General features: G+C 39.4%; 2 protein-coding genes across 5 annotated transcripts in view; both read right to left on the bottom strand.

Moving 5' to 3' along the window:
* Positions 1-13,581: 13,581 nt before the first annotated feature.
* Positions 13,582-44,959, bottom strand: LOC131524325 (NACHT, LRR and PYD domains-containing protein 12-like). Its single transcript, XM_058751392.1, is given in 11 exon segments — positions 13,582-14,363; positions 18,097-18,143; positions 18,283-18,456; positions 21,174-21,347; positions 21,495-21,668; positions 28,340-29,683; positions 29,685-30,182; positions 37,748-37,861; positions 43,325-43,458; positions 43,615-43,845; positions 44,844-44,959. Coding segments are annotated over 9 exon segments (3,183 nt in total). The 5' UTR covers positions 43,438-43,458; positions 43,615-43,845; positions 44,844-44,959; the 3' UTR covers positions 13,582-13,818.
* A 19,972-nt stretch (positions 44,960-64,931) lies between these two features.
* The window catches only part of LOC131524005 (NACHT, LRR and PYD domains-containing protein 3-like), a 70,018-nt gene continuing 62,860 nt past the window's right edge, over positions 64,932-72,089 (bottom strand). For 2 of the 4 annotated variants that reach the window (XM_058750741.1, XM_058750813.1), the window contains exon 10: positions 64,933-66,320. In XM_058750741.1, the coding sequence (XP_058606724.1) occupies positions 65,776-66,320 (545 nt within the window). In that variant the 3' untranslated portion in view covers positions 64,933-65,775. Of the gene's footprint in view, positions 66,321-72,089 lie in introns of all 4 variants that reach the window. The other 2 variants (XM_058750873.1, XM_058750956.1) reach the window with 2 other exon arrangements.

The raw sequence follows: 72,089 nt of genomic DNA, 5'->3' as shown, positions 1-72,089 counted from the left end.
TTCAACAACGCGCACAGCTAAATAAAACAGGCTGGGTGCTGATTCAGATTTCTGAAATAAATATTTCTGTGAAACGCGTTAGATTACACAGAAGAAACCCGATCTAGGACCTGTCCCGTACAGCAGCTGAGGACTATTATTATTATTTATTTTTTTTTGATTGTTTTTTTTTTTTTTTTATTATTTTTTTTATTAGAACTACAACAAAGAAAAATATACAATTATATCAAGACATCCAAATAAAAAAATAAAATAAAAAATAAACGTGGGTTTACAACCTACATTACAGATATAAATATACAATTTTACAAAAATACAAAGAAAATAGCAACTAAATGTCAGTAATTCAAAAGACAGCATATATGAGATCACTTTTATATTAATTTCTGCTCTTTAGCAAATACAATGGCATGTTTACATGTTTTACTATCAATAAACTGAAGAGAATCCATATATGAATGTACATCAACCATAAAAACCTCCAAACAAGGTTTAGAATTATTTCTTTTACTTTTATGGATATTAAACTTACCAAATAAAATCATAAGATTCAGCATAAAGTTAACAGATATACTTTTTGATTCAAAATAAAATTTTAACTATAACCAGTTTTCTCAGCGGCAGACCGGCAGACTGATCATAGTCTATGTTTGATCAATTTAGCCTTTTCAAATCATCACGACTTGCCTAAAATAAAATCTATAGATATAGCCTACTGAAACAGTTCAAGCATATAACAATGTTTAAAGGTTAAACCTAGATAAATGTGCGCTGCATCCAATAGTTTGTGCGGAGAGTCGAAGCTAAAGCGCAGGACATGGAGGCACCAGCACAATCAATTTTCAATGGAAACAACTTATGCAGTAATTTTTGCTCATAAAGGTAAGAGTAATACATCATTCGGAACTGTAAAGGGTCTCACAATATCGAAAAAAATATACAAAACGTCGTGCTTTTAAGAAAACAATGATGTGCTTTCTGCCCTCTGGTCTTGAACAGGAGCACGTCACAAAAATAAACCGAAAGTCAGCGAATGCATGCCTCACAGACATGATACATATATCTATAGAAAGCTTTAAAGGGGTGGTTTATTGCAATTTCACTTTTTTAACGTTAGTTAGTGTGTAATGTTGCTGTTTGAGCATAAACAATATCTGCAAAGTTGCAGCGCTGAAAGTTCAATGCAAACAGAGATATCATCTTTTAAAATTCTGCAAGTTTAATGACTACAAAAACGGCTGGTAAGGGACTACAACAAACTACTTCCCGGGTCTGATATGTCACGGACCCAGATAAACCCCGCCCTCGGGAACATGTAAGGAAGGGGGCGAGGCCATGCTGTGCTGCTTTAGAGAAGAGGAAGAGAAAACTAGGGGTGCACGTAAAAATCTATTCATAGAAGACATAATTGCGATTCATATAACGATTCTAATGGATTCACAAGTTTCAAAATCAATGTTCTAAAACAGCGGTTCTTAACACTGTTCCGCGCGTAGCCCTGCTCTGCATCTCTCTTTCTCTCTCTCTCTCTCTCTCTCTCTCTCATTCAGATCGTCAGATCAGCTCCAACAAACTGTTCCAATTATACATTTTCACATAGCAATGAGAAGTGTTATACATGGATGCGTGTGCGGTTGCCGTACTCTATTAAAGCTTTAATCAGAATAAAACCGTATATTAAAAGTTAACATAAGCAGTAGCATAATAACAGCATATCTAAAAGTATGAAACAACAAACAAACAAACATACCATTAAGAGCCGTGCTTGCACAGGTTCTGCGCGATCCTCTTCGCTAATATCCTCTGCGTCTCAATCGGGCTCAAATTGATAAGCAATATAGACGACGCCATTGTTTACAATACAAGCTGAGCACACGCCGCTGAGCTGAGAGGCGGGACATTTAGACGCACGCTCGGCGGTTTAGTGAATCACAACACACTGAGCCAGCTAACCAATCAGAGCCCAGCACGTATTTCATAAAAACAGCAAATAATCGAGGCGTTTGTCAGAGAAGGGACAGAGCGATGTGGAATAAAGGTAAATTATATGAAAAATAATGCGTTTTTAAAAAAACGAAGCATTAACACATGTTAGACTGCACCCCATAAACACAATCAAGCCTAGAAAAAAAACAGTAAACCACCCCTTTAAATTACTACTTAACAAAATAAATCAAATCGATAACAAAATCTCTTTCATTATAATCCGTGAAGATGCACTTCTCTCTAAAGGTGCGTCTATTGAGGAGACGGCAAGTCAGGATCATCATCTTCATCTTTGTGACACTGACACAGAAAACACTTTATTAGTAAATAATTAAAATGTCTCCTTACTATTTCCCCCTGACACATTCATGGTAATTATGTTGGGGCTTTGCGGCAAGCTTCAGCCTATTGCGTGTATTTAAAGCAGAACTCTTCAGCTGTGCTGACGGCTCTCTGCTGCCGCGGGACTCTCGTGTTGTTTCCACCAGCGTGGCAATATTTTTTCATCACTAATTGATGGATGTCTAAAATATAAAAATAAGGAGGAGCCTAAAACAGGCCCGAGGCCCGGCCCGCGTCTGAACTATGATGTGAAAATTGGCCCGATCGAAGCCCGGCCCTAGAGGCGTAAAAAAGTCGGGCCGTTAGGCTGAAATGCAGGGCTCTAGCAGTTATTTGCAAAGAAATGGGCTATCTAATGTGTATTTCATACATGTTTTCAGGCATGAAAAATTATTAAGATCATAAATAATAAGTTTTATTTATATAGCGCCTTTCCAGAGCTCAAGGACACTTTACAATAAACATCAGAAATGGGAGGAAAACATCGAACAATAAACAGAAAGAAAACAACATCAGAAATCCAAAGAGTAATATACAACATAAAACAAAGTAAACAGAGGTTAACTAAGAAAGATAACATTCTGAAAACAAGTGAGTTTTGAGCAGCGATTTAAATTCAGACAGGCTATTGGCAAGACAGAGTGATCTGGGTAGAGAGTTCCATAATTTAGGGGCAACAACACTGAACGATCTGCCCCCCATGGAAGAGAGGCGATATCGAGGGATGGTGAGAAGGCGAGAATCAGAGGACCGCAATGAACGTGGTGGAGAATAGGGGTGGAGCAGATTGCAGAGATAGTAAGGAGCCAGACCATTCAAGGCTTTAAAAGTAAGCAGGATAATTTTAAACTTGATGCGATAGGCCACTGGTAGCCAGTGCAGATCAGCTAGAATAGGGGTGATGTGGGCTGAGCGGCAGTGCGGTGAGAATCTGACGGCTGAGTTTTGAATATACTGTAATCTAGCAATAGTGGTAGCTGGCAAGCCAATGAAGAGGGCATTACAGTAATCGAGGCGAGATGAGACAAAAGCGTGAATGAGAGTTTCTGCATCTTTGGTACTTATGAAAGGACGGAGCTGGACAATTAGGTCGTAAGTGAAAAAATGCCAATTTAGAGAGAGAGTTAATATGATACTGAAATGAAAGAGATGGGTCAAACATAACACCGAGATTTCTGACGATACTAGTTGGAGTGATTAGAGTGCCAGTAATATCACAAGTAAAGTCAGCGGGAACTTTGGTGGTAAGTGCAGGAGTACCAATGATGATGATCTCGGTTTTTCCATATTTAGTTTCAGAAAATTAGAGTTAAGCCAAGTTTTAATATCCTGCACGCAAACAGAAATTTTGTCGATTTGGGTGGATAGGGAAGGCCTGCATGACGTGTAGATTTGGATGTCATCAGCATAAAAATGATAGCTAAAGCCGTGGCTGTAGTATCTGACCCAGTGGTAAAATGTAAATAATAAACAGCAAAGGCCCCAGAACGGAACCCTGGGGGCGCCTTGTTTCAGGGGCAGTAGGGGATCTGAAATCCCGAGCAGAAATGTAAAAGTGTCTATCATATAGATATGAAGAGAACCAGGAAAGAGCAGTACCAGATATACCCACAGCCGAAAGTCGAGAGATGAGTAAATCATGAGAGATAGTGTCAAAGGCAGAACTGAGGTCTAGTAACAGAAGTAACGATAGAGAGCCGGTATCGCAAGAGAGTAATAAATCATTAACTACCTTTACAAGGGCAGTTTCTGTACTATGTTTTGGACGGAAGCCTGACTGAAATGGATCAAAGAAATTATTTGCCACTAGGAAGGACCGAAGCTGGGCTGCTACAGTACTTTCCAGTAATTTAGCAACAAATGGCAAGTTTGAAATGGGACGATAATTGGATAAAACTGACGGATCGAGATTGGGTTTTTTGAGAACCGGGGTAACTGCAGCGATTTTAAGTGACTGAGGAAAAGTAGTAGTGACAAGCGAAGCATTTATGAAATGAGAGATAGGTGCAGAAATTACCGAATGACACTGTTTTAAGAGAGAAGTAGGAGCTGGGTCTAGTCGACAGGTAGAGGAGTTGGATTTGAAATAAGCTCAGAGACAGAGGAAGGATTAGTAAGAGAGAAGTAGGATAGGGAATGACCAGAGGATTAGGCTCAAAGTTAAAGTTGATAGTGCTGTTCGAAAAGCCCTGGTGGACGGCAGCCGTCTTGTCTAGAAGATGATTTAGAAAGGAGTAGCAGAATTCAGCTGAACCTGCAGTATCATTAGGTGGGAGTTTGGTAAGTTTATTTACTGTGTCGAATAGTGCTTTTGGTCTGTTACTAGCTTTATTAATCATGGCAGAAACAAAACTAGAGCGTGCTAAGTGTAAGGCAGATTTGTAATTTTGAGATGTTCAAGAAAGGCTTGGTGATGAACAGTGAGGCCAGTTTTCCTATAGAGGCGTTCAAGCCGTCGACCGGAGCTCTTGAGGATGTGAAGGTCGGGGTAAACCAGGAGAAGTATGAGTAGAAGGAACAGTTCTAGTCTTAACAGGAGCATGTACAGACAAAATATCAGATAATATGGAGTTAAAATTTGAAAGAATCAGTGAAGGAGAAGATAAATCAAAAACATCAGAAAGATTAGAGGAAGCAATAGAGGAACAAAATGATGTGACGTCAACATTATTACAATTACGGTAGGATATAACAGTCTTTGCAGATTTATCATGTATAGGCAAACTAAAGTGAAAGTCTATGAGTTTATGATCAGAGATACCAGTATCAGAGGAAGAGATGGAACAAATACCAACACCTGAGGTACAGATCAAATCAAGGATATGACCATGAGAATGAGTAGGAAAATTAACATGCTGAGACAAACTAAAACAATCAAAAACAGACAGTAGTTGAGTGGTGTTAGAGCAAACAACATCAACATGTATATTAAAGTCACCAAGCAGGAGAACAGGAGAAGACATGGAGCAGGCAAGGGTTAACAGTTCACTAAGTTGGGAAAAAAAGTTTGAAAATGCTTTGGGAGGACGATAGAGTAGAATGATAGTAAGAGAGTCAGCCTTCAGAACCATATATTCAAATGTATCGGTGTCGTGGAAGTCGAGTTGTGTGATACGGAGATTATCACGGTAGATGACAGCGAGACCACCCCCTTTACCATGCAGTCGTGGCCTGGACAACTGCTTATATCCATATGGCGTGAGTATGTTTAACTGCAGGAAGTCATCAGGAACTTGCCAAGTTTCCGTGAGAAACAAAAAGTCAAGCTTATTGTCAGTTATGAGTTCGTTGAGGTAAGGGGCTTTATCCGAGATGGACCGACAGTTCAAAAGAGCAGCATGACAGTACGAGGCAGATGAATTTGACGACGATGTTAGCTGACAGTTGTTACCAGTGAGATGAATTAGAGAGCGATGTGATGAGCTGTTAGTAGGGGATGCACTTCGTTTGGATGATTTCCGACGGTCAGACCAGATGCATGGAAGAGCATCAGGCTTAGGCGAGAGCTATGCATGAAGATACGTGGGGAGCGATGTAAATATCGAGGACGTCGGAGAATCCTAACCGCCGACAGTAGTCATTCATCGCCGGGTCGAGGCGCGAGCGACAGTTCAGAGTTTTTAACTGAGACGATGTATATTCAAACTCCATTATAGGCAAAAGGAAAGAGACAAAGCAAAAAAGGAAAGCTATTGCCCGAGGCATTATGGTACTATTGCCAACCAGAGTGAAAGCCACGTTAGCCAAGCCCGAACGTCACATCACAGAAACTGCAAACTAAATGGGAAGCAGCACACCCAAATAGCGAGCAGTAGTAACTTATACAGCACAACAGACAGAGCGAGCGGTAACTCAGACATTCACACGTAAGTATGACATTAAAACAATACTTGCCCATTTTGATCGATTGTGAACAAAATGTAGTAGGGTGACAATGATGTCGCTGATTAGAATTTGCAAAAAAGAACTTTATTGCACATATCATTAGAAATTTATTGAATGCTGAAATGTGTGAATATAAAACCAACTTTACCCAAGTCAGCTCGAGCTCGACAGATAAAAGAGACCGAGATACACCCTCTAAACCTCCAAGGACCATAAAAAAGCAGAGGAAGGCCATGGACTTGCCATCACGGAGCAGTGTCACCGAGGTGGGTTAAACACTACAATGCTAGTCTGGACATAGGTCCACTGCTTTTATTTGTTTGAAAATCTACAAAATTTAAAATCAGCATTTGTGTTCTGTCACTTTTTTTCCTCTGAGAATGATAAAGAGACATGTAGGCTAGGCACGTTTAAATCTGCGATGAAAAACATGGCAGGCCTTGTTATTTTCCATTGCTTGTCTTTTGGAGAGACAGAGGGAGGTGGTAGAACATATACCTGTTGAAGAGAAGAGGGGGAGGGGGAGGAATCCAGGAAGGGACAATTAGCTACCTGCTGAGACCATAGTCTATGAGGCGCCACGTAGGATTTAAATCAAACTTCGCTTATCAATACATACATAAAACACATGCATATACACCTATAAATTACTCACATATACATGTATGCTATTGGATGTTCAATATATATATATGAAATACACGTGCACACTAATATGAAATCCATACCAATACATATTTTGTTAGTAATGAATTGTGAATAACTTGCGTATACATATAAACTTGACGCATGCATACACCTATAGACACTCGCTTATATGTATAAACTCGATCCATGCATATACTCCCACAACAACACACGCACATACATATAAATTCACTGCATGCACACACACCTATACATACTCGCATATACATATAAACTTGATCCATGCATGATATACACCTATAAACACTCGCACATACATATAAACTCGATGCGCGCACACACCCATAAAACACTTGCGCAAACATACAAAATAAAATTCACAAACGTATACAATTCCGATAAGAAAGACGCATGCTTTGGTTGTGTATATACGTATATGCGATTTCATATGTGGATGTGCGTGAACTTTTCAGTGCAAACGGAAGGCATTTCAGTGTAAAAGGAAGCAGCGGCACTTCCAGCGGCATCTCCAGATGCCGGGACATTTGAAAATGCTTAACATGGCTTAATGCATTAAAACAGTGTTTTTAAAAGACCAAACTCAATAAACACATTATTAATAAAGCATACAATGTACACTGTAAAAAATGACCGTGATTTTAACAGTAAACAACTGTGAAAAAGCTACGGTAAAAACCTGTTAAATGGTTAATCAGAATCAGAATCAGAATTAGCTTTATTCGCCAGGTGTGCGCAAACACACGAGGAATTTGTTGTGGTTTTAAGGTGCTCCTGGTACATACATACATACAAACACATCTGACATGAGAACAGAAAAAACATTTAAATAGTAAGACTTAACAATGGATAATAATCATAATAATAATAAGTATGAATCTGGAACAGTAGATTTATGTACAGATTTGTGCATTATTTACTCTATATACAGCTGTATAAATAAACAGATATGTATGTGTATTTACATAATACTTGAGAAAGAGCCAATAATTAAAGATGGAGAATGAATTACAGAATGAATTACAGAACACCGGTAATGATTCATGTGTTAGCTGTTTAGGCTGGAGATGGCATGGGGGAAAAAACTGTTTTTATGCCTAGATGTTCTAGTGCACAGAGATCTGTAGCGTCTGGCTGAAGGAGAAGTGCAAACAAGTTGTGTCCGGGGTGAGAGGGGTCTTTGATGATGTTACCTGCCCGTTTCTTCACTCTGGAGTTGTACAAGTCCTGAAGGCTGGGCAGGTGCACACCAATGATCTTTTCTGCTGTCCTAACAGTCCGTTGAAGTCTTCTTAAATCTGATTTGCTGGCTGACCCAAACCAGACAGTTATGGAGGAGCACAGAACCGACTCAATAACAGCTGAATAAAACTGTTTCAGCAGCTCCTGTGGCAGGGTGAACTTTTCAGCTGACGAAGGAAGTACAACCTCTGCTGGGCCTTTTTCACGATGGAGTCAATGTGATTGTCCCACTTCAGGTCCTGAGAGATGGTGGTGCCCAGGAACCTGAATGACTCCACTGCAGCCACAGTGCTGTTCATGATGGTGAGTGGGGGGAGAGGAGGGGGGTTTCTCCTGAAGTCCACTATCATCTCCACAGTTTTGAGCGTGTTCAGCTCCAGGTTGTTGTGACTGCACCAGACAGCCAGCTGCTCAACCTCTTGTCTGTAAGCAGACTCGTCGCCGTCCTGGATGAGGCCGATGACTGTGGTGTCATCTGCAAACTTCAGGAGTTTGACAGAGGGGTCTTTAGAGGTGCAGTCATTTGTGTAGAGGAGAAGAGTAGTGGGAGAGAACGCAGCCCTGAGGAGCTCCAGTGCTGATGGTGCGGGTGCTGGATGTGTGTTTTCCCAGCCTCACTAGCTGCTGCCTGTCTGTCAGGAAGCTGGTGATCCACTGACAGATGGAGGTGGGTACAGAGAGCTGTGTCAGTTTGTTCTGAAGGGTGTCCGGGATGATGGTGTTGAAAGCAGAGCTGAAGTCCACAAACAAGATCCTTGCATAAGTCCCTGGTTTGTCCAGATGTTGCAGGATGTAGTGCAGTCCCATATTAACTGCATCATCCACAGATCTGTTTGCTCGGTAAGCAAACTGTAGGGGTCCAGCAAGGGTCCAGTAATGTCCTTCAGGTGGGCCAACACCAGTCTCTCAAATGACTTCATGACCACAGGCGTTAAAGCAACAGGTCTGTAGTCATTAAGTCCTGTGATTTTGGTTTCTTGGGTACAGGGATGATGGTGGAACATTTGAAGCAGGAGGGACTTCACACAGCTCTAGTGATCTGTTGAAGATCAATGTGAAGATGGATGATAGCTGGACAGCACAGGCTTTGAGGAAGGCTGGAGAGACACCGTCTGGGCCTTTGGCTTTCCTTATCTTCTGCTTTCTGAAGACTTTGCATACATCATCTTCACAGATCTTGAGTACAGGCTGAGAAACAGTAGGGGGAAGGGAGGGGGAGGGTGTGGATGGCTGTGCTGTGAGACGGTTGGAGCGGGTGTGGGGTGTCAGACCAGTCTTTTCAAGCCTGTAGTAGAACTCGTCCAGGTCTTCAGCCAGTTGTTGATTGGCCTCAGTGCTGGGGGATGGGGTCTTGTAGCTGGTGATGGCTTTCAGGCCTTTCCACACTGATGTAGAGTCATTGCTTGAAAGCTGTTTTTAGCTTTCCAGAGTAGTTTAATTTTGCTACTCTTATTTCCCTATTCAGTGTGTATTTGGCCTGTTTGTACAAGGCTTTGTCCCCACTCCTGTAGGCGTCCTCTTTGGCCTGGCGGCTGTTTGAGTTTTGCACTGAACCAAGGTTTGTCATTGTTAAATGTTAAATAAGTCTTGGTGGGTACACACATGTCCTCACAGAAACTGATGTAGGACGTCACGGTGTCAGTAAGCTCGTCCAGATCAGTAGCTGCAGCCTCAAAAACACTCCAATCAGTAAGTTCGAAGCAGGCCTGTAAAACCTGCTCTGCTTCAGAAGTCCATCTCTTTACAGTTTTTACTACAGGCTTAGCAGATTTGAGTTTCTGCCTGTAGGCTGGTAGGAGATGAACCAAACAGTGATCAGAGAGTCCCAGCGCTGCACGGGGAACAGAGTGATATGCATCCTTTAAGACAGTGTAGCAGTGGTCCAGTACATTTCTGTCTCTGGTGGGGCATGTGATGTGCTGTCTATATTTAGGCAGTTCACGGGTGAGATTAGCTTTATTAAAATCACTGAGAATGATGATGAAAGAGTCCGGATAACGCTGCTCTGTGTGTGTGATTTGATCAGCCAGCAGTTCTAGCGCCGCGCTCACGCGCGCGTCAGGAGCAATGTACACACTCACCAGAATAAACGAGGAAAACTCCCGCGGTGAATAAAAAGGCTTGCAGTTAATAAAGAGAGCTTCCAAATTTGGGCAGCACATCTTCTTTAAAACTGTCACGTCTGTACACCAGCCTTCATTGATATAAAAACATAATCCACCGCCTCTCGTTTTCCCCGAGGACTCGGTGACGCGGTCTGCTCTGAACAGCTGGAAGCCCGTTAGATGAAGCGTGCTGTCCGGAATGGCTCCGTTCAGCCAGGTTTCCGTGAAGCAAAGCGCTGCGGAGTTTAAAAAGTCCTTGTTTGTGCGGGTGAGGAGTCGTAGTTCATCTGATTTGTTGCCAGGAGCAGAGATTCGTCAGATGAATGCTCGGCAGCGGAGTCCTAAACCCTCGCTGTCGAATTTCACGCGCGCGCTTCCCTCGCTTGCGTCGCCTGGAGCGCTTGTATAGGAACGCAGCTCCTCCGATTAAAATGTCCAGTAAAAGGTCTGAATGCTCAAATGTAGGCAGAAAGTTATTTGGTGTGCCGTTTCTGATGTCCAGGAGTTCGTTTCTAATAAAGCTGATCGGGAAAAAGTTGCTTAAGACAGGACAAACAAACAAAAAAAGAACAAGTACCAAGCAGCGACAAACCATGGCTGCCAGATGGCATTAACGGTAAGTTCCCCTAATATATACGGTGAAAAACTGTAATAGACATTTCAGACAATTTTATGGTGAAATACCGCTTTTGGAAGTGAAAAAGAATGTAAAATTTACAGGGAAAAACCATAAATTGACGTTCCCAGAATTCCCTGCATTGCATTTCAAATTTTGTTTGAATTTGATGTTTTTTCTTTGAAATAACTAGGTTTCTTAGTTTTTTCTTATCAGTTACGTTTATTAGGGTTGTATGTTACATCTAATGTTGTTAAATTAATGTTTATTGCATATTTCAGTTTAATGAGTCTCATCATGATGGTGTTTAGTGTTTGTGTGAATGGCACTGTGCACCTTCTATATATGTTATTACTTCAGATCTGCTTGTGATGGACTTTGGTTCATCATGTGACTTTCTCATCACCACCTGCATTTGGTGGCTATCAGTGTAATACAAAGATACAACACAGATTTCGGTATATTAACATTATATCAGTTAATGAAATTACGGTATTTAACTGTAAATTTAAGTTAAAACCGTAAAACCTAAAATGTTGCTACCGTATATTTTACGGTAGAATTCTGGCAACCACAGCTGGCAGTTTTTTACCGTAAATTTTACAGAATTTTTTACAGTGTAGACAAGCAGATAAGTCCAGGAATAAGAACGTAATGCGTTTAATTACGCCGTAAAGCCTTTTCCTCCCATAATACACTTAACCGTTTAACCGTGCATTCACACCGTCGCCGGCGAGAGCGTCAAAATTCGCTCTGGCCGCCCTGCCAACGACGTAACAATATTTCAAAAGACAGCTATTCTATGCAATTCCAGTGGCGTAAGCGGTAAAGCGTGTACCACAGTGTTTTTTGACGCTCGAGACCCAAGTTCGCGTCCGCCTTTTACCAAAATCATTCTTCTCCCTTTTCACATCTCTTATTACATCGGAAAGGCATTTGTTTTCAATAAAAATAAAAATGAAGGAAATAATCAAAAAGTTTAAATAAAGTATCGGGTAAGGTTAGGTGTATCTGAGCTGCAGGTATGCTCAGATGCTTTGTTTACTTTGCTGTGTCTCGGTAGTGCAGCAGGCGCGAGTAACTAGTGAAAACACGGAATGGAGTTTCATTTATATGGACTCTGAATGAGCCAAGTGCAATAGATTTGAGGAAGCAGCAGCGTTCAAGGCTGTAGCTAAATGAAGTTTAATCTATTAGGGCATTCGTCATGTCACGTGGAATGGATTTGACTGACGGCGCTCTGAAAAGTGCACAGACATATTCGCTGAATTAGAGACGGTAAAAGTGGGTGGGACCAATATCGGTCTTCAAAAGTGGGTGGTTCCGACGCCCATAAACACACTATTAATAAAATCAAACTATGTACTATGTTATTGCGTTTGGTATTTTAAAAACACTGTTTTAATGCATTAAGCCACTTTACGCGTTTTAAAATGGAGATTTGCCTAGTGGGCAAACTGACTGAATATATTTGAATATATTTTGCCAATATCTCACCTTAGACAATACTTCCAATATTTCCCTTACTGTACGTACAGTACACAATAATTTTACATGAAAAATTGGACTTACATTTATTATTTAAATAATTGTGTACTGTACATCTATGAAGGGATGTATTGGCAAATACAGCGAATTTATATGTATGTGCGTGTGTTGTGGGAGTATATGCATGGATCGAGTTTATATGTATACGCAAGTTATTCACAAGTGTATATGCATTCATTACTAACATAATATGTATTGGTATGGATTTCATATTAGTGTGCACGTGTATTTCATATATATATTTTGAACATCCAATAGTTTACATGTATATGTGAGTAATTTATAGGTGTATATGCACGTGTTTTATGTATGTATTGATAAGCGAAGTTTGATTTAAATCCTACGTGGCATAATAATCAATTAGGAGACTCATTAACATTCATTTTCTGCAGAGGGTACTACAAAGCACAGCTTTATCAGGCTAGTGTTTTACGTTTTTGCAAAGACATTTTCACCTATGATCTGTGTTTATTGGTGTTTTTAGGTCATCATTAATTACGAAAGCAAGGACAAACGCATCATTTGCCAATCAGATGTTGCTGGCATTGTAGAAAACTTGGCCAAAAGAAACTTTAGCAGAGCTGGCAAACTTATATCTCGACACAGAGTTAATGCAGGACTTAAAATCCAGTGTTTGGGATATTGTGGAGGATGAATGTAAGAAGCTGTGTAACCCCCAACATCACTTCATGCTGCGGAGGGCAAGTGCTCATGACTTACAAACATTCTCTTTCACGGAGTCGTTGGAAGATCTGAAGAGACTCCCCATTTATATTCAGTGTGTTATTTAAACCCAAGTTTTGTTTGTGCTGTTGTGTGACTGGCACGTTGTGTATCGGTGGCTTTGTTTGTGCTCAATCTAGAGTCTATCTGGGAACTAAAAACTAAAATATATACATATTTTGACTTGACAAATTTTGTCTTGTCTGGCGCCCGAAAAAGAAAATTTAAACGTATTTAAGTTTAACCAACTCAAAATAATAATTTGGGGGCTTGCCTTCCTGCAGTCTGTGTTCTTCTGACTTCAGTTTTGTAGTAAGTAATGAATATGATTAAATCAGCGCAGACAGAAAAATAAAGCAGACGATCAGGAGACGGATTCATTCTGAGTTTCATTCTGCTGATCTCAATCACATTCATCATTATTCATACTGTCATCAGTTCACATCAGATTCAAAAACCACTTCATCATTAAATCAGTCACTAATACACTTTTATTACATTTGATCATCAGTTTACAATAGAAATATTAAAGCAAACTTATTCATCTGTTTAAGATTCAGAACAGTATGTGTGTCTGATCTAGATTTATAACTTCTAGATTAAGAATGAAAAACTATTTAATTATGAATGAATACAAATGTAATGATGTGAGATTTGATGAGTTTGTGTGCATGTGAACATCAGAAAGATTTACAGAGAGTCTCTCTATCGTTTAATATCACACAGAAACACTGAGCAACCAGAATAATCAACCCTGAATCCAGCGTAGAGGGGTTCAGTGAATGTGGTGTTGAATGTGTGTAAGCGTGTTAGTGTGTGTGTGTCAGAGACGCTGTAGAAGGACAGAGAGCCGGCCGACACGTCCACATACACTCCTGCTCTATTAGAGAATGAACGGTCAGCACGTATATCAGTTCTGTTATTATTGTGCCAGACAGAGAATCTGTTACCAGAGTAGATCAGACTCCAGGATTTGTCATTGAATCCAAACTCACAGTCTTCTCTCCCTCCTTTCCTGCTGATTCCTTTATATGACACTGATATATCAGCATAATCTCTGCTCCATTCAGTCTCCCAGTAACAGCGTCCAGTCAGACTCTCAACACACAGAACCTGCTCATGCTCATCAAATCTCTCTGGATGATCAGGATACGGCTGACGATATCTCACGCATGTGATGCTCTTGTTCTCATCAGACAGAATGAGTTCAGTGTGTGCTGTGTTTGGATCCAGTGTGAGTTCACAGGCATCTGAACACAAGAAGAGAGAAACATCAAGAACAACACAACAGTGAAGATGTCTGTGTGTGTTTACAGCTAAAGTCCAGACTGTCCTCACTCTTCTCAAATGTGTTCACTAATATAGTGAAAGCTGTTGAAGAGCGACTAATGATTCAGATCTCACTAGCAGTGCTGGTCCTAGACTTCTGGAGCCCAAACAAAACTCTGTGAAAAACCCTGTCAGGCCTAAAACAGTGCAGACTAGTGTTGTGTAAAGCAGCGGTTGTGGGTTTATCATGAATACAAGTCAAGTCAGCTTTATTTCTATAACGCTTTCTACAGTACAGATTGTTTCAAAGCAGTAACAGATTGAGACTGTGCTGTAAAGCAGCTCTAACAAGCCAATAGTGTGATTCTAGAGCTCGAGTCAGTTCAGTGTTGATTCAGTTCAGTTCAGTAAGTGTAAAGTTCATCAGTTGTGCAGACAGACTGTATATACAGTGTATTTGTGCTCATACACACACTCCACTGAACACACACACATTTTGTGGACCTCCACTGGAAAGGAAATCTAGAGACTGGACGTCTATATATATTGTGTTAATATGTATTTCTATTGTAGTGTAATTGAATACTCCTGCTTTAGACTGATGGTGATTGTTGTTAAAGCTGACAGGAGTCACACACAGCTTCAGGACTGAACAGAAATATCTTAATTTCTTACACATTAATATACATCAGTGACGGCTGCTGGAACATTTTCTAGACAGGACTGAACCACATCCAACTATTTTAGCAAACATTTGAAATTATTTAATGCTAAAAAGTTAAAGAAAAAGTTAACCAAAGATGGAATATATAAAAAAAAAAACTTGAAACATATTTTAAATAAATATTATTGATTAATCATTGTTTGGTCAAGTTCAGGATTAAGTTTGAGGATTTTTCAGGGTAAACTAAAATACTTCATTTTCATAATTCATAATTTATTAATTTATATATAATTTAAAATTTAATGGAACCCATAAAATAACGGAAAAGAGAATTTGGTAAAGATAAAACTGTAAAACTCAATGAATTAGACAGGCTTTTGATTAATAAAATTTGATTTAACCATTAAAACAGGGTATAGAAAAATGAAAATGGAATTAATTTGGAAATAAAACGGATTTTATAGGGCCCTATAATTAATTATATATATATATATATATATATATATATATATTTGTGTGTGGTAATAAAATAGATGTAAGTGAACAATAGCCTTTAAAATTACTTAAAATACCTATATAATAGCAATAATGCAATAGTAATTACTTTAAATAAAGTATCAAAAGCAAGAAATCATATGGTTTTATTGAACAAAACTGTTAAAATACAATGTATTATAAACAATAGAGCTAATGTAGATTACACATTACAACACAGGCCTGTTTGTTGTTTTTGTTCAGATCAATATGAAAATCCACCCATGATTTTACACAGCAAACACGCAGAGCTGTAAATTTGAAAAAAACAAACAAAAAAAAAAAACATTTAAAGGCTGAAATGTGATTTTTATCATTTTAGATATATATATATATATATAATATTATAATATATAATATTTATTTATTTATTTTATTATTTTTTGTGAAAACCTGTATCTGAGCTGTAAATCATGATATCGGTTTAATATGTTACTAGACATTGCTCTATCCGCTCGTACCATATAAACTTAATTTCTGCAGTTCTTAAAAAACCCAGTGGAGGGGTGTAGCATGGGTCAAAGAAGAACACGGGACACTCTGACCAGGAGCGGTTCTAGACCCTTTTCAGATTGTCATTTACTTTTTTTGTTTGTTCAGTTTGAACACAGAAAATGGGTTGAAGATCTTATTTTTGAACTCTCAAGTGCACCAGATTAATGCATTTAAATTTAAAATGTATAACATTTTCTCCCGGGGGCCATGCCCCCAGACCCCCCTACAGGGAAGCAGGACCACCCACCACTGCCTCACTACATCTTACATGAGTATGATGTGAGCCTCCAATCATGTCCATTTGCCCTGATGTTTTGGTCACAGCCCCAGATGTTTTCAAATCCTAGAAGCGCAGTGAATGCTGAGATAATTTACTAAATAAGACACTGCTAACTAGTTAAAAAAGACATTATAGACCTTATTAAGCTGATAGAAAAACAATGAGAGTCTATGAGATGAGCTCAGTGATACAGTCAAACAACAATCTATGTGTGTGTGTGTGTGTGTGTGTGCGTGTGTGTGCGTGCGTGCGTGCATGTCTGCAGGGGCGGACTTAGTGATTTGGGGGCCCTAAGCAAATTTCAGGTACGGGGCCCCAACAAAATAACTATAATGCTCTTTTACGCGTAACCCTTATTTTGCTCGCTAGCTCTAGCTATAGCTGTTAATGATTTGGTTAATGTTATTTTCTTTTATACTGTTTACTTAAATCATTTAAGGAATATGAAAAAATTAGAAAATTAATTACGTTGTCTATTTTGAATGTGTACTATGTTTAATTGTTGGATTTTTGGGTTTTTATTTGTTTATATGTCTTGTGGTAGTAAATTCTTTTATTTTGATATTCATATATTGTGGCGTGATCAAAACATTTTAGTACGGAGTGCAGATAACACGCACATGGTCGATTCACTCAAAGGTTTACGGTTAAAGAGAACTTCAAAGATTTAGCTCCTGGTTTAAATGGAGAATAAGCTCTTAGGGTGATTTGTGATGTCTTATGGCATTTGACGGTGATTACTGCAAATCTACGGTGACGGACCTTTAAAAAAAGCTCATTATGAATCATCAGTTGAAGAGTCCAACATTTCTTAAGCCAGGGTGCTACAATAGCTATTATTTATTTTAACTATTACCCCTTCACAACTTAAGTAGCCTAAATAATTAGTCAACCTGATGCTGTTCTAAAGCCATATTAAGCTACCTTATTTTTTTCTGATTATTTTCTGAAAAAAAAAGACATTATATATTTTTTTAAATGCTTGCACTTTGAGTTGTAAACTTCTTCAATCTTTTTCCAAAAAGGATTAAAATGTCATAAAAATTATCCCATGCAATTTGTTCCATATTCCAAGTGTTCTTAAGGCATATGATCGGGTTTGCCGAGAAACAAATCGAAAATATAATCTATTAAACGATAATCTCCAGTCATTGCATTCATGCATTTATACGAGTTTCAAGTTCATAGTTAATTTGCATTTATTGTTTGCGCTGGCGCGCCTAGGAAAAGCACACAAGAGAGTCATTTTGAAACATCAATACAAATAAAATTATGACTTGAAACACAATTTATTTACTGAGGTGAATATAACTGTTCTGAAATGACCGTAGAATGCGCACAAAGAGTGCTCCGTCTATAATCACTAAAAGCTGTCACTCACTTCAGTTCATCGCGATCTCACGATGTTCCGTTAATAAGCTCTCTGCACAATGAATCTCTTATTTACATCTTATCTACACGTTGTTATAATGAGAGGATTCACAAGCTTGCAGAACTCCGCACCTGACAAAAACTTGCCGTTTTGAGTGGTGAGTGAACATTTGATGCTCTCCATAACACAAATACATACTGGTGCATTTGCCAAATATGTTACGCAAATATCAGACGGGGCCCCCTGATTCCCCGGGGCCCTAAGTGGCCGCTTACCTCGCCTATTGGTTAAGTCCGCCCCTGCGTGTCTGTGAGACATTGTGTGTGTGTGTGTGTGTGTGTGTGTGTGTGCGCGCGTTTATATTCCTACACTTTCGCAGTCCTGCTGTCATCATGATCTGTCCTCCATGATCCACACTATAAACACACAAACACATATTAATGTAGATCTGCATCATTCACACACACACACACACACACACACACACACACACACACACACACACATACATACACACATACACACTCGGTATGTCAGTATTAGTGTTTGACATACTTGAGTATCTGCAGTTTATAGTTTGGATCCTTCAGTTTGTGTTTGAGCAGCTGGACTCCTGAATCTCCTGGGTGATTGTAGCTCAGATCCAGCTCTCTCAGGTGTGAGGGGTTTGAACTCAGAGCTGAAGACAAATAACCACAGCCTTCCTCTGACACCATACAGCCAGACAACCTACAGACACACACAGACATATCATCTACAGACACACAGATCATCTACAGACACACACAGACAGATCATCTACAGACACACAGACAGATCATCTATAGACACACACAGACAGATCATCTACAGACACACAGATCATCTACACACACACACACACACACACACACAGTCAGATCATCTACAGACACACAGTCAGATCATCTACGATCAAAACAAAACAAAAATATTGAAATTCAAAGTACTTATTGATAAAATGCCAATTCAAAAAGGTGGGTTTTCAACATGGATTTAAGAACAGATAGTGAAGGTGCAGATCTAATACAGAGGGGCAGAGCATTCCACAATCTTGGTGCAGCAACTGAGAAAGCGCGGTCACCCCTGCATTTCAACTTCGACTTTGGGACGCATAATAATCTCTGGTTGGACGACCGGAGAGACAAAAGGGGGTGATGTACAATCAATAATTCTGATAGATAGGCAGGGGCCAAACCGTTTAGTGATTTAAACACTAAAAGAAGAATTTTAAAATTGACTCTATAGCGCACTGGCAACCAGTGCAGAGAATGTAAAACTGGTGTAACATGATCCCATTTTTTGGTACTCGTTAAAAGCCTAGCGGCTGCATTTTGAACTAACTGCAGATCATCTACAGACACACACACACACACACACACACACACAGTCAGATCATCTACAGACACACAGTCAGATCATCTACAGACACACAGATCATCTACACACACACACACACACACACACACACACACACACACACACACACACACACACACACAGTCATCTACAGACACACACAGATCATCTACAGACACACACTGTCAGATCATCTACAGACACACACACAGACAGATCATCTACAGACACACACACACACACACACACACACACACACACACACACACAGATCATCTACAGACACACAGACCATCTACACACACACACACACACACACACACACACAGTCAGATCATCTACAGACACACACAGACAGATCATCTATACACACACACACACACACACACACACACACACACACACAGACAGATCATCTACAGACACACAGACAGATCATCTACACACACACGTTTGTTTTAGTGGTTTACGGGGACTCTCCATAGGCGTAATGGTTTTTATACTGTACAAACTGTATGTGCTATTGTCCTACACCAACCCTACACCTAAACCTACCCCTTACAGGAAACTGTGTGCATTTTTAGATTAAAAAAAACAAATCACCATTTAGTATGTTTTCTAAGCCTTTTGATTTAAGAGGACATAGGCAGTGTCCTCATAAACCACCTTCAAATTGTAATACCTCTGTCACACCCATGTTATTATACAAATTTTGTTCCCGTAAACCAAAAAAAACAGTACACACACACACACACACACACACACACACACACACACACACAGTCAGATCATCTACAGACACACAGTCAGATCATCTGCACACACACACACACAGTCAGATCATCTACAGACACACAGATCATCTACACACACACACACACACACACACAGTCATCTACAGACACACACAGATCATCTACAGACACACACACAGACAGATCATCTACAAACACACACAGACAGATCATCTACAGACACACACAGACAGATCATCTACAGACACACACACACACACACACACACACACACAGTCAGATCATCTACAGACACACAGTCAGATCATCTACAGACACACACACACACACACACACACACAGTCATCTACAGACACACACAGATCATCTACAGACACACAGTCAGATCATCTACAGACACACACACAGACAGATCATCTACAGACACACACACACACACACACACACACACAGATCATCTACACACACACACACACACACACACACACACACACACAGTCAGATCATCTACAGACACACAGTCAGATCTACACACACACACACACACACACACACACACACACAGTCATCTACAGACACACACAGATCATCTACAGACACACAGTCAGATCATCTACAGACACACACACAGACAGATCATCTACAGACACACACACACACACACACACAGATCATCTACAGACACACAGACCATCTACACACACACACACACACACACAGATCATCTACAGACACACAGACCATCTACACACACACACACACACACACACACACACAGTCAGATCATCTACACACACACACACACACACACACACACACACACACACACACAGATCATCTACACACACACACACACACACACACACACACACACACACACACACACACACACACACACACACAGACAGATCATCTACACACACACACACACACGTTTGTTTTAGTGGTTTACGGGACTCTCCATAGGCGTAATGGTTTTTATACTGTACAAACTGTATGTGCTATTGTCCTACACCAACCCTACACCTAAACCTACCCCTTACAGGAAACTGTGTGCATTTTTAGATTAAAAAAAACAAATCACCATTTAGTATGTTTTCTAAGCCTTTTGATTTAAGAGGACATAGGCAGTGTCCTCATAAACCACCTTCAAATTGTAATACCTCTGTCACACCCATGTTATTAAACAAATTTTGTTCCGTAAACCACAAAAACCAGTACACACACACACACACACACAGTCAGATCATCTACAGACATGTATCAACATTGTGACCAGCTCACTGTAAATGATCTCTTATATGTTGTTAATACCTCAGTATCTGCAGCTGACAGTTTGGATTCTTCAGTCCATCAGAAATAATCTTTACACCAGAGTCCTGCAGGTCATTGTTACTCAGATCCAGCTCTCTCAGGACACAGTTTGAGGATTGAAGAGCTGAAGACACAATTTCACAATGCTGATCTGAGAGATCACAGCCAGAAAATCTGGAAGAGCGCAGAATACACATCAACAGTCAGATCATCTACACACACACACACACACACACACACACACACAGTCAGATCATCTACAGACACACATCAACATTGTGACCAGTTGACTGTAAATTATCTCTTATATGTTGTTAATACCTCAGTATCTGCAGCTGACAGTTTGGATTCTTCAGTCCATCAGAAATAAACTTTACACCAGAGTCCTGCAGGTCATTGCGACTCAGATCCAGCTCTCTCAGGACACAGTTTGAGGATTGAAGAGCTGAAGACACAATTTCACAATGCTGATCTGAGAGATTACAGCCAGAAAATCTGGAAGAGTTTAAATACATTTTAAGAATTAACATAAAAAGATCATCTACAGACACACAGATTAAATAAAATGTAAGAATTTGCATTAAAAATGTTTATACTTCATTTTCAAAGCCTTCCTTATATGGTATCAGCCCATATATGGTATCTTCTTTACAATGAATACCACTTTTAGTTTTATGATACATAAAGCAGTAAAATTAAGCAAATTTCCGCCTAACGATATTTTTTTTTCCAAATAATGTGTATTTTTTATATTTTTCACAATACAGTCAAGTCATATTTCACAAGAAAGCTCTCATTCTCAGGAATTTGCCTACATAGATTATTTCATTGTGTGACAATCACAGAACAAATTATCTTCAATAGAATTGCGATGTAAAATTTTTTGTTTGGGTCACATTCCTACTCGTACTACTGCTTCAGTCAGCTGCAAACAGCCACAAACTCTATATTATGTTTTAGATTAGGATCTCTTCTTTCAAACGAGACCATTTCATGTTTCTGTGTGCTTGCATCGTTGAGAAATCATTGTTTGTAACAGAACAAAAAACTCACTTTTTGCCAAATGCGCTCTCCAAAACATAAGAGCTCAGGCCAGCTTCTCTTATGTTTTATAACTCTGTGCTGCTCAGTGAGCTGCAGTAGGTCAGATTGTGTCCAGCCCAGCGCCCATTCAGAGGTGTGATATTTGACAGCTCTGGGTCAGCAGAGGGACGGGTCAGCGGATGGGTAGAGAGAGGTTCCAGGACAGCGCTGAAGCTGTGTTGCGCCTGGGATTTGTAGTTTTTATGAATGTTTTGAAAGAGAGAATAGCACTGAAAGGCTGATGCATCGGCGTCACGGATAAATGCGGTCTTTGGTAATGAAAAGAAAAGTTATAGATAATGAAGAACGATCAGTGGCGCCATGGAGATTAGAGGATGCGCGTCTGGTAAGGGTTTATGAGCGCTTTTTTCCCGTTTTGATCGAATCTTGACTTTTGAACGTGAAAGCACAGCTAACAATCAGATGAAGTGTTTATTGATAGTACAATAGTACAGTACAGGATGCATTTTGGTGAATATACAGTAAATATACATGGATTATTACAGTGCTGTGTGGATGAACAGTTATTGTTTGTTTGACGTTCTGAAGATCAGAGAGCAGTAACATGCAGCTGTAGCAGCACGGAGGAGCTGTTTTCTTATTATTGTTTTCTTTCTTACATACTAGACTATACGACTACAAAATCATAGTTGGGTTTTTCCCAAACTATAATTCCTGACTACAGTGTTTGAAATCGTGTAAAACATTTTGAATGTGATAGGCAATTCATTGTGTTTAAATTTCATACGGCGTGATGATGTTTTCATGCTCTATATAAAACAATAAAAGTAATATGAGTGTACATTGTAACATGATGAATGCTACGAATCTAAGTATGTTTAGTACATGTTTATTATTAATAGCCTACTCTGTTCAGAAATAGATTTTAATAACGTGCTAAACAATAATAATTAGTTTCTCAGATATAAGATTTCTTTCTCTTTTTTTATGATAGTCCAAAGCATGTGTGAGTCTATGGCTACAAAACCTATATATATATATATATATATATATATATATATATATATATATACATACAGATGTTCCTGATATTAACATGCTCACAAATGTTTTTTTTTTGGTTGTTTGTATTTTATTGAATCAGATACCAGCACCAGATGTATCCTGATGTCTCTTCAAACCGTTTTCCTCTGAGAGCGCTGTACCAACATCAGATGTTCAACTACACTGATATTCTATGTTAAAACAAGCTCCTTTTCTACTGATTATGTTTTTTTCTTCTTGAATCCATGGAAAGAAGTAGAAACACTTAAATAGCACACGTAAATATCAGGTATGATGTACTTGTTTCACTTGTTGAACAAAATCTGTTGCAGGAATGACTCAAAGTCTGTTCACATCTCTGTGGTTAGATCAGTGTGCACAATAATGTGTCTTTGACCTTCATTATGTATGTTTTGATTATACTGTGTTGTAAATAAAATACAAATAATTAAAAAAAAACTTTTTTTCAATCTCCTCACATTCTCTCTTACCTTGCTCACAGTCACAGTCACACTGATTGGCCATTAGGGGAGGGCCTTTTGTCTCTCAGGTGAGACTCACTTAATATTCAAGGCTATTGCCACTCCCTCGCATATAGACCCTCGATGACAAAACATGTCTTGAAAAATTTAAATCAATATATTGTCTTCTGTGAATGAGTAAGCAGAATGATTTTCACATAATTTGAAGTAAATATTCTTGCCTACAAGACTGATTACTCAAAAGTCTTATTCAGAACCATTTAGTGTGGGTTTTATGGCCTTATTTCAGTTACTTTTTTCCCCCCAAAACTTACTAACCACGCATATCATCACATCATGGCGCCCCCCGAGGCAGACGTGTTTGCTCACTCCCCACTTGAATGCCGTCTTTTTCTTCTTTTTTGTTTGTTTATTTTTTTCTCTACAGTGCACAAATGCAATGCACTGCTAACATATAGCAGACAGGCATTGATGGACATCGCTAACTCAGCCAACCGTTTTGATTTTACCAGTTTTATACCACCGGAGCTACAACTCATTAATCGCTCCCGCAACCACCACCGCCACCCCCAGGAAGGCCTCGAAGCACCGAGCTCAAACGAGGAATATGACCTGAGGAGAGTGCTCCGGAGACGGCGACGTAAGCGAGGCAAGAGGGGAGGGTTTCATGCTAGGCTAAAGGCCCGCGCTAACCGACCACCGCTACCCAGCCTCTTGTTAGCTAACGTGCGGTCTCTGGAAAACAAACTGGACGAACTGAGAGCAAGGATCACATCACAACGGGAAATGAGAGAATGCTGCGCTCTGATTTTCATCGAGACCTGGCTCTCAGAGAAAGCCCCGGAATCCTCTGTTCAACTACAGACTCATTCATTACATCGAGGAGACCGGACCGCAGCCTCCGGTAAGGCTAAAGGAGGTGTGTGTGTGTTTATCAACAACTCGTGGTGTGGAGATATACAGACTGTTTATAAGCACTGCTCGCCAGATGTGGAGTTTTTACTGCTGAAATGCCGTCCCTATTATCTACCGAGGGAATTCACTGCTGTGTTTATAGCTGCTGTTTACATCCCTCCACGAGCCAACTCCACAGCCACGCTCGGCAAGCTCTACAACGTTTTCAGCGCGCTAGAAACGGCTCACCCTGATGCTGTTTTTATCGCCGCTGGCGACTTTAATCAGTGCAATTTACGGGCTGTACTTCCCAAATATCACCAACATGTGGACATTCCCACCCGCAAAAATAACACATTGGACAATGTTTACAGCAACATACGTGGTGCGTATAGGGCTGCACCCCGCCCCCACTTTGGACAGTCAGACCACATCTCTTTGTTCTTGTACCCGGCCTACAGACAAAGACTAAAACAAACAAACCCTATCACCAAACAGGTTAAACTCTGGACCCCACAGACTGAGGGCATCTTACAGGACTGTTTTGCTCTGACAGACTGGGATGTGTTTAAAGCTGCAGCCACTTTGGAGGACTCTTCTGTCAGCGTACAGGATTATGCTGAGTATGTGACTGGGTACATTAGCACTTGTGTTGATAACATCATACCTACCATACAAGTCAAGAAGTTCCCCAATCAGAAGCCCTGGATAAACACCCAGGTACGCCACATGCTACGTGCTCGACCTCTTGCATTTACATCAGGCAACGAGACTGAGTACAAAGCTGCAAAGTATGGGTTGAGAAGAGCCGTTACAGCAGCTAAGAGGCAGTACAAAGAGAAGCTGGACAGTTTCTACTCTACTGCCGATGCCGGACGGATGTGGCAAGGCCTGCAGCACATTACTGACTACAAGACCACCACGAACACTAATATCAGCCCCTCAGACAGCCTGCCGGATGACCTCAACACATTCTACGCCCGCTTCGAGACCTCCAGCGTCAACACAGAGAGGAGGCACACACACACTCAGACCACCCGACCCCCCCTCCCCCTCCTACTGTCTCATCAGCTGTGGTACACAAAGCACTGAGGAAGATCAACCCCCGCAAGGCAGCAGGGCCAGAAAACATACCTGGGTGGGCCCTCAGAGCTTGTGCTACAGAGCTGGTCGACGTACTCACGTGCATCTTTAACCTCTCCCTCAGTCAAAGCACCGTCCCAACCTGCTTCAAAACCTCAACCATCGTCTCCCTTCCCAAGAAGAGCCCCCCAACCTGTCTGAATGACTATAGGCCAGTAGCACTCACTTCAATCATCGCAAAGTGTTTTGAGAGAGTGGTGCTGGCCCAAATTCAGAGCAGCGTGCCAGACACTTTGGACCCCCTGCAGTATGCATACCGGACCAACAAGTCCACCTCAGACGCCATTGCTGCTGCTCTCCATATTTCCCTCTCTCACCTGGAAGATAAAGACACCTACATCAGGCTGCTCTTTATTGACTACAGTTCTGCTTTCAACACGGTCATCCCCCATAAACTCACCCACAAACTGTTTGCACTTGGACTACACCCCACACTCTGCGACTGGCTAGATTTCCTGACTGGTAGACCGCAGTCTGTCAGGATTGGAAATAGGACCTCAGACACCATCATAACAAACATTGGCACCCCACAGGGGTGTGTTCTCAGTCTCTACACACTGTTCACACATGACTGCGTCGCCTCCCACAAGGACAACATCATTGTGAAGTTCGCTGACGACACTGCAGTGATAGGACGGATCACTGGTGGAGATGAAGCAGCCTACAGGAAGGAGGTGGCCAGTCTTATGACATGGTGTGAGGACAACAACCTCACCCTCAACACGGACAAGACAAAGGAGATGATACTGGACATGAGGAAGGAGAGGAGAACTCACTAGCCACTGTTTATCCGAGATCTTGAAGTGGAGAGGGTGAGCAGCTTTAAATACTTGGGGGTCCACATCAGCGAGGACCTCACCTGGACACTCAACACCACCCAGCTGGTTAAGAAAGCACAACAGTGGCTGTACTTCCTAAGAAGGCTGAGAAAGTTTGGCATGTCACCTAAGATCCTCAGCAACTTCTACAGCTTTGTTGTTGAGAGCGTTTTGACCAGCTGCATCACCGTGTGGTATGGCAGCACTTCAGTGAGGGACCGCAAACGTCTGCAGAGAGTGGTGAAGACTGCTGAGAAGATCATCAGGACTCCACTGCCCTCCCTGCAGACCATTTACCATCGCAGAGTTCACAGGAGAGCTGCCTCCATCCTTAAGGACCCCACCCACCCACAACATGGACTATTCACACTCCTACCCTCAGGACGGAGGTACAGGAGTGTGAAATGTAGGACTTCCAGATTAAGGAACTCCTTCTTCCCCTCAGCCATTAGACTGTTAAACGGGTAGCCAGTGAACACAGACTAGTCTCACATATCTGTGGAATATGTGGACTGAACTGCTACAGCTAAAATTTTGCACATTGCTAATGTTACTGCTGCTATTTCATATCAAGTATCTTCATCTTGATTTGCACATTATTAATGTTAAAGCTGCTATTGTTATGTAGTTGCACTCAATTTGTTACAGACTACTGCACTACTGTTTTTCTTTTTTCTTATTTATGTGTATTTTTCTTATTTATTCTTATTCTATTTAGGTGTATGTCTGTTTTTATTTTTCCAAAATTTGCACTTGTCTTGGCATTCAGTGTAGACTGCAAAGAAAGAATTTGATTGTACAGGGAAACTTGCTTTTCCTCACTGTGCATATGACAATAAACGTTTTTTGAATCCTTTTTGAATCCTTTTTTATAATATTTTTTTTCTAAAAAATGCAAACATGTACATCCATCTTGGTCACATATTATTGTAGCACAGTTTGTGCTGGATACAAAAAAAATGACATGTTGGTCAATAGTATGTTTTAAGTAGCTGAAATAAGCACAAATATCAGGGCATGTCAAAACATCTCAAGGGCCCCAAAATGACCTCAGACCCCAGAGGGTTAATTTACCCAACCAATTCTGTATTATTATCGTTGCCACGAAATAAACCGAATTGCTAAGATATACTGGTTTAATACTCGCTGGTCGAGTCGTTAATAAGGTATAAATTATACATTTTGATTAATATCAATTAGTCAGATCAATAGCGAATCTCTATGATTTGATTTCCTAAAGCTAAACTTCAAAATAAAAGCTTAAATGAGGAGATAATCAAATTGATTACATATAAATAAAGCTAATTCTATATATATTACAGATGATGTGTTGATCAGCTGGCTGATATCAAGCTATATTGTTTTTATTATTTTATACGGTGGATATATCTGTGCAAGTTATTAGAAATGTTTGTTTGTTTGTTTTTGTCATAGGCTACTTAGCCTGTCCCAGAATTGAAAGCGCCGGGACATGTAAACACCATATCGGATTAGATAACTGCTGCGGATTAGATAACTGCTGCTGATTTAATGAACGAGTTTCTCATGTGACTGGGTTGTGTTTACCGCGGTGATAACAGACATTTTACTCCACTATCTACTGTATTAAACAGACCTGTCGTGACTCCTTTAAGATTTTGGCCTGTTATTTACGAGAAAATCTCTCATTTAGGAACATTTATTATAAAGGTGTCAGATTCATTATTAAATATGATAGTTTAGTTAATGATGAAACACTCACAGAGCTTTTCTGCAGTTGATCACAGCTGGTATCAGTCTTCTTCTCCCCTCATCTGATGTGTTGTATTTCATGGCGTTCAGCTCCTCCAGCGGCTCCTCTGACATCTGAAGCATGTAGGAGATTGTTGAGCAGTGAGCAGGAGAGAGTTCCTCTGAGTGTTTGTCTGATTTCACAAACTCCTGAATCTCTCTGGACAGAGTCTGATCTTTCACTTCCAGCAGACAGAGGAACAGATTGATGGATTCACCAGCTGAGAGATGACGAAATCTTTCTGGGTCTTTGATCTTGTCTTTAATGTACTGTGTGGTTCTCCTGATGCTCTCTGAGCTGTTCTCTGTGTGTGTCAGTAGATCCTGTAAGAGTCTCTGATTGGACTCCAGTGAGACGCCCAGCAGGAACCGCAGGAACAGATCCAGACGTCCATTCTCACTCTCAAGAGCTTTATATACTGCTGATGTTAGTATATTATACAGAGAGTCTTTATCAAAACCGTAAAATCTGAATTCATGCAGTGGCTCCATGTTCTTCATTAAATAGCAGTAAAACACGTAGAAAGCAGCGAGAAACTCCTGAACGCTCAGATGAATGAAGCTGTAGACTTTCCTCTGATGAATCACAGATTCCTCCTTAAAGATCTCAGTGCAAATCCCAGAATACACTGAGGCATCAGTGACGTCTATGCCGCTCTCCATCAGGTCCTCCTCATAGAACATCACATTGCCCTTCATCAGCTGTTTGAAAGCCACTTCAGCAAGTTTCACAATCACTTCTCTGTTGGACTGCAGGAGTTTCTCTGGATCTCTGTCTTCATACTTCTGGTTCCTCATGTTGATCTGAATCAGCAGGAAGTGGATGTACATTTCAGTCAGAGTTTGAGGGATTTCTGCACTCAGATCTTCTTCCAGGAGCTTCTGAAGCACAGTGGATGAGATCCAGCAGAAGACGGGGATGTGGCACATGATGTGGAGGCTTCTTGCTCTTCTGATGTGTGAGATGATTCTGCTGGCTTGCTGCTGGTCACTGATTCTCTTCCTGAAATATTCCTCCTTTTGAGGCTCAGTGAATCCCTGAATTTCTGTCAGACGGTTGATGTATTTGGAGGGGATCTGATTGGCTGCTGCTGGTCTGGAGGTGAGCCAGATGAGAGCAGAGGGAAGCAGCTCTCCTTTCATGAGCTTTGACATCAACACACCCACTGATGAAGTCTCAGTCACATCACAAACGTTCTGATCATCTGAAAACATCAGCGTGATTCTGCTTTCATCCAGACCATCAAAGATGAACACAACTTTACACTCCTCATAAATCTTTGAGTCCAGATCTTGAAGTTCAGGATGAAAGTCTGTGAAGACTGTACTGATCATCTCGGATCAAGTTCAGCTCTCGAAATGGAAGCACAAACATGAAATCTACATCCTGATTGGCTTTTCCCTCGGCCCAGTCCAGAATGAACTTCTGCACAGAGACGGTTTTTCCGATTCCAGCGATGCCTTTAGTAAGAACAGTCTTGATCTGGTCTTTCTCCTCACATCCTGGTTCAGCTGAGACTTTAAAGATGTCATTGCAGTAGATTGGAGTGTCTTGTGAGTGTTGTGTTCTGGCTGTTTTCTCCATCTGTAAAACCTCATGTTCTTCATTCACTCCTTCACTCTCTCCCTCTATGATGTAGAGCTGTGTGTAGATCCTGTTCAGGAGGCTTTCATTCTCCTGGAGGTTCAGTCCCTCAAATAATCTCTCATACTTGTTCTTCATGCTGGTTTTGAGCTGGTCTTTGACTCTCTGTAGTTCATCATTCACTGGTTGAGGAGAATCCAGGCCTCCAGTCTGATCATCTTCAGACTCACTGAGAAAAAAAGAGAACAGATAAAAAGAATTGCACACACACACACACACACACACATACATACATTAGAGCCCTGCACGGGCCTAAAATTTAGGCCCTAGCCCGGCCCTGGCCCGAGCAGCTCAGGCCTAGCCCGGCCCGTGTCCGACAGCTTATCAGAATTCTCGGCCCGAGTCCGACCCGAGCCCGTCTTTTTACCCCTTCTCCCAAAACAGCTTATCTACTACTGTTTCAGCTATTAAAATAGTTCAGTTTTGTATGAAATGGCAAAGTGATTGTAATTCGTTTAGTTATTTTATTAAGTTAATTTAGAAAAACGTTTGGAGCATTTTTTGTAAATTTTTGTAAAAATTTAAATTTTTGTTTTTAAAGTTACGATCAAGCGGCCAGCGGCAGACAGCGAGTTGATCATTGCCTACGTTTGATAAATTTAGCTTTCTCAAATCATCACGACTTCTCTAAAATTAAATCTATAATTATAAAACAGCTCCACAATGTTAGTTTAAACGCTTGAGCTAGATAAATGTGCACTGATGCATATCCAGTAGTTTGTGCGGAGAGTGGAAGCTGAAGCGCTTTAGAGGACGCCAGCAAGAATGATCACTTGCATTGGAAACATTTCAAAATACGCTGTCATTTTGCTCATAAAGGTAAGAGTAAAAGGCTCGTTGTTCGAACCGTAAAGGGTCTACTTTTATTTGCGTGCACTCACAATATCAACAAAACGTGCTTTCATAAAAATAAAAAATAAAAAGTTTCGGTTTTGAGCAAGCGGAGCGTTCTGAAAAACCGAAACACAGCATATAGCCTACTTGCCTCACTGACTTGATAAATATAGTATCTATAGAAAGCTTTTAATTACTACTTTAAAACGAAATAATTCGAATCGAAAACAAAAACTCTTTCATTATAAAATCCCTAAAGCTGCATTTCTCTCTAAAGGCGCATCCAGTGAGGAGATGGCGTGGATCATCATCAAATGCATGGCTGATCAAAAATTCAGCTTTTCCCGAAGCATTGGGAACTTTTTGTAATTCCACGCTCCAACTTCTTCCTGATGCTCTGCATGGTCACTTGTATGCTAATGTGTGCGTATGCGTTGCAAACTGCATATTTTTGGAGTTATTAAACATTGTATCGTTAAAGTTGGCATTATACCTTATATTGCTATCATATACTGCTGGGTACCAACATTAACACAACATTTCCCCAAAATCATGTTTAATCGGAGATTTATGACTTGGGAGCAGGGAGATACGAGATTACGCTGTCATTGATAAGAAGGATACGGACACAGACGTCGCTGCTGCCAGCAGTGTTCATCAAAGTCGGCGGTCGCGTTGAGCCTTTTGACAAGAGACAAGGCTTCAATAGTTAACCAAAGCTAATGACTGTGGTTACATACATCTTCCTAAACTCTATTTTAAAGGTTTAAGAGCTATAAGTGATGCGATACAAAAAACGATGAGCTGACTAGGCTGTCTAATAGGCGGAAATCTGCTCGCAAATTTACCTTCATGGCTCATAGGCTTCCTTCTGCACTGAAGCATTACAGCTATCGATTTTTAACAAAACCTAACTATTTTCACTCGTTATTGTCTAAAAACAGACAGAGTTATCCAAAGATAGGCTAACTTGGTGCCAGTAAACAGCCCTTTTTTCTCCCAAGGCTCCCGCGGAGTGAAGAAGAGGTGGAGTTATGAGACTTCTCAGACAGTTGAAGTGTCCAATGGAGTTAAGACACTTGCTCTCAAGCTATTTTCAACACTTTAGATTGGTTAATAATTTGTTAAAAAAAAATAACAGACCCATGTGGGAACTGACCAATAGCATCGATTTGTGAAAAAATATGAAATTGACCAAATTTGGACATAGGAGGTTTCCGCCCAACAGCGGCGAGATATATATATATATATATATATATACACACATACACACACACACAAATTAGGGGTGTGCCAAAAGCTGAATACCCTTATTCAGAAAGGTACAGTTAATGGCTTAAAAAAGGATAACAGAATGAATATTTAAATGTCAATAACTGAAACCTTGTATGATATGATACACGAATGAATGGAATTAGCCATGTTTGCATGTCAAAAACCAGACCAGCTCTCTGTCAAGGGTAGGCTATAATCAGCTTAGATTTGCTCCTAGGCCTATGCGTTTGCTTCTTTATCTTTTGCTAGTTTGTGTGAAAAAAAGTTTTAAAAAAAACAACAACACTTGCTTAACCCCTTAACTGTCACTCACAGTTTTGAACATAGACATTATAGTGCACTATCCAAACTACAATTTTTATAATTCATGAATGAAAACATTTTGTAACATGATTTTGTTGCACCATTTCCATGGTAATGCAATGTCTGATTTTAAAATGGGTTTCAAAGGATGGATTTTGAGATTTTAAGTTTTCAACTGATATATAATTTCTTATGATTTCTAAAGCGTGATAGAGAAAAAGGCAACCAAGAAGACTTTCTGTGACAAAGGTCAGAACTCCTGTTATTTTTCAGGTTCACTCTTGTCATATATTAATCTATTACTTTTCCTACATAATTTTTTAACAAAAAAAGTACCTATTTAGGAGTCTTAGACCTTTCCAACGATATATAGTTTGTCATGATTAGATTAGGATTTAATTGTGAGACGCCTACATTTACTTCACTATTTTACAGAGTGGACGGTGACAGTTAAGAGGTTAAAGAGTTCTGCACACTGAAAATATGCACCTTGAATTCATTCAAATTTGTTCAAATGATCACTAAACATTTGTCATGAAATGTCACTGCTTGCATAGGTTTATTTTTAATTATTAATTTTATATTTTAGAACAATGAATATGGAAAATAGTCAAAAAACAAACAAACAAACAAAAAAAAATACACTCTGTGTTCTTTTTTCCTTACTTTCCCAGACCTGCAGATTCGGACCGGAGTCCGCTACCGTAAAGACTACAAAAGCTGCGCCAGTTGAAATAGAAGCTAGATATGTAGGTCCGGGTCCAGATGGGACGGCTTCTGGGTCCGGACCCGGACCGCGGTCCGCGGTCCGCCTGTTAGTGATCTATGCTCTAAAATTACTACACAATAACGAGTGTGTTTAGTAAATGAGTGTAAACTTTACAAACGACCCGAGACTCGAACCCACAACCTTTGGATTACAAGTCCGACTCTCTAACCATTAGGCCACGACTTCCCACTGTTAAATAACTGTTATAATAGTTAGAATTACAGGTATTTTAAAGGCAATGACAAGGTTTGGAGAAAAATAATTGATTCATTTATTGTTTATCCATAATCCTGTCTTTGTCTCTTGATCTGTTGTAACACATAAAAAGCACCTTTTTGAGAAATCTAGAAGAGATAAAACACTACACAAACCAGCATGCCTAGAAAACCCCAAACCGTGTTTGAGTCCTTTCTTCTCTGAGGTGAATATCTCCAGAACGGCTATCAGATGACGGTCAGAGTGATAGATGTGAATGTAAGAACTCGTTATGTTGTGTGACGACCGGAACATGACAGAGACATTCACCTCAGACAAGATCATTCTGTGATGCATCTTTATTGTAAAGTTTGAAGCTGCTCTCTATTTATTCTCATTATATGGACACGCACGAGCAAGACATTTCTTAATATTTCACCTTCTGTGGTCTTAAAAAGAAAGACCATCATACAGCATTAGAACAGCAGCAGTAAATAATGACTGAATTTTTGGGTGAACTATCCCTTTAAACTAACCGATTTGAAGCATTAATGAATGTGGGTGAGGAATCCCCAAATGTGACAAAACATGGATCGTATCAGCCAGCAGCTAACATCGCTACTAACAGGCGCTCGAGGTCGAGCAGACAGCGGCACTCAGCTCAGAGCGCAGCCGAGCCCAGGACTCTGATAGTGGGCGACTCTATTATCAGAAACATCAGTAGCAGGACTACAACTACATGCTGCTTTCCTCAAGCAACCGTCTCTGATGTGAACAAGGAACTTCGGAACATTCTGATGAAGCACAAGACTGCAAATCGAATCATCATCCATGTGGGGAAGAACGATATTCGGAAAGAGCAGTCAGAACTGCTTAAGAAGGATTTCAGTGAACTCTTTGAAACACATCAAAGACTTGAAGTTCAGTCGTTCATCAGTGGACCACTCCCAGCAAGAGGAACTAACATGTTTTCACGGCTGCTTGGGCTGAATACATGGCTACAAAGAACCTGCAGTACAAAAGGAGTCAACTTCATCGACAACTTCAATATTTTCTGGGGCCATAGACAACTGTTTAAACTGGACGGCTTCCACCCAAACAAACTTGGTGCGAGAGTGCTAAAGGACAATATCTATTTCTCCCTCCGTCATCCTTCAGTGGTGTGTGCCAATCCACTCGGCCTCAATGGCACACACACACCTGGACAGAATATGAGTGACGACAGGACTTCATGTCAGCCTCAGAGTCATCCTGTGGTTGACACATCCCACAAGGACACTGATAACACCACGCAGCCAAAACAAGCTCTCCTCACAGAGACTATCCCGGCTGAGCCCTGCCCACAGAGCTCATCACAAACAGACTGTGACGTACTACAACAGCTCCAAGACTCAGCACCCAAGGACAACTATCTGGAAAACAGCCAGGGAAGCCAGGACAACATATCACAGCCACCGGAAACACCAGAGCCAGAGCTCCGCTCACCAGACACACTATCCCTCTCTCCAGAATCTCCACTTCTAAGCTTCTCACAGAAAATGGAGGAACTGGTGTATGCTGGGACCAAACTCTCCCACTCGTTCGCTGCAAGCCCCCAGATATCAACTAAAAAACGGCGGGCCCCACAACCACCAAAAACAGCAGGCCCAGCTCTCCCTCCTCCTGTGAGAGCTCTCCGACCGCTGCCACAACGCCAGGGCCCAAACCCTCCTCCATCGGCTGTAGGTGAACTAAAAACAACTGATAACAGCTCTCAGTGATATGTGTCGGGTCCCCGCTATACTAGCAACAACACTCACAAATGTTCACAGAACAAGCGGGAACCCAGTGTGCCTGTAGCTTTCTATATTTCTGTTTTATCACGTGATAGAAAGTCTAAGGCCTTCTCAAGCCGTCGGCTGATCCATCTAATCTGCGGCCTGTAATGCGTCAATCTAAGATTGCTGTAGAGACAAAATGTAATTCCATCAAGTTAGCATTTTTAAACATTCGCTCACTAAAAAATAAATCATTTCTGATCAATGATTTTATAACCACAAACAACCTGGATTTTATGTTTCTAAATGAAACATGGCTTGAAGACAGCTGCAGTGCAACAGTCCTCAATGAAACAGCCCTCCTAACTTTAACTTTACAAGTGTCTGCAGGACTGTTAGGAGAGGTGGAGGTGTAGCTGCTCTATTGAAAGATGTTTATCAATGCAAGCAAGTGTCATTTGGTCAGTATTTGTCCTTTGAATATCTAGGTATTGTGCTGAAAGGTGCTCCACGCATTCTGTTTATGATTATTTACAGGCCTCCAAAATACTCTCCAGCCTTTGTTGAAGAGTTCACAGAACTGTTATCAATGATTTCCTCAGAGTTTGACTGTTTTACTATTGCAGGGGATTTTAATATTCACATAGATAATGCAGAAATCAAAACTGCAAAAGAAATTATTACTGTTTATTATTATTACAATGAGTTTGCTTCCTTCTTTTCTGAGAAGATCAATAATATCAGAAAGGAGATTGGCATATCTAGTTATGCAGAGGTCACTATGTGACTATGTCTGTTTTTGAAGCAATTGATTGCAAAATTTTGGAAGAAATAGTACAGCACCTTAAATCATCAACCTGCTATCTTGACACACTTCCCACATCTTTTTCAAAAGTGTGCTTAACTGTTTAGAAGCAGATCTCCTAGAAGTGGTGAACGCTTCACTTCTTTCTGGGACTTTTCCAAACTCCCTGAAAACTGCAGTTGTTAAGCCCCTTCTGAAAAAGCGCAATCTTGATAACACAATGTTGAACAACTATAGACCAATATCAAATCTTCCGTTCATAGGTAAGATTATTGAAAAGGTAGTTTTAATCAGCTGAACAACTACTTAAACTTAAATGGATACCTGGACAATTTTCAATCTGGTTTCCGAGCACATCATAGCACAGAGACAACACTCATTAAGATAATAAATGATATTCGCTTCAATTCTGATTCAGGCAAAATATCAGTGCTGGTACTACTAGATCTTAGTGCTGCGTTTGACACTGTTGATCATAACATACTTCTAGAGAGACTGGAAAACTGAGTTGGGCTTTCTGGGATGGTACTCAGATGGTTCAGGTCATACTTAGAAGGGAGAGGTTATTATGTGAGTATAGGAGAGCATAAGTCTAAGTGGGCGTCCATGACATGCGGAGTCCCACAAGGCTCAATTCTTGCACCGCTCTTGTTTAGCCTGTATATGCTCCCACTAAGTCAAATAATGAGAAAGAACCAAATTGCCTATCACAGCTATGCTGATGATACCCAGATTTACCTAGCCTTATCTCCAAATGACTATAGCCCCATTGACACCCTCTGCCAATGCATTGATGAAATAAACTGTTGGATGTCCCAGAACTTTCTTCAGTTAAATAAGGAGAAAACTGAAGTCATTGCATTTGGAAACAAAGATGAAGTTCTCAAGGTGAATGCATACCTTGACTCTAGGGGTCAATCAACTAAAAACCAAGTCAAAAATCTTGGGGTGTTTCTGGAGACAGACCTTAGTTTTAGTAGTCATGTCAAAGCAGTAACTAAATCAGCATACTATCATCTCAAAAACAAGAATTAGATGTTTTGTTTCCAGTCAAGACTTGGAGAAACTGGTTCATGCCTTTATCACCAGCAGGGTGGATTATTGTAATGGTCTCCTTGCAAAGAAGACCATTAGACAGCTGCAGCTCATCCAGAACACTGCTGCCAGGATTCTGACTAGAACCAGAAAATTTGAGCATATTACACCAGTCATCAGGTCCTTACACTGGCTTCCGGTTACATTTAGGATTGATTTTAAAGTACTTTTACTCGTTTATAAATCTCTAAATGGCCTAGGACCTAAATACATTGGAGATATGCTCACTGAATATAAACCTAACAGACCACTCAGATCATTAGGATTGAGTCAGTTAGAAATACCAAGGGTTCACACAAAACAAGGGGAGTCTGCTTTTAGCTACTAGCTACTGAAGCTGGTTCCGCAGTTGGAACCAGCTTCCAGAAGAGATCAGATGTGCTAAAACATTAGCCACTTTTAAATCCAGACTCAAAACTCATCTGTTTAGCTGTGCATTTGTTGAATGAGCACTGTGCTACGTCCGAACTGATTGCACTATGTATAATCACTTTCTATTCTTAAATGTTTTAAATTCTTTTAAAATCAATTTTTAAATTACTTTGTTTTTATTGTTGTGATTTTTATTATTTTTTATTTCTTAATGACTATTTCACTTCCTTTTATGTAAAGCACTTTGAATTACCATTGTGTATGAAATGTGCTATATAAATAAACTTGCCTTGCCTTGCCTAAATAACTGAGTACATGCTTACACTCACCTGGGGTCAGAGGTCACACGTTCATCACTGAATTTAGGAGGATGAGTCAATGATTCATCAGTCTTCAGAGACACACAGCTGTGATCAGGAGATGAAGATCTCTGTCTGCAGATACTGAGAAACACACAGATATAAGAGATTATTTTGCTGTAAACAGTGATGATGTATTTCATGATGACAGAAAGCAGTCAGATGTGATCAACAAAACACATTTACAGCATGAATCATCTGATCCAGACACCTTCTCCAAATGTGTGAATGGTTTTCCAGCAGAAGACAGCTTGTCTTACACTAATAAACAAACTCTTAGTGATGCTGTGAGGTTTCCTGACCCGCTCTCAGTGTCACACAGGGGTCAAGCATCCAAATAAATGAACAAAATTACATTTATCTTGTGGAAAAATCCAGTGTTTATATGAAAGAAAAACTCAAGGCACTCAGATCTCTCTATAAGCATATCATTTAGTATGTTGTGATCACATCTAGGACATTGAATACTGATATTTGTCGAATGATTTCTGTGTATTACAGACTGAAGAACTAGTGACAAAGACACAAACCGCAGCTCTGCAACACTATTATAAACCAGCCAAACAGCTGTATACTAACAGTGAACTGCACATGTGTGTGTGTTAGTGTGCGAATAACTGTTCTTCATGAGAAAACACTGCTACTACTGTCAGGGTTCGGTCACTTCAGTCTAGTTTATTCATGGTTTTGTGACAGAGCTCTGACACTCCTGTCATGTCTTGTTCTCTTGTGAATGTGTTGCATCTAGTCGTGCACGCTCTCGTCTGTGTGCTGTGTTTTCTTGGTTCATGTTGAAGCGTGGTGTTCAGATCCCGGCACTTATGTCTTGTAGAGTTTTGGTTTGGTCTCGGGGTTCGTAAACTCGCGCTCCATGTTCAGTCTTGCTCTGTGAGCGTGCGGTCTTGACTTCGCTCGGCCGTGCGCTCCTGTGTTCTGTGTAGCACGAGGTTCATGTTTGGCCGCATGTGTTTTTGTCTGTCTTGTGCTGTGTAGAACATAGCTTGTGTTTTTCATTGGCTGTGTGCTTTCATGTTGTCATGTTTTGTGTGAACACGTGGCTTATGAGTGTTCTCAATAGCTGCGTGTTCGTGTCTTGTTTTGTTCAAGCACATGGCTCGTGATCTGTTTTGCTGGCCATGTGCTTGTGTTTTTGTTTTGTGTGAGCACATGGCTTTTGTTTTGTTTCCATGTGTTCTTGTCTAAGCCCGCCCACCTTATTACCTGATTATTGGTTCATTTGTCCCACTTGTGTTTCCCTTGTTACCTGCCTTGTTTGCTCCCTATTTATCCTCCTCCTGTTTGCAGTCCTGTGCCAGTTCACTGTTGAATATTCCCTCTTGTGTTCTGCTTATCCTGCCAAGTGTGACGACCCTGAGTCTTCTCCAGATCCTATTGGGCAGAGTGTGGCAGGCTCTGATTGGTCTTCCTCATGTTAATTGTTTGATTAGTAGCATATTTAAGTGTGATGTCTATTAACTGAGGCAGGCACTCTGTGGGGGATGTTTTCTCCGGAGTGTCTCTTTGTTTCTTTTGGCATTTTTTATATCTTGTAGTTAAAGTTTTGTTGTTATTGATTTCTTTAGTTTTCTTTATTATGCCTAGACTTATGCTTTATAGTTATTACGGATTACTATTGTTTTAGTTCAATTAAAGAAAACAATTGACATTGATTATCCTTTGTTGTTTGCTCCTTTTTAGGTTGCGGCTTTTTAACGAGCTGGTCGTAACAAAATTGGGCGCTCGTCCGAGATTTCTACATGTATAATAAATAGTGTTTTTGGTGTGTTCACCTGTATAAATGAGGAGACTTCGGGTAGTTAGTGTCCTCAGCTGGGTTTTAATCCTTCCATCGAGGCACTATTTGTTATTTTAGTTTGGGATTTTGCCTTTCTTATTTTTGAAGGTTATTCTGGGCGGAGGTCTCAAGTCTCTGTCGGGGGTACGCTTCGGGCTTTTGGTTTGAAATGCCAAATGTCCTCAAGTTCAGCGTTTAAACGCCGCCCCGAGTCCGATACACCTTTGAAGAGCAGGTAGGCTTGGTTAGTTTTATTTATAGTCAGGAACTGAAGTCTCTCATTTTTCATTTAAGGTAACACTTTTTGTTGTTTCTCTGTATCTGTGTTTGTGATCTCTACCGAGTAAGAAATTTGAAAAATGACTTGTGGTAAGTCTTTATTTTCTTGTAATGGTGAGGTTTTCTAGTTGGAGCGTGCTTGCTGTGACGATCTCCGGCGAAGTGGCTGATGGGATTTGTAGTTTTAAGGCTCTAGTTACACGTGTGTTTGCGTTGTGTTTGTTTGCTCTGTTGTCTCTTTAAATAGTCATGTCGTTAGTCGAGGATTTCTTTGCATTTCCTTCGGAAATACTATAGGAGAGATGCACAAAGGAAGAGCTTTTGCAGATTGCCGAACAATTTGATGTGGCGGTAACGAGCAGTGATAAGAAACTCAAGGAAACACTGATGAAAGTTGTGAAGAGCGCACTCTCCGAGCGAGGCGTTTTAGAGGTAAGAGCTCACGTTATTAACCCCGAGGAGTCTGTATCCTCTCCTCTTTGTGATGTTGATCAAAATACAAAGTTTAGCGATGTCTTTACAAGAGAAGCGGTGGTATGTTGATGCAGAGAAACTTTGTGCTGAACGTGATGCTTGTGCTTTAAAAGAGAGAGTTTTGACTTTGCGAATGACTTTGAAATGAAGAAATTACAACAGCAGTTAGAGTTACGTAAAATTGAGTTACAATTTGAAAGAGAAAAGGAGGAAAGAGAGTTTCAGCTACGGAAACTTGAGTTGGAGCTGAGTGCAAAAACAGCTGAAACTCCCATTCCTGTGTCGCTTGAGGAGTCTGTGACTTGGGTAAAGTTGGTTTTATATTCGCACATTCACACATTTCCGCGTTCAATAACTTTCTAATTATATGTACAATAAAGTTATTTTTTGCAAATTCTAATCAGCGACATCATTGTCAACCTACTACATTTTTTTCACAATCGATCAAAATGGGCAAGTATTGTTTTAATGTCATACTTACTTGCGAATGTCCGCTGAATGTCCAATGTAGTGCGGTTAACAAAGCAATTGAATGCAATAGTCCGAATGTGTGAATATGAAACCCACTTTACCCAAATGAGTCTGTGCATGTTGCACCTGTGTTTGATGTTCACAAAAACATTAGACTTGTGCCGCCGTTTTTGGAGAAGGAAGTAGAGAAGTATTTACAATGTTTTGAACGCGTTGCAGAGTCCTTGAAATGGCCAAAAGAATTTTGTACCTTATTATTGCAATGTGTTTTAGTAGGTAGTGCACAGGAGGTGTATTCAGCGCTGACTACTGAACAGAGTGGTGATTATGAAACTGTAAAGTCTGCTATTTTGCACGCTTATGAATTGGCACCTGAGGCATATCGCCAGAAATGTAGAACTTATTTTAAGTCTGAGAAGTGCACACTTCTTGAGTTTGCTAGAGTGAAAGAAAATCAGTTTGATCACTGGTGTTCCTCTGTAAAAGTTACAACTAAGAAACAACTAAGAGAGCTCATTCTTTTGGAAGAGTTTAAAAGTTGTGTTCCAAGTGCTGTTGTGATGTATATTAATGAACATAAAGTGAGTAAACTGTCCGATGCTGCTCTTATGGCAGATTAATTTGTTCTTACTCATGTGTCTGCTAGCTATTTGAGCAAGTCTAAGTTGAGTGTCTCTGAGAGAAATAAAAGGATGGTTGTACACCAGAACGCTGTGTCAAAACCTTCTGCTGATAATAGTACAGTCACACGCACAAAAGGTGATGTGGTTTGCTTTTATTGTAGGAAGCCAGGACACCGAATTTCAGACTGTGTTGTTCTCAAAAAGAAAGAAAAATCTGTTAAACCTGTTGGTTTCTTCAAACCTTCTACTTTCTTCAAGATGGATTGCTTTGTGGACAACAGCCAATGAATTCTGACTCTTTGCTTGATCCTAGGATCCAAATTGTAGTTCCTCTTACTTTTCGTAAAGCCGTCCTACAGTTATCACATCAGGGCCTTGCTGGTCATATGGGGGTACGGAAGACGTATGATAGAATTCTTAGATGTGGCAAGATCGTATATAGTTAACCACATCCCTCTTGATTCTAGGCCAATAAAATTTGTCAAATGACTGGCAAACCAAACCAAAAGGTTCCATTGGCTCCTCTACAGCCTATTGCTGTAGTTACCACTCCATTTGATCATCGATTGTGTTGGTCCATTACCACAATCTAAGGCTGGGCATGCTTACTGTAATGTGTCAGTCTACACGTTATCCTGCAGCTTCTCCGCTGAGATTGATTACAAAAAAGCCCTTCCACCTACAGATTAAACTCATTCGAGGCAAGGACAACCTAATTGCTGATGCTCTCTCGCGGCTGTAAGCTATCCCAGTAGTGTCGAGTATATCTTCTCTTTTCGTTAATTTTGTTGTTTTGGGGGGGTTTTTTTCTCCTCTTTTCTCTCTCTGTCCTAGGGCCCAGGAATCTAAGAGTAGAATGGAGTTGAATTTATGGAGATGAGTATTAATATTATTGTAAATTATAATGGTATTATACACAAGCAGAATAACCATTTAAATCTATACGTTTCTTGTTTTCTTTTGTCGGTTCTTTAGGGAACCTCCTTTTGGTGTGGGAGGTGTGACGACCCTGAGTCTTCTCCAGATCCTATTGGGCAGAGTGTGGCAGGCTCTGATTGGTCTTCCTCATGTTAATTGTTTGATTAGTAGCATATTTAAGTGTGATGTCTATTAACTGAGGCAGGCGCTCTGTGGGGAATGTTTTCTCCCAGTGTCGCTTTGCTTATTTGTTTCTTTTGGCATTTCTTATATCTTGTAGCTAAAGTTTTGTTATTTCTTTATTTTTCTTTATTATCCCTAGACTTATGCTTTATAGTTATTATGGATTGCTGTTGTTTTAGTTCAATTAAACAAAACAATTGGCATTGATATCCTTTGTTTGCTCCTTTTTATGTTGCGGGTTTTAAACGAGCTGGTCGTAGCACAAGCCAAATCCAGCCAGTCTAGCTGCTGGTCTATTTTCCCCCACGGAGTAGTTTCAGTTTGATTTCTGTTTATTTTTACTATTAATAAAAAGCTCTTCTTTCCTGCAATTGGGTCCTCGCCTCATCCCTCACACTGACAACTACTGCTGTCTAATCTTGGCAAATGTTTTAGGTTTAAATATTATTTAAATATTATTTTATGCTGTAACTGTAGGGCTAATATACTATTTCCTCTATGAACTGCATATATGAATATTATGTAGATTGATTAAATTCATGCTTTATTCATCAGTGCAGTGCTTGCAACCATAAATGTCTGTGTTTAGCTTCAAAGTGTGTCTTCGATGATGGTATTCTGTAAAAATGAAAATCATGTTTTTTGCATTCTGATTTCCAAAGGCACAAGACATTTTTCCTTATTTTGTGGACTTTTTCCTCCCTTTTTTCCACTGTATTGTTCCCACAATAATGTGCTGCAGTGCCATAAACATCTTCAGTCTGTATCTCACCTGGGGTCAGAGGTCACTGGATCATATCTCACCTGGGGTCAGAGGTCACTGGATCATCACTGGATTCAGGAGGATTCATGGATCTGTCTCTCTTCAGAGTCTCTCTGATGGGTTCTGGAGATGAAGATCTCTCTCTGATCTCCATAATGACAGACTGATGTGAGGCCTGTATATACAAACACAAAACAAACTATACATGACAACATATCCACTAGTTCTTCAGTTATTTATTATTTAACAGTATATCCATTACGCTTTAAAAACACACAGATAATTGAGAATTCAGAGAATAGTGATGAGAAAGATGATAATAAATAATCACCTCTGCACTTCAAGCACAGTCTGAGTGTTTCAGGCGATCAGTGTGTGTTTTGTGCAGACATGTTCACAAGTCTCTGAGGTCCAAGTCCAAGTCAAGTCTCAAGTCAGCTGTTCACGAGTCCAAGTCAAATCCCAAATCTTTATTTATGCGACTTAAGTGCGACTCGAGTCCAAGTCCCAGACTCAAGTTTCCATCTCTGGTTTTGTGTCCGCAATCATGACGTCTGTTCCTCTGAGAGAAAGGAGAACGTTTCAGCTGAATTCAAAACTCAAAACTTGTTCAAACTACAAGATCGTACTTTTTCTATCCCGCTAACTAACAGTCAGATTAACAGAGGAGCCTCGACGACAAGCGGCCCAGTGCATTATGGGTGCTGAAGTTTCTCTATCTCTCTGGGAAAAGTGAACATCAGCAGCACTTTCTCTGTTTTCTCTTCTCGTGTTGCACTGATTTCAAGACTATTTTCACCTTTCTTCTGCACTGACAGTGAAGTTTTATTAAAAGCCCATTTTGCCTTTAAAGTCTTTTATGACATTTCAGTCACATAATGGTTGTTTAAAATATTATTTAAAAAAAAAACTTGAATAACTGCATTTACTCTAAATATTAAGACGTGTATATCCAGTAAACCAATGTACTTATTTAAATCTTCTGGTGAAATTAGACAATATAATAACGAGCAAATATTCTCCCCAATACACATTATATTCAGTTTCAAATATAGTACTTTATTAATTATTATCACCATCATTAAATCTCTAGCCTATAAACCTATATTTCTCTCACAAGCTTAAACCGAAAGTACCGCTGGCGCGGTTTGGAGTAAACAGATGAAAATAATAATAATAATAATAATAATACATAAACAATAATAATAATAATAAAACAAAACAATGATCTGTGGAAATATCAGAAATATCAATCTGCTGTGGCTCAAACAGCGCTTTGCTTTCCTTTTCGTTACATAATCTGACGACAGGATCATTAATGCTCATTTAATGATGAAATTCAGCAGCAGTTCAGTTAAACACTTATTGATCAGTCTGTCTGGGCTCAGAACTGATTAGTAATACTGTTTTCCTCACTGGGTTTAAGTTTTTTGTGGAAAATAAGACAGATATCGAGGAGAACAACTGATGAATCTGCTTTCTTTCTCGGAGAGTTACAGCAATATAATGACACACAAGCGATAATATGACACGATATCAGAATAAAATAACTGAACTGACCGAGAAGTGTGATGTTTAATGGCGTCTTCTCATCGCTGTTGTTTTTGAAGCAGAAAGACGCGTCACCTGTTCTACCTGCAGAGCGCGTTCCCGAGATCACGTGACGCGTGCGCGACACACCTGGAGGCGGTTTGACGCTATTGGACGAGAGCTGCTGAAACAGAGCTGTTTTAATGATGAATTCAACTCATTCCAGCAGAGATGAACTGAACTGAACTGAACAATGACACTGTTGTCTCTTCAGTCTCTGTCTGCAGCACTGAATCATTATTTTCAGGTTCGTCTGGACTGAATAAAGCTCTGTATGAAGGTCAAGGAACTTTAATAACAATGAATAATACTAATAAAAATATATGTACAAAACCGTCACATATAGTTACACGTATGTGCTGTAATCAATATCAATGTCATTAATACTCAGTTAATACTTAGTGTAGTTTGCTGAAATAGTAAGCATTAGATTAGATTAGATTCAACTTTATTGTCATTACACACTATTTTTGAACCTCTGCAGTGTCATTAACCGGTCTTACTATCAAAGGTGCAGAGAGTTCTTCCAAACTTACACCAATTGTCCTTTTGGCCCGTTGGATGAAATTCTCCAGCCCCACAGTATCATCATATGGTCATTTGGAGACGAATGTCAGGATTTAGCCCTTGTTGGAATGCAGTTATGAGTGCAGTTTCATTGAAGAGTGTATTCGCTCACTGAGGATCTGTCTTGGAGCCAGAAGAGTTGATCGATCTGATAGGAGTGAGATTGTAGGTGATTTGTAGAATAGGGAACACTGGAGTAGAAAAGCACTGCATTGCTCCGCCTCAACAGAGTCTGTGTCTGGACGGGTCAGGAGACGGATGGAGGCAGAGAGTGAAGGAGAGCAGCTGGCGTTTCAGTGGGTCATTGCTTGGTCAGTCTGGTCCTCTGTCAGCAGAACAGGAGACAACACAGGAACGTCCACAATATTACATTTATATTTATTAAACAGGTAATCAATGGAGCAGCAAACAGGAGCCGATGAGTAATAGAGACTGAACTGATGAACACAGAAGATGATGATGAAGAAGAGCAGACGCTGATGGAGAGCGTGGTGGTGGTTTATATGTGTGTCCTGATGAGAGCTGACAGGAGCGGAGGATTGTGAGCGAGTGTCTGGAGCTGCAGGATCTGCTGTGACTCGTGACAATCACAACCAACATAATCTTTCATTCATTCATACAGTTCAGCTCTGCAGCATCTTCTCTGACAAAGAAATTAAAATGCTTTGTTGCTTTGTTGTAAATTAATTGTTATTTTCACTTTAAGAGACCGATTACATTTTTAAAGTTTTTTTTTATTATTCATTTCATTAGATTGAAGTTTATGACAAACTTGTACTGAATCACAAAACACAGAATGCAGAAAAAAATTGAAATTTATGATTTCATGGGGCCCTAAATTAAAAGGTATCTTCCTCTGTGTAGCTCAAATGTGAAGAAATAAGTTCTGTTTGGATTCATTCTCAAGTTCAAACAAACATTAAGAAGGTATTTCGTTCCTCATTAATGGTAAATTAATATTGAGATAAATAAACCGTATGAGATATACCGTATATTTTTGTTTTGGCCATATCAGTCTTAATGAAAATACTCTCGATGCATCTTTACGTGAGGCTTACACCATATATTATGTTGTGTTTCTATACCGGTTAAAAGACCCAAAAATCCATTATTCACATCTTCATCATCCATAAGTACCTCATAAATAGCAAATGCATATTTACCTCTTATCTGGATGGATGCTTTTAATGATTCGGATGCTTCCCGCCGGTGACCGTCCTGGCTCAGTCAAATTCGTACCTCTTGGAGCTCGTTTAGAATATATTCAGGTTCAGATAACGAGTTTTTATTATTAATTAATCACTCAGAGACTTGTTTAAAAGGTTAACGAATCACCAAAGCATTGGTTTCGTTTTATTAAAAACAAATAACTCATAAGCAAATAACAATAAAATAACAACGAATAGTCTTCACCACGAAGTGTCGGCCCTGACATATAGTCTAACAAGCATTTATATAGTTCTTGCACCGCTTGTAACTGCCTCCTCCATCCCAGGCAGGAAACATGACCTTTATGTCAGAGTCTGTACAAAAGTAATGTCAAAAGTTCAGAAGGAAATATTACAACATCTCTAGATAGCAAGCGTGTCTAGTTCTATTTTAAACTATAGGAAAAATTATGACACCTTTTTCAAACATAAGCAACATATAGAACTATATACCTAAACCACAATATAACACCTCTAGCAGGTGTTAAGAGCATCTTATGCCACGGTTTAGCTAAAGGTTCCACCTTGCATGGAAATGCAAAGTGCATCCTCTTGCTTTTAACCGTCATGTTACAAAATAAGCACAGCAACTTATATAACCGTTAAACCTACAAGATTATAATCATCTATGGTTTCGACATAAGATATATTTATACATAGCTTTCAACACTCATATTTTTATAACAGGAGTTTTAGAGTTTCACTGTCTCTAAATCATTTGTTAACTTTTGCAGTTCATCTGAATAATCACATAATTCAATCATCTCTCTTATTAATTTCATTATTCTTTTATTTGTCGTTTCCTGTTTTCTCATCAGTCTCAATATTGCCTTCATCTTGAAGATGATTTTCTGGTCCTCTCGCTCTCTCTTGGGCCCGTCTGCGACGTTCCTTCTCCTGTTTCTTGACCTCCCTACTCCAGTCTCTTTGTAGTCCCTGAACTAAAAAATCATCAAAATCAACCTTTATTTTATCTGACCTCTTCCTCACGTTTCTATTAGAGGATTGATCAGGGAATCGCATATCAGATGAATTAGGTAATAATTCTACAATTACCATAATATATCTACCGCTGATTGTGTTTGAAATAAAAGACAAAGAAACGCAGGTTTTTGATGACAGAAACAGACACTGAGCAGGTTAACGCTCGTGGCTCATAAAGCCACACAATAATCGCTCCTGCTGAGAGATGTGAACACTGAAGAATGAAATGAGAGAATCTCAGAAAGTCTGGATATGAAGAGACGACGTATAAAGAATAACAACTGCATTCATGATACAGATACTGCAGACAGGTTTATGAAGGTCAGTGACTTCTGAAGGTAAAGCACTTCTGCTGTATTTGCTCTTGTTTTCCAGTTCAAACGTCTAACCTTTAGAGGAAAATATACATTTACTTGCCAGAGAAGTAGTCTTGTTTTCTGAGAAACTGATCAAAATCAAGTGAGTTTGTGATTAAAACATGAACAAACATCTGTCATAAAAATCAGTTCATCAGTAAAACATGTTTCAGAGCCACTGACAGATATTTGCTCTCATTTCAAGCAGAAACTCACTTAATTTAGTTCAAACTCTCAGAAAACAAGATACATTTACTTTTGCATCTCAAGTAAACATGTCTTGATTGAAGTATGTTTAGATATTAGTACTGGAAAACAAGACACAAATACTGAACCCTTATGAAACTAAAATATATGGTAATATACTGCTAAATATAATGATATTACATTTCCATATATTGGAAACTAGTGCTTATATTTTTCAATATACAGCAGTATATGCATTGACAATATATGACTATATATTGATACATACAAATATATTTAGAAATGAGGGCAAAGATAAATCTAATATTCATATTGTTTGATCCTTTATTGAGTATATATTGCTCATAGACGCTCCCATATAAATGTGAATATACATACACACATATATACACACATTCACTGAGCATCTTCTCGTTCCCAGCATGCTTTGCTTCTGACTGTTAAAGGAGAGTAAAAATGTTAAAAATAAGTGTTATTTCATGTGCTTTTGCTCAATATTAATATGGGGGAGATCTGTTAATGTTTAATGTTATATTATTTTGAAATGTAAAAGGATTTCTAGTATGTGTAAGTTTGTGGGGTCAGCATTGAGCTGAAGAGCAGAGCCTGTGGTCAGGATGATGATTGGCCAAACACCATTAAATTATTATTTAAAAAGTAATGGCTGTTCACTTTTCAGCACAGTGATAGTCTGCTAACTACGTGTTTAGTTGAGCAGGTGTGCTTATGCTCTTGTAAACTAACTATATTTTAAAATATGAAACATGTATATCATAAATGATAGAATGTTAAAAATAAGAAACATATGTAACGGCTTTCCAGTAAACCGCTGCCGTTGGTAATACAAGTAAGCAAGTTCTAGGACGCGTACAAACAGGGTCCATGCAAGCGGAAATAGATGCAAACAAACTTCTTTCTTTATTTAAGCTCGAACAACAAAAGTCTCAAAACAACTTGCTGGGAGTGTTCCTTATTTACCAATATGTACAATCAAATCCATACCTTGAAGACACAGCATAAGATTGTATTCCGTTTTGCACGCTACTCTGCTGTGCGGTCAAAAACTGTGTGCTTCCCCATTACCAACACACACCTGGTTCTCACACCGGTGCTACAATTATACTGTGCCACAGTGCCACCCAGTGGCCAAGTAAAACTTTACGATGAATGGCTCCAACACACCAGCCCCTTAATTGATTAAGGCATGATGACATAATTACACATCTATACAAAATGGAGCCTTACATACCAATTCACAATTTGTACCAAAGGTATATAAAAGACATCAAATTCAAACACCTATTAGACTACTGTATGCCCTATTTAGTCTGTTGCTTCTAATAGGAGGCAAAGCTTATTAATTGGACGTTCCAAAGTGTTACATTTAGTTCTAACTTTTACTGAACGAACTAAACCTCTTTTGTCTGGGTAAGTCTCCACAACTCTTCCAAGAAGCCATGAGCCATGTGGTGCTGTAGGATCAGCAATAATCACGATGTCTCCAAGAGTAAGATTTCCACGCTCCTTGTTCCATTTTTGTCTCTCTTGCAACAAGGGTAGGTATTCACGAACCCACCTTTTCCAGAAGAGATCCACAATATATTGCACTTGTCTCCATCTTCTTTTGGCATACAAATCAGACCCTTAAAACAAACCAGGCAGCAATGCAGGATTTCCTTTCATAAGCAGAAGGTGATTTGGTGTAAGAGCTTCCAAATCATTGGGATCATTGGATAGTTTAGAGATGGGTCGATCATTCAAAATTGCTTCTGCTTTCACACAAGACAGTCTGCAGTCTACACCCCACTCCTTAGCCCAATTCTCTACTATTTTAACAGCAGTCTGCATACACTTCTCCACATGCCCACATGCAAGGACCTTCCTATACCCATGTCTATCTGTGTAAATATATCATTAATCATTAGATTGAACAGAATAGGACTACTAACGCTTCCTTGTTAACTTGTGCCTTTCTTATTTCAGCTTCCAAGCAGATCACACAGTCTATTGTGTTTCGCCCTTTCCGGAAACCACTTTGGTATGAGGAGAACAGGTTCTTACTCATGATCTGTTCCTATACCTCCTCATTTCTTCTGATAAATCTGAGTTATATGCACTTTAGCAAATGTTTCTGCTAGCACCTCCGCTTTTCCACTCTCTGATATAACTAGTCTAAATAGTTTCTCTTAGACGTCCAAATTACTCTCCTCACTATGGCCTGTGCTCTTTTATAATTAATAAAATCATTAATGATCTTCTTACTCTCTTAAGTGATTTATTTATTTTACGTATTGCCTCACTACACTCCTCATTCCACCATGGAACAGCTTTCCTGCTATTACCAGCCTTCTTCTTTAAAGCGTAGACGGAAATGTTACGCCACTTACCGTATTATGATGTGTGTCCCGGCGAGACGAGACTAAAACAATAAAACCTATCATAAACGAGGCATTACCTGAGGCCCCACACCGTGACGTGGACAAGGGATCTTATCTATGCACGAACAGCTTGTAACACTCCAAAGAGAAAGGAAAACTTGAAATCGCATCATATGACCCCTTTAACCCTCTGGGGTCGACAAACGCATATATGCGTTTTGAGGTAGATTTTCCTGATAAGGCCGAAATGAGCTTGAATTACTCTGCCATTTTTGATCGTACAGATAAGAGCAATACACCATTCGAATCTGTAAGGGGTCTACTTTTATTTGTATACACTCATAATAACAACTAAACTTTGTGCTTTTGAAGAATAAAGAAAACAAACAGGGAGCGCTCTCTGTCTTCTCCGTCTCTGCGAACTGCTTTTTGAAACACGTCACTAAAATGAACTGTAACTCAGCAAATACTTCACACAGAGACATGAGAAATATATCTATAGAAAGCTTGACATGTCTACTGTTAAATGAACCAATTTATGTAGAAAACAAGCTCGTAGAGGTCTGGTCAGGTCCGGAAAATTTGTGTTTATATATACATATATATATATATATATATATATATATATATATATATATATATATATATATCTAACACATTTCAGCTGGGCACCAGTAATGCTTTGTAAAAAATAAAAATAAAAATAAAGGCAAGATTAGTCAGGGTATTGATATATTACAGGCCACTGGCTTCTGAAACTTTTTCTTTAAAAAAAAAATAGATGTGAATATTAAGAGATAAGATCAGATTTTTATCAAGCTATTATTATTTTGATATTTAGATACATATGTAAGGCAGAAGGTCATGTGACTGAGGAAAGATACTGTATGGGGTTCAGAGTTTTCTACTTGAATCTGGACCATTTTTATATTTTGCTTAAAACAAACATAATAATAACATAATAAAAACACTCTCATCATGAGCAGAAAACAAAGTTAACTAGTAATTTCAAACTTTGTCTTTCCTTGCCATCTACAAACCATTTTCCCAATTTTAACAATTATATGTGTATTTTTAAATGCTCTTAAAATACTGATTAATAATGCTAGATGTAGATGATAAAAATGTCCTGACACAAACCTGGTTTGAACGGTCAGAAATAACTATATTTGCAGCATTGTTGTTTTCTGCAGTGTTTTAGTGAAAGTATGGATCTGTTTTGCTGCTTGCTGTGTTTCTGCTTCTGTTTTTAAAATAACCACATCTTTCAAAGCTCTTAATGATGCTTTAGTGTCTTTATATGGAAGCAACCTAAAGTTTTCATATTTAGAGAATTATGTATTTTTGTATTTTACTTCTTGCATAATCTATATTTATCATGCTTTAGTTTCCTCAGTAAATCACACATCTTAAAAAATCGTTTCATTATAGTTTTTTTGACAGCTGTCAAAATATGTATTTAATTTCACTTGTAGTTATTTTTTAATGCTTACAAACAATCTCTGAAACTATGGCTCCTTTTCTCTAAACTCTACACACAAAACCACAAACTCTACACAAAAACACAAGAGCTTCTTTCAAAACTGTTTTAACTCTTATAAAAAAAAATTTTCATAGTAACTCTACACACACATCAAATGATCATCCATACACACACCAAACTCCACACAGATGTGATGAATGTAAATCAGGACTATCTTGTGTGTTTTGTGTGTTCAGTGTTCAGTGGAGTGTGTGTATGAGCACAAATACACTGTATATACAGTCTGTCTGCACAACTGATGAACTTTACACTTACTGAACTGAACTGAATCAACACTGAAGCCATGTTTTTTTTTTTTTTTTTTCTTCTCCTCACACAACATCTGTAATAATTCCAGAGCAAATTACCTACTGTTTTTCAGCAAACTCAGTGATTCTCTGAGAAAACTAATCCTGTCCGAATGCGAATATCTGTGATTGCAGACGATATTTTTTTCACAACGTGCTTATGTGTGTTTTGGCCGACATGAATTACAGTAGCACATGTTTGATATGTTTGCCTCCCGGCAAATAAATAAAAAAAGAAAAACAATAATAAAATCAAGAGCCTAATGGTAATCAATCTGAATGACTATACGCCATGCAGGAGCGATCTCTGCAACGCCCAGATACAAAACAGACCCTGCCACCTCTGTAATAAACACGGAGATGTTAGTCCCATCCAATTTGGTACATGAAAATCACAGACATCAGGTGATAAGAATCGATACTCAAACGTAGTTTAGAAAACTAGTCCCGTCCAAATAGGGCTTTAGTGAGCACATTTATTAATAGTGAGGACATTTGAGAAGAGTGAGGACAGTCTGGACTTTAGCTGTAAACACACACAGACATCTTCACTGTTGTGTTGTTCTTGATGTTTCTCTCTTCTTGTGTTCAGATGCCTGTGATCTCACACTGGATCCAAACACAGCACACACTCGACTCATTCTGTCTGATGAGAACAAGAAGATCACACGAGTGGAAGATCATCAGCCGTATCCTGATCATCCAGAGAGATTTGATGAGCATGAGCAGGTTCTGAGTGTTGAGAGTCTGACTGGACGCTGTTACTGGGAGACTGAATGGAGCGGAGCTGCTGATATATCAGTGTCATATAAAGGAATCAACAGGAAAGGAGAGAGTAATGACTGTTTGTTTGGATTCAATGACAAATCCTGGAGTCTGATCTACTCTGGTAACAGATTCTCTGTCTGGCACAATAATAACAGAACTGATATACCTGCTGACCGTTCATCCTCTAATAGAGCAGGAGTGTATGTGGACGTGTCGACCGGCTCTCTGTCCTTCTACAGCGTCTCTGACACACACACACACACACACACACACACACACACACTCACACACACACACACACTCACACACTTACACACATTCAACACCACATTCACTGAACCCCTCGCTGGATTCAGGGTTTATGATTATTCCTCAGTGTCTCTGTGTGATATTAAACGATAGAGAGACTCTCTGTAAATCTTTCTGATGTTCACATGCACACAAACTCATCAAATCTCACATCATTACATTTATATTCATTCGTTTTTAATTTGTTTTTTATTGTCGTCTAGAAGTTATAAATCTAGATCAGACACATACTGTTCTGAATCTTAAACAAATGAATAAGTTTGCTTTAATATTTCTATTGTAAACTGATCATCAAATGTAATAAAAGTGTATTAGTGACTGATTTAATGATGAAGTGGTTTCTGAATCTGATGTGAACTGATGACAGTATGAATAATGATGAATGTGATTGAGATCAGCAGAATGAAACTCAGAATGAATCCGTCTCCTGATCGTCTGCTTTATTTTTCTGTCTGCACTGATTTAACACTCAATTCACTAAATGAATTCTGTACAAACACTCACAGTATCGCTGCTGAACACAGTTGATCTCGCTGTAATTCCAGTCTTTCAGGAGCTTCAGAGCTTCAATCTGCTGCTTGATCACTAGAAAATCTTCATCAGCATCTCTTCTTCTGAAATGATGGTCTTTTCTGCTTTATTAGGTCTCCACGAGCACAACAGCTTTATATGACAGAAACCTCAGCTCTCACTCAGATATCTCGTAATTATCTTTATCTATCTGGGCAGCAGTAGTACTTTTTAAAAGGACAAAATAGTCATCAAAGATGAGGTTATTGGGCCTCGAGAGCCAAAGCAGTGTGTCTGAAGACATTTCTACAAAATAATTTAATATTTCATCAGCTGAGCCCAGTTGGATATGAATATTAAAGATATAAGATAAAGATATGTTTAAAAGGCTATTATTATTTTTACATTTAGGTAGCCTATGTATGGCAGATGAAATGATGTAAGATATAATGAATGATCAGAGATTCTGTATATCAGGGTTTTATTATTTATATTTCAGCTGGTCCTGTGTCTGATGTTTGAGTGTTTCGGCAGCCTTAGGGAGGAGGCTGTCTGTCGCAACACTTAGCCATGTTTCTAGATCCTCCCAGTGACCAACATGTTCTGTTGTGCGAGACATGTTCAGGCGTGGTGAGGGAGATCTCGAACCGCGACTGACACAGACCTTGAAGAGAAAAACAAAACAAAACAAAAAAGCAACAGGGGTGTAGATGTGCAATGTAAGGTGTGTGTTAATGTTGAATGTGTAAACAGGTGAATGTGGTTCTCTGTGACTGTGGTCCTCTGGGGGCGTGCTTCTAATTTGTAGCCTCTGTGGGGAAAATTGAGCACACACACACACACACAGGTCGCACAGCTGGAGAACAGAGAAAGGAAAGAAGAACACCAACAGAGCAAGGAACAGGGTAATACTTGGATGCTTCCCTTTTTCCTGTAAGGGAAAGTCAAAACAAAATAAACAAAACAAAATACTCCTTTCTGGTGTTAGATTTTCCTCTTGTTTTTTTTTTATTTTTTATTTTTTTATTATTAAGTCTGATTTAGAAGGGTGCTTCTAGTCAGAGGATTGTAAATAGGATTTTTTTTGTTGTTGTTGTTGTTGTTGTAAGCCTGTGATTGCTATTAATTTTCTCCGGGGTGAAGGAAAACAATAGCAATGACTGTACTGGTCCCTTATGCCGAGTTCACACTGCACGATTTTCAAACTCGTCAGATCGCTGTTGTTTTCACACTGCGTGACTATCTAGGGTAGCATTCAGTCGCTGCTGTGTTCACATTGCATGATGGATCGGCGACAGGGGCTTTCACATTGCACGATTTCACAATAGGAAGAATCGCCGACAACTCTGTCTGATCCGCAAACTACGTTTCACAACAAAACACACGCGAGAAGTGATAAGGAAATAACGCGAGAACCTGCGTGCGTCAGACCGTTGTTCTCGAGCCAGACTGGAAGTATTAAAAAAATATAGCCCGCAAATTGTCTGTGCGCTGATTTCAGCTACAAAAAGAAAAACAGATTATGCAGGAGGGAGATGCAGGGAACAGGGATTGTGTTCTGCAAAGAGTGGTAAATAATAATTTTGCAGTAACTGTTAAGCTGATGTTGCGGCTGTTCAAGCGTTTGTGCTTGTTTCTGTATGATATAATTGTACATATTAAAATACTGATAGGGTCTATAACTCCTCACTGAACTTCCCTCTGCCCTGTATCTTTGTCTCTCATTGGCTGAAGGTCATCGCCGATGTAGTTTTCAGTCAGAAATCATTGCACACAGCGTGATTGTGAATCGCCGACATCTCCAGATATTTAGCATGCCAGATATTTTGCGGGCGTCGGCGACGTGTCGGTGATTCTCTCAGATCGCGTCTTTGATAATTCACACTGCGCGATTGTCTCTCGCGTGAACGAGCTCCGATTTGCCTCCGATTTAGGGCATTTGTCGGCGATTTATGAAAACCTGTCGGCGAGTGAAAAATCGGGCTAAAATCGTGCAGTGTGAACTCAGCATTAATGGCAAATTGACACCACAACGCTAGTTAGAGAGTCCTTCGTGCGTGCTTAAAGTTTTCCGAGTCTACCTTCTCGATAGGGTAGGATTTCACAGAGGGGACAGTAAATGGAAAACAGTTTTGAAATGTCGTCTCAAGTTCACAAATACCTGTTCAAGGGTTAAAGTCCTCTGCTTGTGACCGTCCTACAGGCACAATCTCAGCAAACAGTAGCAATAATCAAATTAGAAGATAGCAGCAAGGAGACAAGAGAAGAGGAGGAAGAGTGAGGAGTTGCTCTCAATTTTAGGATTAGTAACAAGGGTGTCAGTGTGGTGGCGCTGTCGTATTGATACACTTAGGGGATTGGTTTTGCTGTTTTAGTAGGATAAAACAAACTGTTCTTAGTTTTGAGGCAACCCTAATTTCCTTTTGGAGTTTTGCTAATTGGAAGGTTAAAGGGTTCGCTTCAGAAGTCCTTTATTAACACCCCGGAGCCATGTGGAGTAGTTTTGCGATGGATGGGTACTTTTTTTCAGATTCAGAAACAGGGGCACCATTCACTGCAATTATACAGATTGGAACAGACAGGACCATGTTGAATATAACTCCGAATGTGTTCATCTGAAAGAGGAATGTCAGACACGCCTAGGATGACCTGAGGGTGAGTAAATCTTTGGCTAATTTTCATTTTCGGGTGAACTATCCCTTTAAAGTTCTTATGTCCTAGGCTTGGTGAGAGGTTAAATTGTCCAGCGGAATCCCGTGGCCGGGGCCCACCGTGGAGGCAATGTCACTTCACCAGCCAAGCACTAGGGGGAGCGCTATTTATTATCAGGCTTAAGCCAAGAGTAAAGCCCTAAAGTTTTAGCTGAGTTAATTAAATAACTGAAGGAGAGAAAATAAGGCCTAACAGGTAGGACCAGAACTTGATTGCGAATGAATTTAGAGTTTCAAATTAGAAATTGTGGTTTCTAATTATAGTTTAATGATGTTATCATTAAAATTGATAGGATGATTAGGATTAAGGGTGAATCCCATTTCTCTGTCTTACCCCTTACCCTTCCCCTACCCCTTCGTCTTAGCCTTAGCCCTTGTCCCTTGAAACCGAGTGGTAAGCGCTAGGGGTGAAAAGATACCCCTATGAAATGAGACACCACTTGGTTACAGTTACGTCATCATACACCGTCGCTAGCTGGCTGCTACATCACCAGAGCCGACAAGTGTTGATCACAAACTTTCGAGTTTAGTTAAAACTGTAGACATGCATTCAAGGCTAGTCTGCGGGACTGTTATCGTAGCAAACTAGCGATTTTTTAAAACGTTTCAATTAATAACATGGTTGCAAATATATACGTACAGGACTGTCTAGAGCACAAAACAAGACTGTCGTAATTTTTAAATAAATTATTTAAGCCGAATATACTTACATTTATGGGACTCTCTGGATGATCTGGCCGCCATTGTTGCCGGTTGCGCAGTGTGTCTGGGTACCCCTTGGTTTCAAGCAAGCTCGCGAAAATGCTTGGTTTTAAGGGGTATCTACCACTTCCCCTTAGCCCTACCCCTCGATCAAAACGAGAATTGGGATAGCCCTTACTCTCACGTGAACGCGCAAAACTAAGGGGAAGGGGTGAGGGGAAGGGGTAAGACAGATAAATGGGATTCACCCTTATTAAATTGCTCAATAATGTATCATTTAAATATGGAAGCCCAAACCCAAAATTTGATGAAATTAACATTTTCAGGGAAATGATGATAATCAGTTATCAAAATCCAAAGATGTTTGTCATTCAAATTATCAGAGCAATTAACATTTCATTAATCAGCAAATATTGTTGCAATCTGGAAGCAGGAACTGAATTAAGAGTTTTCAAATTCGTAATTAATTATGAAATTAAATTACAAATTTTGGTTTCCCAAGGATAGCAGGTTGCTAGCATTTACTGATGTCATTCAAATTAATAAGAGCAATTTATAATTCATTAAATTATAAAAGCACTTATAATTATATTAATCAGTCTATGTGGAAGCAGGAACTGAAATTATTTAATGAAATTAAATTAAACTTTCAAATTTGGGATGAATTTTGAAATTAAATGAACAATCTTGAATACCTAATTTGGATCCCCATACAAGTTACTAATTCCTACTTGTGTCATTAACATCATAAGAACAAGTTAATCTGTACCATCCTAATTGCTTCTAAAGGAAATTAAACATTTTTGGGCCAGAAAATCAAACACTTTGACAGTCAGTGATTAAGATCTTAATGTTATTGTCAAATTATCAGAGCCCTTATGATTAAACTAATCCGTTACTATGTTGCTAAGTGGTATCAGGAGCTGAATATACAGGTGCATCTCAATAAATTAGAATGTCGTGGAAAAGTTAATTTACTTCAGTAATTCAACTCAAATTGTGAAATTTGTGTATTAAATAAATTTAATGCACACAGACTGAAGTAGTTTAAGTCTTTGGTTCTTTTAATTGTGATGATTTTGGCTCACATTTAACAAAAACCCACCAATTCGCTATCTTAACAAATTAGAATATGGTGACATGCCAATCAGCTAATCAACTCAAAACATCTGCAAAGGTTTTCTGAGCCTTCAAAGTGGTCTCTCAGTTTGGTTCACTAGGCTACACAATCATGGGGAAGACTGCTGATCTGACAGTTGTCCAGAAGACAATCATTGACACCCTTCACAAGGAGGGTAAGCCACAAACATTCATTGCCAAAGAAGCTGGCTGTTCACAGAGTGCTGTATCCAAGCATGTTAACAGAAAGTTGAGTGGAAGGAAAAAGTGTGGAAGAAAAAGATGCACAACCAACCGAGAGAACCGCAGCCTTATGAGGCTGGGGTCAAGGCATCAAGAGCCACCACACACAGACGTGTCAAGGAATTTGGCTACAGTTGTCGTATTCCTCTTGTTAAGACACTCCTGAACCACAGACAACGTCAGAGGCGTCTTACCTGGACTAAGGAGAAGAACTGGACTGTTGCCCAGTGGTTCAAAGTCCTCTTTTCAGATGAGAGCAAGTTTTTTTTATTTCATTTGGAAACCAAGGTCCTAGAGTCTGGAGGAAGGGTGGAAAAGCTCATAGCCCAAGTTGCTTGAAGTCCAGTGTTAAGTTTCCACAGTCTGTGATGATTTGGGGTGCAATGTCATCTGCTGGTGTTGGTCCATTGTGTTTTTTGAAAACCAAAGTCACTGCACCCGTTTACCAAGAAATTTTGGAGCACTTCATGCTTCCTTCTGTTGACCAGCTTTTTAAAGATGCTGATTTTATTTTCCAGCAGGATGTGGCACCTGCCCACACTGCCAAAAGCACCAAAAGTTGGTTAAATGACCATGGTGTTGGTGTGCTTGACTGGCCAGCAAACTCACCAGACCTGAACCCCATGGAGAATCTATGGAGTATTGTCAAGAGGAAAATGAGAAACAAGAGACCAAAAAATGCAGATGAGCTGAAGGCCACTGTCAAAGAAACCTGGGCTTCCATACCATCTCAGCAGTGCCACAAACTGATCACCTCCATGCCACGCCGAATTGAGGCAGTAATTAAAGCAAAAGGAGCCCCTACCAAGTATTGAGTACATATACAGTAAATGAACATACTTTCCAGAAGGCCAACAATTCACTAAAAATGTTTTTTTTTTATTGGTCTTATGAAGTATTCTAATTTGTTGAGATAGTGAATTGGTGGGTGTGGCGAGTGGGGCGGGGCCGAGAGCCGTGGGAACGGAACGAGGCCGGTGGAGTTAATGATAATGAGCGACACCTGCGCCACTCACAGGTCTCGAGTCCCACGGAGGAGCTCCGGAAGGATAAAAGGAGGAGTGACGACAGTGGAAGACAAGAGAGGACCAGGCCTGGACTTTTATTTGTGTTTTGGGTGCGGCAGTCGCCCGTGAGGGGCTGCCGCTTTACTTTGATGTTTGTTTATTTTATTAAACCTTGTTTGAACGTTCGCCGGTTCCCGCCTCCTTCTTCCCGATCTACGAACTGTGTTACATTGGTGCCGAAACCCGGGAGGAAGGAGGGACATGCTGTCAGAAGAGCCCTCGCCGCTGAGGGAGATCGTGGTGCTGACGAGGTCGGGCAACACGAAGGAGCAAAGACCGCCAGTGGCTGCCCGAGACCGGTGAGTGGCGCAGGCGTCGCTCATTATCATTAACTACACCGGCCTCGTTCCGTTCCCACGGCTCTCGGCCCCGCCCCACTCGCCACAGTGGGTTTTTGTTAAATGTGAGCCAAAATCATCACAATTAAAAGAACCAAAGACTTAAACTACTTCAGTCTGTGTGCAATGAATTTATTTAATACACGAGTTTCACAATTTGAGTTGAATTACTGAAATAAATGAACTTTTCCACGACATTCTAATTTATTGAGATGCACCTGTACTTAATGAAATGAATATTAATTTCAAATCTGTAATTAATTATGACATTAAATTAACAATTTCAAATACTTAACTATAGCAACTTATCAACTGATGTTGTTAAAATCATAAGGACAGTTTATAATTGACTTAATCACCGTATTATCAAAGTTATGAGGCCAAGGCCCAGAATTAATTCCTAATAAAACCACAGTTATTAAACGAATATCCGCTAAAAACCTTAAACAAATGCTTATTAAACCACCGGTGAGATCGCTAACTAACTTCCTATGATAATTAGCTGCAGCGCACCGCAATGGTTTAAGTTTGCATTCGTTAAAGTTCTTTTAAATGGGAGGAGAGGGATAAAAGATAAGAACAGTAAAAGAGAGATAGAAATTATATTCAAATCTTAGTGTGAGTTAAAGTTCAGGTGTACATGGATAAGTCGCTTCAACATTTCAAAACACTGCAAAACACACTGCATTTACACCCACAAGCTACCAAATGCTACGTGCTAATCGCTAGCCCTCAATGCTACTAGCTCTGCATAGGCTTCAGTTAACTTTAGCTTCGTGCTATGTTATTGTTTACAAAAGCTTCAAAATGGCGCCGGGGCTGAGCCGGCGCACTGAAAATTTTCCGGAAAGTGTCTCGGAGGACTTCCAGCCAAGGCTGTCAGTGACACGCCCATATGTGAGTTATACACAGTTTCAATACAACACAGAGGTGTGAGTGCATCTCACACTTGAAAAACCACAAAGCACCATTTAGATTTTCTATCTTTATAGCGCTGAACACTCTCACTCGTTTGAATGAGGTAAATTAATGTACAGATTTACTGCAATTAATACAATAACGCTATCGAGGCCTCGGCGGACCTCAGTAACATTACCTCTGATCTGTTTTCACAGACAAAACACAGTGGATTTTTTTCATCACACAATTTTCACTTGATCAAGATTTATATTCCAAGAAAAATAACTCCCACAGAACGCGTCCCCCACTCCTTCTGAGAGTCACGTCTTACGTTCACTGTTTTAGTGAATCAAAGTGTGGCCGAGACATTAGATAGCTAATCTAATATCATCAAAGAGATGCATAGTTCAATCCAAAGTGGGACACGCACTTGCAAATTGAAACTATGAAAGGCCTTATAATAGGAATAAACAAGGAACATGCTTGTTTTCCTATCAGTGCGCTTAGAGCGACTTCTTTTGTCTCAACAGACAAACTAAAGTTGCTATTGCATTCAAACGCCTCATGTGCTACAACTAAGCATACAGTACTACAAACAAATAAACAAACAAACGCTGTCTCTCTGTATCTACACTATTTCTTCCGGTTAAAAATAGACAAGATACACAAATTGTCTGTTATGCATGTGTTATGAATTTTCAAATCAAATTAATGCCCGCATTCTCCACCATATGTAAAATTAGTTTTTATTTTGAATTTTAGCTTTAGGAAATCGAATCATAGAGATTCGCTATTGATCTGATTAATTGATATTAATCACAACGTATAATTTATACTTTCTTAACGACTCGTCCAGCGAGCATTAAACCAGTTTATCTTAGCAATTCTGTTTATTTCGTGGCCACAATAATAATACACACATACACACGTTCTGGCAAGATGATTGCAATTTGAAGAAAGTTTAAGCTTCTAATGCTCTTTTCCAAGGGTAAAGAAGACCTGAGGACGTCACAAATAGAGAACTTTGCTATTTCTACCTTTTAAAGATGAATTCAAATCAGCTCAGCAAGACATGGAGATTGTTGGTTTGTTTACTTGCTTTAAGTTGAGTTGAAGGCTGGCTCGTTCCCTGAATAGTTGCTTGGGGGAATCCTGAAGCTGTTGATTGGCTGCTGGTGCGGTCCTTTCGTGACGCGTTCTGGGAAAACCCCTTCAGTGGTTGGCTGTTTCTTTGTGACGTTGAAAGTGACACGCTCACTAGAAGTTCTGCTCAGAGTTCGCTTGCGTAGCTTCAGGTTCTAACAGTTTCTTCAGTGAGAAGTTGACGAAATGTTTTAGTTCTTTTAGATGATCAGCTTGATGTTAAGTCTGCGAGTGCTTTGCAGCGCAATCAGTGGAAGCAAAGCCAAAGTTTTCGAGCAGCGAGCGCTATGCAAAGCTGGGTGTCTGTTTTATCGGACTGATTTGAGTCCATCCCATTCACTGTTTGATCCAATCACATTGTCTCTGTAGGGCGGAGCCCCGCCCCGCACTGCCTCTTTCTGTGCATATATTATCTGCTAATAAATATGTCACATGGAGGAAATATCCTAGCAGATTTCCATAAAGTGTTATAATCATGCCTTATGATGCTAAAAGTCAACATTCATCCTCATCACATTATTGCTATCGAAACAAGCGTTGTTTCAAAATCAAACATGATGTATTTGGCATACCGAATACATATACTAATTTTATTTACTTAAACGGGTTAAGGCATAGATTAAGATATCCTAAATCCTAATAACCACACCAAGCCTCTAAAATACATGGAATACAACATTAGGATATATGGTCTATTGAGTATATTGCTTTTAATAGCAGCAGTCATTACTGATTTTCCTTTTGGCAAAGTCAATAAAAGTTTGGGTGTTCTTTGCCCAAGAAGGGAGAAAGAGCGCATTCCTTTGGAAAGCGGGAGAACGAAGAGGAGAGGTCTTGAGGTCATGAGGAGTGTCACATTGTGTAGCTCTGGTGATTTTTCTAGCTCGGACGGAGCTATAAGTCAATCGTTTGTGTTTATCAGAAGCGTCGTTTATGGTAAATGGGGTCGCAGTATCGCGAGCGCTCTGATTCTGGAACCTCTCCAAATAAGCAGTTCTTTGTTCTTAAATCCGTGCAGATGTAGCGCGGTCATTTCATCCTCAAACTTATCGTTGTTTACGAGTCTCCCGAGGTGATAAGGAGAGCATGGCAGGACACTAGTCAGACAATTGGGCGTTGTGCTGGTCATTTGTCAACTTTACGACCACAGCTGTGGCCGATGGGAGGCTCCTTAGATTGGTTAAAGAATGTGCTGTACAAAATTAATTTTGTGTCTGTTCCCTAAGGTTCTACACTTCCTACCATCAGCACTCCAGTCACAATCCAACTCGTCTACCATCCACCTGGACCCGGCCTCTGAAAACTTTACCAAAAGAGGAGCCCCTTGAATGTGCACTTTTTTAGATGTTTAAGCCTTTATTTTGGGTAAGTTTCACTACTTATTGTAAAATTAAGAGATTGATGTTCAGACTTTTGTATATTATAACCTGGAACTTGGATGTGTGAAATAATTACATTAGATCCAAAAGATAGTTTTAGCAACAGCGCAGATGCTACAGAACACAGTTAGCTGACTAGCTGTATAAGATTGTGTGCTACACTAATATATTACTTCACATGCATTACTGGCTTGTACTTTTACATCCATAATATTATAAATTCACAGTTTATTGCTGGTCTGGTTTTACAGTGCTGTAATTTTTAAAGATTTCATATTATTGTAAGGTGAGCTTAAAGGGTGCACTACTATGAAAATCACACAGCTTCAGTGTGACATCAATAAGAAAAAAGTATAATTTCATAGATATTGTTAATAATAGTTGTTCATAATAAAATATGTATGAACTTAATACATGGACCTAGACTATTTATTTTGCAAAATCTTTTAATTTTAATAAGTATTATATGAAACTTATTAGAAATTGTTGCTGCTCCCATTAAGCTCAGTGTGCTCTCTTTAAGCTCTTCCACACTGAACGTCTGTAAATACTTCATAAACAGACTTTACATATTAACTGATGGCTGTCACTTTAAGTTAAGTTAATTGATTTTCTATGGATTCTGTCAACTCAAATCTGCAGACTGACTCTGATCTTTGGTAACTAGCATCAACTTCTCCAGACTTTAAATCCGAGGAAAATCGGGCAAAAATCGTGTGTATTCCAGCCTTAAGAGACTATAGATAAGATGACATCCATTTAATAAGAGGCTTCATAATGAGGATAGTTTCTGTGTTCATCCCCATTAATTAAATGTTTTATTGGTTTGTTTTATCTGATTTTTGAATGTGTTATTTAGCTGAAGGTGGTCTAGTCTAGATGTTGATATGCGCTTTAATAACACTTCATTATGAATATATAACTGATCGACTTGAATGCCTTGTTGCTTGATTTTAGTGTTCTGTTTTTTTTTTTTTTTGTGATTAAATAAACAAGAATTTGTGATAAAACCTGATGTGATCTTAATGGGAACAGGGCTGTGCTTAAAGAACACAGAAATTAACCCAAGAAGCACAGACAGACTTTCTGAATTTAATGATGTATATCTTAATTGAAATTATTTTGTCATTTAAAATAAAATTAAATATTTTTGTGTGAGAGATTAATATTTTATTTTAACATAACTTTTTGTACTGAAACCAATATCTTGTGCACTAAAAATGTCTCGATGTAGATGTTGGTGATCTTATATAGGTACGTTTACTCTGTTCAATATTCATATTCTCATATTTGTGAAAATCTTTGAAGTTATAAAGCAGCTGTTTTCTTGACTTATGCAAAGGAAGATGATATGATAGTGTCATTAGAAAGTGATATACATTTTATTTTTACATTTTTATTTTTTAAATTTGGGTTTATTTGATATTTCAAGGTTTGTATATTTATGAACACTAATTCTTACAGAAAATAGATTCTGATTCTGTTAAACATTACATTGTGTTATTGTAGAGAATACTGTTATTAACTGTTGTAATAATCTTCACTGTGAAGCAACACTTCTCCTGTATCAGCACTGAACTGGAAATTATGATATTTTTGAAAAATTCAATGCATTACAAGGCTGTAGAGAACAGTGCACTACTGCAGACTTATATACTGAGGTTTTAATGACATTATTTTAATATAGTCAGTGGTGAACTAAAGCCAGCCCTTCAGTCTCCTCAGTGGTTCAGTGACTGATGCAAACCATCATTCATCAACCTGCTTTCCTGCAGTCTGTGTTCTTCTGACTTCTGTTTTGTAGTAAGTAATGAATATGATTAAATCAGCGCAGACAGAAAAATAAAGCAGACGATCAGGAGACGGATTAATTCTGAGTTTCATTCTGCTGATCTCAATCACATTCATCATTATTCATACTGTCATCAGTTCACATCAGATTCAGAAACCACTTCATCATTAAATCAGTCACTAATACACTTTTATTACATTTGATAATCAGTTTACTATATAAATATTAAAGCAAACTTATTAATCTCTTTATTACAGATTCAGAACAGTATGAGTCTGATCTAGATTTATAACTTCTAGATGAAGAATGAAAAACTATTTAATTATGAATGAATATAAATATAATGATGTGAGATTTGATGAGTTTGTGTGCATGTGAACATCAGAAAGATTTACAGAGAGTCTCTCCATCGTTTAATATCACACAGAGACACTGAGCAACCAGGAAAAACCCCAAATCCAGCGTAGAGGGGTTCAGTGAATGTGGTGTTGAGTGTGTGTGAGTGTGTGAGTGTGTGTGTGTCAGAGACGCTGTAGAAGGACAGAGAGCCAGTCGACACATCCACATACACTCCTACTCTATTAGAAGATAAACGGTCAACAGGTATATCAGTGCTGTTATTATTGTGATGGACAGTGAATCTGTTATCAGAGCAGTCCAGACTCCAGGATTTGTCAGTGAATCCAAACCAACTCCCTCCTTTCCTGTTGATTCCTTTATATGACACTGATATATCAGCAGCTCCGCTCCGTTCAGTCTCCCAGTAACAGCGTCCAGTCAGACTCTCAACACACAGAACCTGAGGAACATCATCAAATCTCTCTGGATGATCAGGATACGGCTGAGGATCTTTCACTCGTGTGATCCTCTTGTTCTCATCAGACAGAATGAGTTCAGTGTTTGCTGTGTTTGGATCCAGTGTGAGATCACAGGCATCTGAACACAAGAAGAGAGAAACATCAAGAACAACACAACAGTGAAGATGTCTGTGTGTGTTTACAGCTAAAGTCCAGACTGTCCTCACTCTTCTCAAATGTGTTCACTAATATAGTGAAAGCTGTTGAAGAGCGACTCGTGATTCAGATCTCACTAGCAGTGCTGGTCCTAGACTTCTGGAGCCCAAACAAAACTCTGTGAAAAACCCTGTCAGGCCTAATATATATATATATATATTAGGGGTGGCATGGTACACAGATGTCACGGTTCGGCAAACAGTTGAGTGTGCAAGCCTTTAAAGCAGGGGTATTTAACTAAAATTTAAAGAGGTCCAGTTAGTGAAAATTTCTTGAAGCAAAGGTCCGGAAGATCATAATGTCTAACTAGTTAGTGTGATAGCTTATATATTTAAGTAGCCTAGTAGTTTTATCAGCATCTGCATGTAATAAATACCTGACTGCCAAATCAAATGAATTCAATACAATTAAAAACTTTTGACAATATTTATTGTCATATAACATAGAACTGAACATATATGTATGACTGTAGATATGTATAATGTTCTCTCATTAACAAAATAAAAGTAGGGCTGTATTTCAAAATAAGAGAAAATAAATAAAATGTGAAAATTGAAAAATAAAATAAAGGGAGGAAAAGCTTGAATTTCCCCTTTTCTGTTTTACATATTGACTCAACAATCACAACCAATTTTATAAACAATCTCAACACATCTTAACAATTGAACAGTTTTAGAATATCACTTTCTTCCCCTCTTATATCCCACTCCCTCATTATTTGCTCAGTGAGAGAATTGAGCTCTAGCTTGTCTTACCAGGATTTTAAACCTGGGCTTGAATGGAGTCAGGGCAATTCTCATACACATGTGAAGGTGCTCATTGGTGAGCCTGGAACGATATTTAGATTTGATTATGTTCATTGTTGAGAAAGCTTCCTCGCAGTTGTATGTGGAGCCAAACATGGTCAAGATGTGTAGGGCTACTTTCCTCAGACCTGGGAAAGCTGTCTCAGGGACCATTTGAAGCCAGAAAGTGGAAGGGTCACTTCTTACAAACTGCTCTTTCAGGGCCACATCTGCTTGGAGATCAACCAATTGCATCTGGAGAGGCCCAGCATTTACCCATTTGAAGTGCTGTGTGACTTCCTTTGAGAACTCCCTGACATCTGTGATGAGAAATGGGTTCTGAATGAACATGGTGAGCTGCTGTCCAAAGCTGAAGCTGTCAAAACGGTTGCTGAAGTTTACAATCAGCTTATCAATAAAGTTAATAAAAGAAGACACATCTCTCTGTCCCTGAACCTGTTCCTGCACTGCTGGGAAGTGTGCACAGTCTCCCTGCAGGTCTTCCTTGAACACCTCAAGTTTCCTCTGAAAGGAGCGGACAGCTGTCATCAGTTCACTAACTGAATTGTCCTTGCCCTGTAGCCTTAAATTCAGTTCATTCAGATGTGAAGTGATATCAACCAAAATGGCCACATTATCCATCTGTTTCTCATTTTCTAAAAATAGAGAAAACTGTGTTGCTTTCTGACTTACTAGCTCTGCCAAAAAAGATGCTACTTCCCTCCTGATGGACCAAAAGCGTGCTAACACCCTGCCTTTGCTGAGCCATCTCACATTGTTGTGCAGCAAAAGATCATCAGCATTGGCATCAACTTCTCTGAGGAATTCCCTAAGCATGCGATGCTGGTAGGAAGAGGATGCCCTGAGAAAATTGATCATTTTCATCATTGTGTTCATCAACTCAGCATGCTCATCTGACAGGGAGGCGCAGAGGACAGATTGATGAATGATGCAATGGTAAGCTATGAGCTCAGGATTGTCCTCTTTCAGTCTTGCTACAGCTCCTTTCTCTCTCCCTATCATAGCAGGGGCTCCATCTGTGGTTATTGAAACCACTTGTTTTGGCTCTATTCCTCTCTTTGTTAACATCTCCTTAATGGCCATGTAGATGTCTTCTCCTCTTGTACTGGTTTGAAGGGGAATGACACCTAATAGGTCTTCACAGAATGCTTTCTGGTCTGTGTTGAAAAACCTTACATACACTAACAGCTGAGCATTGTCACACATGTCAGTGGACTCATCCACAGCTAAAGCTACACATGATGCCTTATGCACGGCTTCATCTAGCTGGGTTAGCACGTCCTGAGCTAATATTTCGCTTTTCTTTGTGGCAGATGATGCTGACATGGGTATTTGCTTTATTTTATCACAAAGCTCTTGTTTTTGTTTTCCCTCAAGTAGTCTTTCAGCTACTGCACTCATGCATTATTTGACAACCCCTCCATCAGTAAATGGCTTTTTGTGTTGACCCAAAATCCAAGCAACTCTGAGGGAACACTCATGAGCACGTTGTTGGGCAGTGAATGTGTGGCTCAGGATCCTGGTGGACTGCTCGTATTGGGCTCTGAGACTACTTATTTTCTGTGATCTCACTTCAGATTTGAGTGGGTATGTTTGTTCATAACCTTTATGTTTTGTCTCATAATGGCGTTTCACATTGCCACTTTTAATAAGAGCCACGGTTTCTGAACATATGAGACACACTGGTTTAGTGCTCCCAGTGAGAAGTATGAACATAAATGAGTCTGTCCATTCCAGATTAAATGCTCTATTTTCACTGTCCACTTTTCTTTTTTTGGAGAGCGCCATTTGTTCCTTATTTTTCTCTCCCTTTCTTCTTCTCACTCATCTGTTTCTCTCTCTTTCTCCGTCTTACTCGCCTGTTTTCAATTCAATTCAAATTGCTTTATTGGCATGACATACTTACATACATATTGCCAAAGCATTGTACATAGAATAAAAACAAAACAAATGTACATCCTTAAATAAACAAAACAAAATACATCCATATATATTTATATAAACATTAATGATACTACTAATGCAGATGTGTTCACTCTTTACGTCTTAGTTTATGGCATTTATAAATATGTTGTGCAACCAAAGAGGAAGCAGGTTCTTCAAGTAATATTCCTAGTTTGTCATGTTCATGTTCAGACTGGAGCTCAGGAATAATCTGCTGTATTTGACAGTACAGTGCGTCTCTGAAGGACGTGTGTTTGTCGCAGCGGAGGAGGAAGTGTTCCTCCGTCTCAACTGATCCTGATCTACATTCGTTACAGATTCGCTCTTCTTTAGGTAACCACGTCTTTTTATGTCGTCCTCTTTCTGTGGCCAGCTGGTGGTAAATGTCTGTGAGTTATATTCCTGACTGAGACCAGATAGTCAGCCAGACTATTTTCTCTCTCTTTCTTCTTCTCACTCGTCTGTTTCTCAACTTTCACTGGCGCAGTTGTCTGTATCTCTCCTTTTGTTTTCTACATGTATCGCTATCTTTCTTTTTCTTTCTACCGTCTTTTCATGTGTAACTTGCCGCTAACTCTCTCATCTGTCTGCACTGTCAGTCTATGTGAGAGACGCGTTCAGAATCAGCACATGGGCAATGTCTAGGGGGCTTTGTTTTCGCGCGCATCTCATGGCATTCGCTGTTCTTCTGCTGGCGGTTATCAAACAGCGCTGCATTACTGCGGGCGCCCCTTCTTGATTTTCCCTCAATTCGGATTGAGGGTGAATTGCCTGTATTCATTGTAAGGCCTCATGCACCGAACCAAGATGTCCGTACCTTGACGGTTCGGTACGAATACATGTACCGTACACCCCTAATATATATATATATATATATATATATATATATATATATATATATTTTTTTTTTTTTTTTAATTGGCTGAACTGCTACTTCTCAATCTCCCGAGGTGAACTTGAGATGCTGACAGGCAGAGAAGACATATAGGAAAAGCTTATATATTGCACAGATGATTTTCTATCATATTATGCATATCAATTTATATAGTTTATAATAATAATTATTATTTTGTGTGTGGCACCCTCTATTGACAAGCCACCACTGAAATACATACGAATGTTTTGATTGTTAAGGTGTACTGACACAAACTAAAAATTACATTTAATCAGTGGACTAGTCAATTAATTTATTAAAAATTAACATTAAAGACAACAATTCAAAATAATTGAAAATAATACACATTCTTCTTGCTCTTTTTCTTCATGTTCTTGCTGATTTTCAGTCATTTTTCTGCTCTGGACGGATAGTTTCAATTGGAAGCCATAGGTCTTGTTCACACTAATACATGCTCATTAGAAACGCATCTTTTTCTCTCTGTTTCGGTCTTCTGTTCACACTGAGATGCTGTTTTTGTGAAACTGATCTTTTTGAAGACGCTCTCCCGAGTGGATGAAGGTGATAACATTGTTTTGGTGTTGTAGTGTGGACTGTGAAAACTGAGCTATCTGAAACTGACGCATGTTTAGTCATGACGCATGTTTAGTGTATTGTACCGATAGATATCTGTGTTTATACCGGTCTCGTGTCTGTTTTGTGCTGTTCACTTTCACAGTGTTGCTAAAGATATGTTACTTTGTTCACTCTTTATTTCACAGTCCTGCAAAGATGACAGAAAATACACTCACAGCTGCTGTCCTGCAGCAAAACATGAGCGCAGCTGCGTTTAAGACCAAACATATAATGATGATTGAGAGAGACCGGGACACATCAGAGAATGCTGAGATAATTTACTAAATAAGATGATCCTGCCAGAAGAATAATGTGAAAACTTTATTATATCTGTTCATCTGTATCATCTCAGTGAGATTTTATTCTGTTTCACACAGTTCTTGAATTAAGAGGGTCTGGGGGATGCAGGACCCCCATAAGAAGTAAAAAATAGACTTAGAGGGTCCCCCAGATACGTTTATTTTATTTTTTATTTTAGTAAAGATAATAAATACAAATCTGTTTAAATTCACACAGTTAGGATACGGTAAATGTGAATTGACTATTAAAATCATTCATGTGACTGAAGTCTGTTTTCGATTAGTTGTCATGTCAATTTTAAAATGTTAACATCTAAAAACCGCTAAGCACATTAGCAAAAAAATAGGGACTAATAAACCTCTACTCTGTGTCAGGAAGAGAAAGCTTCTTAGCCTTGATCGGATCACGGTCATCGCATGTTAAATTTATATTTCTCTCTTTCTACTAAATTTATCCGCTCGGGGCTTTTGTGTTCCTTACACTGGAAACAGTCACTCATTTTTCACTGTTACTATTTTAAACACTTTATTAATTATTACAAAGTCATCAAAACTGACTCATGGCATCAAACTAATTATTTTGTGATTAAAAAAAAAAATCAAAGTGTCAAAATAATCGTGCATGACACTGTAATGTTGCGGAAATACACCCAGGTCACATGTGAAAGTCATTTGCGAAATCACCTCCAGGTGGCGCAAAGAGATGCTCTATTGCTCAAAAAGGCTGGAATTGTGACACTGGCACACGAAGATAAAATAATTAATTAAATTAAACAAGTCTTTTAATATCAGTTTGAAGTAACTGATTGCTCCTTTATCACTGCATTGTAGACATTATGAAATAACTCTTTGAAACACTTCAAAGGCTTGAAGTTCAGTCGTTCATCAGTGGACCACTCCCAGCAAGAGGAACTAACATGTTTTCACGGCTGCTTGGGCTGAATACATGGCTACAAAGAACCTGCAGTACAAAAGGAGTCAATTTCAATTTCATCGACAACTTCAATATTTTCTGGGGCCATAGACAACTGTTTAAACTGGACGGCTTCCACCCAAACAAACTTGGTGCAAGAGTCCTAAAGGACAATATCTATTTCTCCCTCCGTCATCCTTCAGTGGTGTGTGCCAATCCA

Source organism: Onychostoma macrolepis, chromosome 01 (assembly GCF_012432095.1).
Source record: "Onychostoma macrolepis isolate SWU-2019 chromosome 01, ASM1243209v1, whole genome shotgun sequence".
NCBI classification, from domain to species: domain Eukaryota; kingdom Metazoa; phylum Chordata; class Actinopteri; order Cypriniformes; family Cyprinidae; genus Onychostoma; species Onychostoma macrolepis.
This window is presented reverse-complemented; position numbering and strand designations above follow the sequence as displayed.